The sequence below is a fragment of the Malania oleifera genome, chromosome 8 (genome assembly GCF_029873635.1).
Source record: "Malania oleifera isolate guangnan ecotype guangnan chromosome 8, ASM2987363v1, whole genome shotgun sequence".
In the NCBI taxonomy this organism is placed as follows: Eukaryota; Viridiplantae; Streptophyta; class Magnoliopsida; order Santalales; family Ximeniaceae; genus Malania; species Malania oleifera.
Genome location: NC_080424.1, coordinates 50957515 through 51029603, shown reverse-complemented (window position 1 = coordinate 51029603; position 72089 = coordinate 50957515). Strand labels below are relative to the sequence as shown.

The window sequence follows — 72089 nt, the reverse complement described above, 5'->3', positions numbered from 1 at the left end:
TTTGAGAATCGGCAAATAATTAGTTTAATCACCAAACCTCAATACCCAAGTTGTTTGAACAATATTCACTGGAATGCCTTTTGAAAATCAATGTAACTCAAGCTCATATTTGATGTGAATGCTTTGAAATTGCCCAAAAAGAGCTTAGCAGTGTGTTCAATTTTCTCAAGAGATATGCAAAGGTTCAAGGCTGCCAATAAATGTGCAAAAAGTGGTGATCTAGGGTTTAGAGATTAGGTTTTTAAGTAATCTCTCCATCCAAATAATTTCTAGCCGTTAGATCATTTAAAATATCATATTTATGTCTGTGTCAATGCTGAAACGTCATTCTATGCAGCAAAATTTGTCGATGAATCGGTATGTTCATCAACGAGTGTACAACACTCGTTCATCGACGAGGACATAAGTTCGTCGACGAGAGCACTATCTGAACTTTTTGGGTTCTCGGTATTTTTTTCGTCGATGAGACAATACTATTCATTGCTGAGTGGCCTTCATGTGTTCGTCGATGAGGCCAAGGGGTTCATTAATGAGGCCTTTAAAATTTGCCTCAAAAAATTTATTCAACCTAGAACTAATGTAAATAAATATTTCATGAAATGCATAAGTCCTAAGGTCTATCTAAGGTATATTTGAGCTTTGAAGTATATCATATGAAATATGTAAATACATTCAATTCTAAATACTCATTCCCATTGAAGAACTTGAACTTGTAGCTTGCTTCTACATCCTTTTATTCTTCTAGTTTCATGGATTGAGTCAAGTGATATGTACTTTAGGTTCCTCATGGCTTCCATATCAAGCTTACTGTTCATGCATTCTAAATCATGATCCTGTTCACAAACTCAATTGCACAGGTTAAATACCAAGTGTGATTTTCATTATCAAAATAGGATTGGACTCATAGAGTCAACAAAATGTCAATATTCCAAATGATGATGGAAGTGAGTCAGATTTTTTCTCTTATTGGAACATCTTCGTCACATTATTTTGGTGAGTGGATTTTTGATTATGGTTGTTCCTATCACATACGTTTCAATAGGGAATGGTCTTCTAATTTTGAAGAATTAGATGGTGGGATTGTTTTATGGGAAATGATAATACCTGTAAAATTACTGGAATAGGATCAATACAGTTGAAATGTCAAGATGGAACTATTAAAACCTTGACATATGTTAGATATGTTTCAAGTCTAAAGACAAATCTAGTTTCATTGGGTGCCTTGGAATCTAAAAAGTTCACTATCACTTTGAAAGATGGAACCTTAAAGATTAAATCAGGTGCTCTAGTGGTAATGAAAGGAATAAGGAAAAATAACTTGTACAAGGTAGTACAGTTATTGACTCAATAGCTATTATTTCTGAGAAAAATGTAGGTTTAGATACAACCAGGTTATGGCATATGCAATTGGCACATGCAGGAGAAAAATCTTTACAAAAATTAGCTAAGCGAGGTTTGCTGAAGGGTGCAAAGGTGTGCAAACTTGATTTTTATGGCATTGTTTTCTGGAAAAACAGACTAAAGTGAAATTTAGCATTGCAATCCACCAGACTGAAGGTATTTTAGACTACATCTATACAGATGTATAAGAACCCACAAAAACGGCTTCATTGGGTGGTAAGCATTATTTTGTCACTTTTGTTGATGATTTTTCCAGAAGAGTTTAGGTGTATTCTATGAAGCATAAAAATGAAGTGTGTGATATTTTCCTTAAGTGGACAAAATTAGTTGAAACTCAAACTAACAGAAAGATTAAATGGATCAGATCAGATAATGGTTTTGAATACACGAGTGACCTATTTATGAAGGTGTGTCAAGATGAAGGTATTGCTCGACACTTCAAAATTAGAGATACACCACAATAGAATAGGGTGGCAGAGCACATGAATTGGAGGTTGCTGGAGAAAGTTCAATGTATGTTGTCTAATGCTAGGTTAGACAAAATGTTTTGGGCTGAGGTTGTTAGACATGCATGTCATCTCATCAACCATCTACTATCATTTGCAATAGGGGGGAAAACACCCTATGAGGTATGGTTTGGAAAGCCTACTAGTGATTATGATTCTTTACATGTATTTGATACTATGGCTTATTATCATATTAAAGAATCTAAGTTGGATCCAAGAGTCAAGAAAGCAATATTCTTGGGGATAAGTGCAGGAGTCAAAGGATACCGTCTTTGGTGTCTTGAGATAAAAAAAAAAATGATTTTAAGCAGGGATATGTCTTTTGATGAACTTGCGATGATGAAGAAAACAATATGCAAGGATTCACGAATTGAAGAGAAGACCAATGGTACTAAAAAATAAGTGGAGGTTGAGACAATTTTGGGAAACCCAGTGAGAAATGAGACTACACAAGGTAACTCTCCAGTTATGGTGGGGAATAGTGTACAAGAAGAGGAGATTTCAATTCGAGAATCTTCACAATAACAAGAATCAATTGTTTCTTAGAGGCCAAGATGAGAAATTCGAAAACTCGCTCAGTATACCGATATGGTGGCCTATGCACTTCTTGTTATGGATGATAATGTTCCTTACACTTTCAAAGAAGTAATGAGGAACTCTAAATCAGACAAGTGGAAAAGAGGGATGGACGAAGAAATGCAATCTCTTCATTAGAATCAGACTTGGGAGCTAGCCCAGCTGCTCAAGGGTAAGGAAGCAATTGGTTGCAAATGGGTTTATGTAAAGAAAGAAAGATTTCCAGGTGCAAATAATGTTCGCTTCAAAGTTAGATTGGTGGCTAAGGGCTGCACACAAAAGGAAGGCATGGATTATAATGAGGTATTTTCTCCACTTGTTAAACATTTTTCCATTCAAATTTTGTTGGCTTTGGTAGTACAATTTGATCTTAAACTAGTTTAGCTTGATGTAAAAACTGCATTTTTACATGGTGATTTGGAAGAGGAAATCTATATGACTCAGCCAAATGGATTTGAAGTTGTTGGAAAAGAAAATTGGGTATGTAAATTGGGTAAATTGTTGTATGGTTTAAAATAGTCTCCAAGATAGTGGTACAAACGATTTCATTAGTTTATGATGGGTCACAGGTACATAAAAAATAAACATGATCATTGTGTTTATTTTCATAGACTACAAAAAATGGATCTTTTATATATTTACTCTTGTATATTGATGATATGTTGATAGCTTCAAAGAATAAGGAAGAAATCAACAAATTGAAAAGTCAGTTAAATCAAGAGTTTGATATGAAAGATCTTGGTGAAGAAAAGAAGATACTTGACATGGAAATTCGCAGAGATAGAATAAGAGGAAGAGTTAGTTTGTCTCAGAAATAGTATTTGAAGAAGGTAGTACAGAGTTTTGGCATGTTTGAGCAGTCAAAACCAATAAGCACTCCCCTTGCTCCTCATTTCAAATTTGGTGTAGCTTTATCTCCTAAATCAGATGAGGAACATAAGTATATGTCACAAGTTCCGTATGCAAGTACTGTTGGTAGTCTGATGTATGCAATGGTTTGTACTAGACCTGATATTTCACAAGCTGTTAGTATGGTGAGCAGGTATATGCATGATTCGGGTAAAGAATATTGGCAAGCTGTGAAATGGATTTTGAGATATATTATGAATACGATTGATGTTGGTATAGTATTTGAGAAAAATAATACTATTGATCAAAGGGTTGTTGGATATGTGGATTCTGATTTTGCTGAAGATCTGGATAAACATCGATCAACTATTGGACATGTTTTTACATTTGCTAATGGTCCAGTGAGTTGGAGGTCTACCTTATAGTCTACCATTGCCTTGTCTACAACCGACATGGCAACTTCAGAGGCTGTTAAGGAAGCTATTTTGTTGCAATAAATTTGGGAGTTGTTCATAAGTACATTCCTGTGTTCTGTAATAGCCAGGGTGCTATTTATTTGGAAAAGAACCAAGTCTATTATGCACGAACAAAGAACATCGACGTTCGATTTCATTTTATGCAGGATATTATTGATGGAGACAAGATATTTCTTCAGAAGATTGCTACAGCTGAAAATTTCGCAGATATGTTGAACAAGATTGTGACAACAATCAAGTTCAAACATTGTTTGGACATGATCAATATCCTGCAAGTTTGAATATTCTTGGAAGGCGCCAATGATGTGGAACTCTAGAAAATATTGGTCGCTGGAAAATTTGTTGAATTTATCATCAAGGTGGAGATTTGTTGTTTTTTTTCCCACATTTTTTTTGTCCCACATTAGTAGAATAGTTTCACATTGGTAGAAAAAGTTATTTTGAATTTTTCCTTTTTTTGACCCACATTGGTGAGAAATGTTTTTTGGACTTGAGGTTGAAGGTACACAAAGAGCTCAACTCTCCATTTGTAAAATACACCTAAAAGATGTACTTTGTCAAGAAGTAGTGGATTGATCACCAGTGATCGAGGACGTAGGTAATTCTATACCAAACCGCACTAATTTCTTGTCTTGTTCTTTTTACTGTCTTTTATTATTAGTTTCTGCATTTTCTTTAGTTCTTTATATTTTCAATAGCATTAGTTGTAGTATTGGTGTCTGGCACAAGTGGGATGCCTGGCACAACAATTGGTATCAAAGAATTCCACTTATGGGTCCAAAGGTGTGCTTGATACACATGGGTTAAGTTGGTGCTCACCCATTCAAGCACACCTTTGGACTCCTCTGATTTTAATAAGTGGTATTAGACCCGACAGTTCATAACGCTGGGTATAAGAGTGTGTGACCGAGGCTAAGAAGGATCATCTAAACTGCCAAGATGGATCCAAATTGGGTCAAGATGTGGGAGGTAGGATTGGTTTGGAGGCACCATTTGGAATACAATCCAAGACACGTAAGACGACCCACTTGAGCAAACTGTTGGAAAATTTGTACCGTAAGGGAGATGGCTTCCATTTAAGGGGGAGTAGTTGAAACTCACATGTGGTGGAGCTTCCGTTCAAGGGGGAGTAGTTGGAACTCACAATAAACAATAAACAATATACTAAATCATTAAGCTAAAATATTGAACCTACAACAATGTACAAGGCAAAAATATGAAGCACAAACTTTGCTTAAATTATTTCGGCCATATATGAAACCAGTTTTTTGCAGCCAAGTTACTTGCAATAACCTACAAAAATACATAATATCACTAAATTAAAAAGATAGATAAAATCGAGAGTAGAAGAAAATAAATGAATGAATATCATTCAAATGATAGAATAACTGACTACATAACTATAGAGTATTCAAAGCCGATAATCTACAGTGAAAACAATCATAAAGTTTCAATGTTGATAATCAAATATTTATAAAAATAGAAACGTCACAAATCCAAATACTATTATCAAACCTTAATTCTTAAACAATTTATAAAGGACAAAGAACAGCTTAATACCATAATCATTTTCTTAATGAACACGTAATGATATAATAATGGTTGCTCATTGATTTTATCCTATCCAGTCTGAGGGTATGCCTAAAATTGCTACACTTACTATCTCTATAGCACCCAAAAAGCTTTAACACACCAAACATATGATACCGAAGGAAAATATTTAACATAAACTCAAATATTTGAACATGAAAAAAAAATAAAAAAAAATAGAAAATATAGTTTGTATACTCCAATTAACAAGCCGTAAAATCTCGGAGCGAATTTCTCCTTCTCTGGTGACTTCCGCGAACCAGATGCGCCATTGTTCTCCGAAGAAGACGATGACAATGATGAAGAAGGAAATCCCTATTAAATAAACAAAATCCAAACACAAACAAGCACAATAGCGAATAATTGGTAATGTAATGCCAAAATAATGTTAAAATTTGAAAAGTGTCGGATCCAAGGAAAACATGAATATTTTGGGGGGAAAAAAGAATCTTGAACAGTTATAAATAGTGAAATCCACTAGAATCAGAGTTGATAAGGAATGAAATAAATAACCACGAGACGAGCAAACGAATCGGATAATATATCAAACAGATTGCAAACACTACTAATTTTAACGCTCAGAAGCATGAACATGCCACACTTGGTTAAAAAAAATTACAAATCAAATAATGGAAATAAAATCATATCATTCACACATACATACCTCGTTGAAGCATGGATTGAAAGCGTTGTCGCGATCCTCGGAGGAGGAAAGAACCACAGTAGATGCGGCGAGGACAGACACGACGAATGTGCAAGATCCCTTCATTGTTAAACTTGGCGGACAGAGGAGACACCCTAGAAGGCAACACAACGGTTTTAGACAGCCTTTTCACCTGTAGAAGAGGAAGAGGGCATCAAGCAACTTCAGATACGCTATTGTGGTCGAGTTTCTAAATGTTTTGGCAAGGCTTTTTGACTTCAAGGCTCTTTTGGTGTTTGTGGAGTGAAGGAGGCGAAAGGAAAATAAAGGAGGGATTCAGAGGAGAGGAGGGAGGATTGGAGGGAAAGTATTTGGGGAAATCCAAGCTAGTTTAAGTTAGACTATTAGTGACGGTTCTTCTAAACTGTCACTAATAGTTAAATAAATTGTTATTTTATTTTTTAAAATAAAATAAAAAACTATTAGTGACGAATCATTGAAATTGTCACTAATACCCTATTATTAGTGGTGAATTCTCCAAACCGTTATTAATATTGTTAACTAAATTATTTTTATTCTTTTTAAATAAAAATACTATTAGTGACGATTCTCATTAATCGTCACTAGTAACAGACTAATAGTGACGAATTTTCAAAATCATCACTAATAGTGTTAAATAAATTATTTTCATATTTTTTAAATAAAAAAACTATTGTGACGGTTCATTAAATCGTCACTAATAACAGACTAATAGTGATGAATTACCAAAACCGTCACTAATAGTGTTGCATAAATTATTTTCATATTTTTTAAATAAAAAACTATTAATGACGGTTCTCTAAATCGTCACTAATAACTGACTAATAGTGACGAATCTTCAAAACCACCACTAATAGTGTTGAATAAATTATTTTCATATTTTTTTAATAAAAAACTATTAGCGACGGTTTCCTAAACCGTTACTAATAATTGATTATTAGTGACGAATCTTTAAAACCATCACTAATAGTGTTAAATAAATTTGTTTATTTATTAATACAACAATAGTTGTGATGGTTACTTAATCATCACAATAAGTGACTTTTAGTGACGAATTCAATTCATCACTAATACCCCAAGAATCATCACTAATATTTTCCTGAGATAATTTTTGCACAAAAAATAGTTTCCTACGGTAGTTTGAGCACGAAAACCGATTTTTAGTGATGAAATTACTAGTGAAGGTTTTAAATTCGTTACTAATAGTGTCATATTAGTGACGGTTACTAAAACCGTCACTAATGCTTACACTATTAGTGACGAAATTGAATTTTTCACGAATACTTTTGTCACTAAAAACCTGTTTTTTTTTTGTAGTGTTTAATGATTTATGTGATGAATTTTGTCGTGAATCTTGTGATGAATCATGTGATGACTCTTGTGATAAAAGCATGTCTTCTTAAGAAGAACTTCAAAAAGAGTTATTTAATATGCATAAGATTCTAGTAAAAATGTCTAAAAAGAGTATTATCTTGAAAAATAAAAATAAAAGTGTGGCAAAAGAATTAGTAGATTTAAAGGAATATCATGCTACATTGAAAAAAAAAAGAATTTGAAAATCACTTGTTTAGAGGAAAAGGTGGAAGATTATTCAAGAATAGTCTCCAAATTTACAAGTGAAAAGGATAACACAAATAAATCCTTAGGATTTAAAAGAAACATTTTTTTCAAAAAGGATTTGAATTCATGTTATAAATCCCATGGTCATTTTTATGCCTCATTGAGTAAAAATAGGATTAATAAGCCAAATCTTTCACATGAATACAAAACTTGCTCATATTGTGAAAAGAAATAGCACATTCAATATACTTGCCCATTTAAAGGTACTGGAGGCAAAGAAAGAAAAATGGTATGGGTTGTCAAGAAAACAAACCCCTTAGGACCTAAGGAAGAATGGGTACCAAAATGAATTACATAATTTTTAGAATTTTTCTTCCTTAGATCTTAGGATAGGCTATTTAACAAAAGGGGATAGTGATGACTAAGTACTTGGATAGTGGATAGTGCTTAAAATGTCAAATTATAGTGTATGCTATACTAAGAATCTTAGAAAGTCAAGCCAATATAAAACTTAAAGAATATATTCAATATGATCGTTTAACGTATATATCACTGTGATTGGTTAAAGTATGAAAATATTGGCTATAGATCAAAGGATGAGATAGCATGCTAACTCTGAACTAGAAAGGAATGAAAAACATATGCTTGAAGGGGACATTAGTCTCCACATAAATCCATGTCTGTAACGGCCTGCTTAACTTATTCTATAATAAAACATAATAAGTAAAATAGTCAACCCAAACTCGTGGGTAGCGGGGACACCTGTCATACATAGCAGAACCTAAGCAGCAGTAAATGTAAATCATCAACCTCATTACCACAAAATACATAATACCAGAGTTAACTATAATCTAAAACACTATATTTATATACAATATTCCAAAACATACAAAAAATATATCTAATGGATCCCACATCAAAAACCTCTGGATCCTAGTTCAACTTACCCTCTTAACGGGGTAACACAACCGACTCAACGGAGGCCTCAATCCACCCGTCTTTTTGGGTTTCCTAAAAATTATTTAATTTTCGGGGGTAAGACACTTCTCAGTAAGAGAAAATAAACTAAATACAACTGTATGACAACATGAATATTTGATGCACATATACAGTACATTTCATATATCTGAAAACATTCATCATAATCTACTGAATAATCATCTACTTTCATATTTTCTAGGAAATCATACAGTTCATAAAATGTCTAATATAACTAATAATACTGAAAATTCGCCGAGGATGTATAGCTAGCTGATGTCATGTATTACCCCCCATAATGGGTTGTGTAGCCCGAAGGCGGGACCCGACAATGGCTGGCGGACCACTGTCAAATCAAAAATATCTATAACTACGATGGGTCCACCATACCCTAGTTCAGACTTTCAGGTGGATGTCTACAACTCTACACTGAAAGCCACATCGACTATCCATCTCCCACCCCCTTGTTGGGTGGTTAGCACAAGTCTGAACATAAATATCTTATTTGTATAACAACAGTAGCATGCTCCAATAACTGAACTGAACTATCATCCGGGTTCTGATAACATATAATACATGATAATATACAGTTTAACATAAATAGATTGATAGCATTTTCTGTAATAACATAATACATACGTCTTTACGCCAATTATTTTCATGTATGTGGCCTTGCACCAAAATCATACATATACATATGGCCTTACGCCGAAATCATACATCATACACAGCCTTGCGTCGGCTATCAATCAGGGTCTTGCACCGAACATTTCATACATACCATTCTGAATAAATAATTCATTTATCATGTATTTTAAAAACCATAATGTACTGCATTATTTCATAATCTCTAAAAAACATACTTTATTCATAAAATTGTCATATCATAGTACTTTCCACGTAAAACAATATTCATGCCACACATTGCTGTATAAAACCATACTTTATATTCTAAAATTATAATTTCTGGCATTTCATACATATATATACATTTCAACATAATAGTAGTATTTTCCCAAATATGCATTTTCTCCATAATATACAAATATAATACATGCTTTCTTGAAAATTAATTTGCTAATAAATAATAGTAATTTGCATGGAAAATAACTGCTTTAATTTATTCCCTTACCTGATTACTAGAAAGAAACCCCCTAAATATGTCGGTCCTGCACTTGCATGATTCCCCGAGCAACACTCTGAAACCAACAACTCCTACAACTAAACTTCAGTATTTCTCCATGAATAACATTTCCTATAACTACAGTAAGACCAAATTTTGCATAAAAAATCTTACCTTAAACCAGGGATAAATTCCAACTCTACCCCACCAATGATCCATTCTGGAAAACTTGGAGAGAACTTCCCCAGGAGTGTCGTGGTGGCCTCAAATCGTCAATTCGGCGAACCCATAGAGGGAATTTTTTTATTTTTCTGCGTAAAAATCTGAGGTTTGCACTATTTATACCATGGGCTTCATCAATGAGCAACGTCACCTCGTTGACGAGGTCAAGAGGAAATTCGTCGACGAGCTCTCTTCTTCGTCGACAAAATTCAGAGTCGCCCAAAACTACCTCTCGGTATTTTCTCATCTATGTCGACGAGCCTATACTGCTACGTCGTCGACGAATGTGCATTCGTCAATGAAGCCTGCTACCTCCTTCTGTTACTGTTTCCCTTTACCCTTTTCTTTCTTATTTAAATATCATTATTCTTTGGGTCATTACATTCTCCACTTCTTATAAAATTTCGTCCTAAAAATTTACTATTCATACAACTCATCATCCCTTAAAGGCAAAATGGTCTACTTATTTTATTACTTACCCTCACTTATGGCGAAGGAATACCGTGGTTACATTCCGAGTCCTGGGAGATTACATATACCAAAAGAAAATTTTCCTCCAAAACTAAAATACCACTTACTGACTAAAGTATTACATGTACCTGCAAAAGAAATACTACATATTTATTTACATTTCCTAATTACATCTGAACTTCTTGAAACAATTGCGGGTACTTCTGTCTGATCTATTCCTCAAGCTCCCAAGAAACCTCTTCTACTGCATGATTTCTCCATAAAATCTTTACCAGAGGAATCTTCTTGTTATGCAATTCATGTTCTCTTCCATTTAGTATCTACACCGATATCTCCTCTTATACTAGTGAATCACTAAGCTCTAATTCACCATAACTGACAATATAAGAAGGGTTTGGGATGTATTTCTTTAGCATGGAAACATGGAATATGTCGTGCATCCCGAAGAGCGCGGGTGGCAAAGCTAACTGGTAGACAACCGGTCCCACTTTCTCTAGAATCTCAAACATACCAATAAACCTAGGGTTAAGTTTACCCTTTCTTCCAAACTTCATAACTCCTTTTACAGAGCTATCTTCAGAAATATATGATCCCTAATATCAAATTTCAAATTCCTACGGCGATTATCGGCATAACTCTTCTATCGGCTCTGAGTTACACTGATTCTATCCCTGATGAGTCAAACCTTATCATATGCCTGCTGCACAAGCACTGGTCCTACAATTCGCCGCTCACCCATCTCATCCTAATACAAAGGAGATCGTCATCTCCTACCGTATAAAGCCTAAAATGGTTCCATGCCAATGTTGGTCTGATAATTGTTATTATACGCAAACTCTACCACCGGCATGAACTGAGTTCAACTACCACCAAAATCTAATACACACGCTCAGAGCATATCTTCCAATATCTATATCATCCTCTCAGTCTATCCGTCTGACTGAGGATGGAATGTCGTGCTAAATGATAGTTGAGACCCTAAAGCTTCTTTTCAGAACCGTGATGTGAAACGCAGGTCTCGATCTGACACTATGGACACGGGTACTCCGTGAGAAGGGACTGTCTCCTGAATGTAAATCTCCGCCAAACGGATGAGGAAATAGCTGATCTTAATAGGGAGAAAATGGGCAATCTTAGTTAACCGATCTACTATCACCCAAATCACATTTTAGCCATGCGGTGTTGATAGCAGTCCTGAGACAAAATTCAAAAATATATGATCCCATTTCCACTCAGGGATAAATAGCGGCTGCAACTAACCTGTCGGACTCTAGTGCTTAACTTTTACCTGCTGGCACATCAAGCATTAGGCTACATATTCGACAATTTCCTTCTTTATACCACTCCACCAGTAAAACTCTTGCAAATCCCTATACATTTTCAGACTATCAGGATGAACTATGTATAAAGATCTGTGAGTCTCCTCTAAAATAGTCTTCCTAATGTTACCATCAGCAGGAACACACAATCTGGAATGGAACTGTAAAGCTCCATCATCTAAAATATAGAATTCCTCTCCTTGACCAGCTTGCACTCTATTTATCACCTTTTCTAATTCTAGATCTTACTTCTAAGGCACTCTAGTCCTCTCTTATAGAGTAGGTTGTACTACTAAACTGGTGATACATACTAGAGGATCACTCTCCGCCAACTCTATTCTAAGTCTCTCTAGATCCATCATGATTGGATACTGGATCTCCATAGCTGCTAACACTGGTTTCGCCAACTTCTAGCTCAACGCATCAGCTACCACATTTACTTTTCCTAGGTGATAACTGATGGTACAATCAAAATCCTTAATTAACTCTAACCACCCTATCTGTCTCATATTCAGTTCCTTCTGAGTGAATAAATACTTTAAATTCTTGTGGTCAGAGAAAATCTCACACCGCTCGCCGTACAAGTAATGCCTCCAAATCTTCAATGCATGTACCACTGCAGCCAATTCAAGATCATGGGTAGGGTTGTTCTTCTCATATTCTTTCAAATGTCTAGATGCATATGCCACTACCCTGCCATGCTGCATCAATATACATCCAAGTCCCTTCAAGGACGCATCACTATAAATGACATAACCTTCACCCCATGATGGGATGATCAATATTGGTGTTGTGACTAGCCTTTGCTTCAATTCCTGAAAACTTTGCTCATAGCTGTCGTCCCATTCAAATCTAGCATTCTTCCTAATCAATCGTGTCAAAGGGCCTAATAAAGTTGAGAATCCCTCAACAAAGCGATGGTAGTAACTAGCTAACCCCAAGAAACTCCTGATCTCCTGGATGTTCCTCAGTCTAGCCTAATTCACTATTGCATCAATCATACTAGGATCCATAGAAATTCCGTTACCTGAGATACATACCCCAAAAACACAACTTTCTAAAGCTAGAAGTCACATTTACTAAACTTGGCATATAGCTTCTTTTCCTTAAGCATCTGCAAGACCTGCCTCAAATGTATCTCATGCTCCTCATAGCTCCTCTAATAAACAAACACATCATCAATAAAAACAACAAAAAACTGATCTAAATATGGATAAATAATCCTATACATCAAGTCTATAAATACTGCAGGAGCATTCGTCAAACCAAACGACATAGTAAGGAACTCGTAATGCCCATATCTGGTCCTAAAAGTCGTCTTCGATATATATTTTGCTCTTACCTTTACTTGATGGTAGCCTGATTTGAGGTCGATCTTAGAATATACCCGCGTAGCTTGGAGCTGGTCAAACAAATCATCGATATGGGGTAGAGGTTATTTGTTCTTGATTGTTACTTTATTAATCTCCCTATAATCTATACACATCCTCATAGACCCATCCTTCTTCTTCACAAATAGCACTGGAGCTCCCCATAGAGATATACTAGGTCGTATGAAACTCTTATCAAGTAAATCCTGCAACTGATATTTCAGTTCTACCAATTTTTCTAGCTTCATTCAATACAGTGCTTTAGAAATTGGCGTTATACCTGGAAGTAGATCAATAGGGAAATCTACCTCACGATCAGGTGGCAGACTTGGTAATTCATCTGGGAAAACATCTTTAAACTCCTTTATTACTGGCGTACTGGTGAGCTTCACTTCATTCTCCGACATTTCCTTCACAAAAGCTATAAATCCCTAACAACCACTCAGGAGTAGTTTCCTTACATGAATAGCCGAAACTAACTGAGGTAGAGATTGCACTCGTGACCCTGTAAATCTGAATTCTGGTCTCCCTAGAGGTCTAAATATCACTTCCCTCGCACGAAAATATATGCTGGCAAAGTAAGTTGCTAGCCGATCTATGTCGAAAATGATATCAAACCCATGCATGTCCAACACTACCAAATCAATAGATAAAATCCTCCCCTGAATATCAACTAGACAACCCCAAAGCATCCTACTACACCTCACTACTGACCCGATCGGTGTAGCTACTAATAATTCAATATCTAATAATTCTGTGTCTACCCCACATAATTTAACACATACCACAAATGCAAACGAGTGTGTGGCCCCAGATTCAAATAGTGCAATAACTTTAAATGAAAACATATTAACCGTACATGTCACCACGTCACCGGTTACCTCAACATCACCTAGCGTCAGAGCAAAGACCCTGGCTAGGGCCATATCCCTTTATTGGCCTCCACGTAGCGCCTGGTAACCTCCTCGAGCAAGTCTAGGAGCAGGAGCAGCACCAATATGAGCCTGACACTCCCTCATCACATGCCATGGCTCCCCACACCAGTAGTAGATACCTCGCCCGGCACGACACTCCCCTGGGTGTCTCTTCCTATAAGTCGGGTAAGCTAGAAGTGGTTGTATATCCTGGAAACTGCGAGTCCCTGTCTCCTGCCTCCAGTCTCTGTAGTAGCCACCTCTCTTCCATGAACCACAGCCAACTCCCTACTAGGAACCAGAAGGTACGAATCTCTTCTTCTGCCTTTTCTCCTTAGCCTCCAACCGCTCCCCAACCTCTATTATAGTGGCCTTATCAACCACCTCAGCAAAATCCTGTAACTTCAATGTCGACACCTTCTTATATATTTCTCTCCTCAGACCTTTTTCAAATAGCCATACCTTTTTCACCTTATCTAGAATAATATACGGGCGAAGCAAGATAGTTCGATGAACCTTGCCACGTACTGCTGTATGGTCTGCTGTCCCTGCTTCAGATTCAGGAACTCCTCAATCTTAGCTTCCCTAGACGAGGCTGGAAAATACCTGTTGAAAAATGTCTCCTTAAATCGCTCCCACGTCACCTCCACTGGTACTGTCCTCTGCTGCTCTAAGAGTTTCACCACCGTCCACCATCTCTCGGCCTCTCCAGTCAGTCTGTAGGTAGAAAACAGTACCCTCTATTCCTCTATACACTGCAACACTGCAAAGATTTTTCTCTATCTCCCGCACCCAATTTTCAGCTACTCTAGGATCAATTTCTCCAGAGAAAGCCGGAGGATTCATCTTAATGAATTTCTCGATCGAACTGTCATGGCTTGTAGATGAACCACCTAGCTCCCTGGAATTCCTGACGATTTCCACCATAACCTACTGTGCCACGCTACCTAAAACTGCATCTGAATCACCACCCGCAGCGCTTGAGGGCCCAGCATCCTCATTTCCAATAGCATGGGCACTACTGCCTCCAGGGTCCATACTGAAAAATAAACAACTTAACTTAGAACCTTATTACCGTATGTATTATCCAACTAGTACAATATTTCCTCAATTAATCCATCACTTCTAATCTTAATTCAAGGTTCAATCTTACAACCTAGATACCCAACCTAACGATAGTTTACCATGGCTTTACTGGAATCATCACCCTAGGAAAATCACACAAACCATCACAGAAGTCCTGCATCTAGACTATAAAACCAGATATCAAATTCCCTTATCCTATGCTCTGGTATTATTACTGCTGCATTCTAGAGTCTACGGAACCTAGTATCCTAGGCTCTGATACCAAACTGTAATGACCTGCTTAACTTATTCTATAATAAAACATAATAAGTAAAATACTCAACCCGAACTCGTGGGTAACGGGGACACCTGTCATACACAGCGAAACTTAGGCAGCAGTAAATGTAAATCATCAACCTTATAGACACCCTATTTTTGCCCTAGTCGAATAGAACAAAGGAGTCCCTTCTCATTATATTTTTATTATTATTACCTTATTTTTATTATTATTATTTTATTATTATTTTCTTATAATTATTTGTATTATTTATTATTGTTCATTACTAGTATTATAATTAGTGTTACTTTACTATTATTTTGCTAGCATTTTTATTATCCTTATTATTATTATTTTTCATTTTTTATTACTAGTACTTTTATTATCTTTTACTTTACTATACTTATTTTTATTTTTCATTTATTTTGTTGTTTTTGATATATCATTATTATTATTATTATTACTTTTTGTATTATTACTCTATTATTATTATTATTATTATTATTATTATTATATTGATAATATCTTTATTATTTTTATTCTTACCATAATTATTTATTATTATTTACTATTAATAGTAGTATTATTTTTATTATTATTATCTTATGGATACTTATATTATTATGATAATTATTATTATTATTATTATTATTATTATTATTATTATTATTATTTCCTTTTTCATTATTACCATAAGAATAAAAGAATAAAAAAAAGAAAAAAAGAAAATCAAAAAAGGGAAGTTGTTTTAGGGTTTTCCCAAACTTTTTTTATAAGAGGGAGGGGCTGCTGCACACAAAGGAGTAAAAAAAAAAAAGGGGCAGCGCACAGTAAAAGAAAAAAAAAATCTGCCGCATTCTTCTTCTTCTTCTTCTTCCGGCCAACCCCAGCGTCTCCAACCCTCATCCTTCCATCTCTCTCATACTCTCCACCCACACAGCCATCTCCTCCTCTGTCACACCACACACAGCAAACCAGCCTCGGCACAACATCTCCACGGCATCTAAGGCTCCTGGCCAGCCTCCAGGATCTCCAGTGCCAGCCTCTGCAGCCTCCTTGGCTACTCTTGCAACTTCAGCATATCAGCTGTCTCAACCAAAGCCGCCAGCAACACTTCACTGCCGTGAGCAACCCCCACACCAAAAGAACCATCATCCTCAGCTCCACAACTCACCCGCACCTCCAACCATCATCCTCGCAACCTCCGGCCACCGCTGCAACGCCGGCCACCCTTGCTCCCGGCAAGACCCCCAGCAGCAGCGACTCCACTGCTACAACACCAGCAACCCTCCGGTGAGCATCTCTGCAAATCCCTTACCCAGTTTCCTGCCCCCTCTGCTGTAACTACACACACACACTCGTGAATATATATATATATATATATATGGATTCAGTTTTGCAATTTATGACATAAAGTTTAAGTCTTTTAGTTTTTTTTTTGTTTCTTTTATTTATTTATTTTTTACATGCTATGTATACTTTTATTTATTTAAGTTTTCTTATTATGTGTTTATTTTGTTTTATTTGTTAAAACTATACTTGTTAGATAATTAATATAGTAATATTGTTTTAATTTTTAAATGGTAAATACTAATTAATTTTATTCTTCTTATGGCAGGATTTTTGTTCACATTCAAAATTTAATTATTTTTGTTTATGCATGGAAAATACTAATTAATCTTATTCTTCTTATTGCAGGATTTTTGTTCATATTCAGATTTTAATTATTTTTGTTTATGCATGGAAAATGCTAATTGAGTCTATTCTTTTTATTGCGGGGCTTTTCTTCTTTTTATGATAATATTTATATAGGTATATCTGACATCAATTTTTTTTTAGGATTTTCTTCCCTTGTGTAAGAATTTTTATTCAGGTTTTACATACACATATCTAATGTTATTATTTTGGTTGTTATTGGTAGTGTTTTAATATTTAAAATTTGGGTTTAAAGTTTCATTGCCTTTATTGTGTATATTACTTAATATTATTGTCGTAGGTTTTGGATTATATCATTTAATTTTTATTTTTTTATTTTTTCATAGCTATTGTTGTATATTTGTTTAAAGTGCTTATATTATCGTTGTATTTTTTTTTTTAATCATTGTAATATACTTATTTTTATTGTTACATATTATTTAGGGTGTTTGTTTTATTGTGAAGACATTATTTAGGCTTTTTTATGTATTTAAGATATTTATCATATTTATTATTTATATGATATTTAGGGATTTTGTGTATTATTGTTTAGGATTGTAGCATTTACGCATGTTCATGATTCTTGATTATTTACATTATTTTCATAATATTATTTTTTAAGGTTTTGGTTATTGTTTTAGTTTAGGGTTTTGACTATTTTACATTATTAGGGTGTTGAATAGTGTTTTATTTAATCTGTCTTTATATTGTTATTGTGTACTAATTTTAGGGATTCCATACCATTGAATATTGATCTTAAGGGTTTCCATAAAATGTATATTACTTCTTTGTCTTTTATATGGCTTGGAAGAATTTGATTTATTTTCCATATTTATGTACAGCATTTCCATATTAAGGTACATTAATATTTTAGAGCTTGTGTATATTTTATAATAGATCCATGATGTGAATTATTGTCCATAATCTCATTCTATCTCCTTACATGTTTATAAAAAGTACATAATTTTTAGGGTTTGATTATTTCCATTCTAGAGTATATCATTAGGGTTTGATTATTAATACTTGGGGCTTTATCATTGAAAATTTGACTATTATGATATATTATATTTACGTGTTATGATTTATATTTTAAGTAGTATATTATTTTTTGTTATTAGCTATTTGAAATTTTTGTAAAATATAGAAAATAATAAAAAATAGAAAATTAGGAGAAATTTTTAAAAAAATATTTTTGATTTATTATTTTAAAATACAGTAAAAATATGAAAAAAAATAAAAAAATCAGAAAAATAGAAGAAGGTAAGGAAAATACTTTGAAACTTAAAAATATTTTTTTAGTTCCAAAAACCTTCCAACTAGTATTTTAATACTTAGAAAAAAACCTAGAAAATTTTCAAAATTTGGAAGTGTATTTTGTAAATTATTTTCGCTTTTATCCCTATGATTTTATTGCGGGGGTATGAGCCTTCGGGCATCACGTACCCTAAGCTCTGAGGGAATATATATATGTATATATTTATTTATTTATTTATTTATTTATTTATTTTTTACATGTATTTATAAATTCATAAAAAGGAGTAATTTAAAGAATTATTAGATTAACTTAGGGATAATTTCAAATTAATTAGGTACCGTTCGTAAGAACGGGCGCGTAGGGGGTGCTCGTACCTTCCCCCCGCGTAACCGAACTCGCGGCCCCAACTCTGGTAATGTAGACCGATTCTACCCCTAACGGGGTAGTAATCACGTGTTCTAATCGCACTAAAGGTTAGTGGCGACTCCGATATTCCATGTTTTTCCTTTAAAATAAAAATGATTTTTAATTTTGCTGCCTGGGGCACACGCGCGCCGGGACGTCGCGACAAACCTCATTACCACAAAATACATAATACCAGAGTTAACTATAATCCAAAACACTGTGTTTATATACAATCTTCTAAAAAATACAAAAAATATCTAATGGATCCCACATCAAAAACCTCTTGATCCTAGTTCAACTTACCCTCCTAACGGGGTAACACAACCAACTCAACGGCGGCCACGATCCGCCGGTCTTTCTGGGTTTCCTGAAAATTATTTAATATTCGGGGGGTGAGACACTTCTCAGTAAGGGAAAATAAACTAAATACAGTTGTGTGGCAACATGAATATTTGATGCAATTATACATATACAGTACATTTCATGTATCTGAAAACATTCATCATAACATACTAAATAATCATATACTTTCATATTTTCTAGTAAATCATACAGTTCAAAAAATGTCTGATATAACTGATAATACTGAAAATTCACCCAGGATTTATAGTTAGCTAATGTCATGTATTATCCCCCCCCCCACGATGGGTTATGCAGTCCGAAGGCAGGACTCGACAATGCCTGGCCGACCATTGCCAAGTAAAAAATATCTGTCAGTACGATGGGCCTGCCACACCCTAATCCGAACTTTCAGGTTGACGTCTACAATTCTACACTAAAAGCCACATCGACTATCCATCTCCCACCCCCTTGTGGGTTGGTTAGCACAGGTTTGAACATAAATATCTTATCTATATAGCAATGGCACCGTGCTCCTATAATTAAATTGAACTATCATCTGGGTTCTGATAACATATAATACATGATAATATACAGTTTAACATAAATAGATTGATAGCATTTTCTGTAATAACATAATACATACGGCCTTGCGTCGATTACTTTCATATCTGTGGTCGTGCGCCAAAATCATACATATACATATGGCCTTGCACCGTGGTTTGCACTAGTTATACTATAGGCTTCGTCGACAAGTCACATCATCTCGTCAACGAGGTTAAGAGGAAATTTTTCAATGAGCTCACTCCTTCGTCGACGAAATTCAAAGTCGCCCAAAACAACCTCTCGGTGTTTTCTCATCGACGAGCCTATACTTTCACATCGTCGATGAACGCGCGTTCGTTGACGAAGCTTGCGGCCTCCTCCTGTTACTGTTTCTCATTTACCATTTTCTTTATTATTTAAATCTCATTATTCTTTGGGTCATTACAATTTCATTCCTCCAAAAATGTTTAGAGTAAAGGTTAAGAGTGTAACTAGCTTATTTAAGGACTACAATAGAAATATTTTTGGAACCTTATATTTCTAAAACTAGGTCATCAACTCTCAATTTAAAATTTCAGAAGCATGCTCTAGGAAATTCAAGTTCTGATGGACAAAGGTATCTTTCTTAGTTGAATAATTCTAAATGCTTTATTTATGCTTAAATGTGAATATCTAAAGTATAGCATATTTTGTCCATTGCACAAGATTGAACTTTAGGGAATTAATCATTATATTGTGTATCATCTAACCCTAAACTCATTTTGGAACATTAATGCGTGGTAAAATTAAAGGGTACTCAAAAACTCATCCCCAAATTATTAAATTTAGTCTTCACTGGTAATTCAGAATATCGAACTCTACCAGTGAATCCTTCTCAAACATAGTCATAAGCACCAATTTTAATAATCATTTCTTAATCTGCCAATGCTTACTAATATCCTTTCATGATTGAATTAGAATCATCCAAAAAGGGATTCAAAGTCTTCATTAAAATAAATTATCCCCACTATGCTTAACTTGCGATAAATTTCTTAACTATTATTAATACAAAAAGTCTTTTCTTCAATAGGAAAACTTTACCAAACCACAATCAAAGTTGGTAAAATCATCTACTCATAGACTCACTTCCTTGCTCAAAATTGTGAGCATATTTTTCAATATCTATTTGTTAAGTGGTTAATTAGGGAAGCAACACCAAAGTAATTCAGAGAGAAACTATCTTAACATAGGACAAATGAGCCTCTTATCTAAAGATTCACTTTGTTGAGAAAATTGCTAAACTTACGCATCTTGCACTTAAGAGAATACTCAGAAAAATTCAATCTTCATTCAATCGCTCCTTATGAATTATGTTATAGATATATTCTAGAGATGCTAGCTTTCCACATGATTTAAATAAATGTCCTTAGAGGAAATTATACAAATTAAAATATAATAAAACCAATGTTATCTCTTCAATAACATGTATTTGCTAATTAGGATAAAAATATTATGAAAATATTTTTTTTTGTGCAAGTTAATTATCTACAAAAAAATGATTTCATTTATTTTGAGGATAAGTTTATCCACTTAATGACATGCCTCCCACAATTCTTTTAATGGGTTTTTTATGGTAAATGTCAAGAAGTCAAAGGGTGTAGTGTTATTTTCAATAAATTCAGGGGTATTAAAGGATTTTACACTAATTTTATATTATATATTTTTAAATAACTACAAGATATTATTTATTTTAAAATTTTATAATTGTATACAAAAGAAATTATTATTTTTTATATAAAAACTGAAAAACTTAAAAGCAAAGTGATATCATTATAATTATTTCAAAAAAATTTTTAAAAACATTTGCTAGTTTCTTCTCATCTATTGGAGAGTAGGAACTAATTTTTTCACCTTATGATATGTAGTAAAAATATATACACAAAATTATTCACATTCAATCTAAGAAGTTCATGGGCATATTTACTAGTTTTTTTAAATCTACATATCAAAATAAAAATAAAATATTTTGAGAAATTTTTCTAAACTCTACATAAATAAGTTTCCATTTTTTTTCTAAAAATAAAAATTTACCAAATAGAAATGAAACAATTAATTGCCAAGAATTCAAGAACCATTTTTTTCTTCCTTTTTTTTTAAAAAAAATAAAAATAAATGCGAACTCTGTTTTCTTTTTGGGAAAATTGTACATAATTAAAATAGTGGCAAGTGATTTATGGATTATTTGAAATTTGTTTATTAATGATATTATTTTAAAATTTGTTTTACATTGAAAAGGAAAAAGCTGTCTGAAAAATCAAAGTAAGATATTCAATTGACTCGTGTTAATTTATATACATGATCAAAAGATAAGGTTAATCTTTCAAAAAATCAAAAAATATATATATACATAAATGTTTATACAAATTTAGGTACCATTGGCTGGAAAAAAAAACATTTCTAATTAATTATTATCACGTTGCTAGAGACCTATCAGCATGATGTGTCCATTCTAAGACGCAGTAATAAAATTGTACACTCCAACTATGTTATTTTCCATGGACCTGACTTCGTGCGGACTCAGTTCACTGACACGACTGAGGTGGCCCTGCTCTGGTCAACTTTTTAGAAATAAACGAAGTCATCACCATGTGTGTTTTATTCTTTTTCAAACAAACAAACAAACAAACATTCCAATTGGGATTGTGTCAAAAGTGAATTGCCTTTCATCCCTCACATTCTATGTCCGAGAAATCTGTCCACCCATTACATTATGATAATGGTTAATATTTAATATTTTTATATTATATAAATATCATCCCCGGAAGCCTACGAAAAAAATAATGAAAATTTTATTAACGTTGCTGCGAATGATCTTTTTGAATCATTCTTTTGATCACAATCATTTGAAAAAAAAAAATCAAATAAGAATGATTTGGAAGATCCAGAGTGTACTCAGAGGGATCACTTCGATGCTTAAATAAGGGACTAATAAGAAAAAAGTGGATATGAGATGCTTACCTCTCCTTGGAATCCTTTTTTTATAGCAACAAGGGTAAACCTTTCCCTAACTTGACATTCATGAGGTACGATTATATCTATGGGTTACGAGCAACTTATGGGTTGAAAATAACTCATGCAACTAATTTTTAGGCGATTATGTAAGACATCAGTTGTCGTTTTCATAACCTTACAGTAGATAATTAATAATTTAGTGGGAGTTATGCGAGACATCCAACGTTACCAAAAGCCGACCTTGCAGCTGCCTGCTACTATTGGCATACTTGTAAATATGGGCGTACTGATTTTAGTTGTATTAGTTCCCTTTCCCCCCTCCCCTCCCCCCCCCCCCCGGGCGCGAGAATACTCTCGAATATTCGAAACAAGTTTTCGAGAGTAATAATTCGAATTAGCAAGTTCCTTAAATAACTAATAAAGGCTAATTCCAATTAACCTCGGCCCCATCTGGGCAGGTAGGCCTTCTAGATGAGGTTTATTTGATCACCGGCTCAATTCGAGTTAGTTTCAATTTTTAATCGCCCTAATCCGAGCCAACAATTCTAGCGCCCAACTTTATTCGAGCGGAAGCTACCAAAATAAGCAGCTTAATCCAAGCTGGTTTTTCCCACAATTGGCTCAATCCGAGCCGGTTCTTACCTTAATTGACTCAACCCAAGTCGATGACTCTAGCCCCCAGCTCCAACCAAGCCAAATATAGCAATATGACTGGCTCAATCCGAGCCAATTTCTCCCCGTTTGGGATGTGCTCATCAGTTGGGCTAGTCTTCAGGCCACATTAGTTGTGCTTGTTTCCTAGGCCAATTTTGGTGAGCAGTGCTTATTTTATTTTATTTTATTTTTTTGTCTTATGAATTGTGCTAATTAGTTGGGCTGATCTTTAGGCCTCATGAGTTATGCTCATCAATTGGCCTAGTTCTTTAGACCTCATGAGTTGTGCTCATCAGTTGAGCCAATTCTTCAGGTCTCATTAGCTGTGCTCATTCGTTAGGCCAATCATTAAGCCTCATGAGTTGTGCTCATCAATTGAGCTATTTTCTTGTCTTTTTGCTATTTTGGTTGTTTCCTCTACATCTCTTGGGCCCTTCTTTTTTAAATTGATTTGACTCCTTCTCATGGTCATCACTTTCTCCAGGTTGATGTACTTCTGGATGCATGTCATCAGCTCTCCCATGTTGACTGGGGGCTTCTTCCTTGGTGAATTTAGGAAATCCCCTAATTGGAGGGCTATTGCCAAGGTTGTTATTGCCACCTCGTGATCTAAATTTTGAATCTCTAGGGTGCTATTGACGAAACGGTGCATGAAACATTCCCTTAGCGTCTCTTTTTCTCCTTAAACAAAGCTCATCAAATGAATCGAAGGTTTTAATGTCTTTCGACTGGTAACGAAGTGTCTAGTTAACTACTGCTCCATTATGAAAAAAAAAAAAATCCAATGGAACCATGTTTCAAGGTTCGATAGCATACCTTAGAATTATGGCTGCAAATGCTTGACACATGATTGCATCCGGTGCGCCTTGCAATTGCATCAGCACTATAAATGTAACGACCCGAAATTCTACTACATTTTTTTTTCTTTTTCATACTGCTAAAAATATTAAATTACTCTGATACCAATAATAATATCCACAATGTCATCCCGGACCCAAAGTGGGTACCAGGGATACCTGTCCATAAATACATACCATCTATGCAGCGGAAAACATAATATACCTAAACCTTGTATACAATACCAGAGTTCTACTATCTCCGTAAATATACATGTGGATCCCCAAAAACCATAAAATGTCTTCGGGATTATACAAAGCACATCTCCCAACTCAACACTTACCCTGAATCTAGGACTGTATCAACACCTCCTCTACCTTGGAGCTCGCTCCGCTCGCTTGTCTGGATCTCCTGAAATGTTTGAATTCTAGGGTGAGACACCTTTCAGTGAGTGGGAAGATTATCATCAGTGTGTGACAATAGAAGTTCTATTGTGTATCATAAATATATATGTTGTACATAATTAATTGTAACATAATTATTTGTATTTGATAAATGAGGTAAAACTGTACTCATACTTACGTAAGTCTGGAAAAACATAAACATATTGGTGTTATAATAAATTACTAAAAACATGTAAATCATCTGCTATAACTGTTTGATACTGAAATTTTCCCCTAGATTGATAGGTAGTTGATATCATGTATTACCCCCCACATGATTGGGTTTTGTGATCTATAGACGAGACCTAACAATGGTTGGCTTACCATATTAAGCCAAAACTGACTAATCTGTAAGTACGTTTGGCCTGCCCAACCTGATCCAGACTTCTAGGGGGGCACACTACTCTACTTTGGGCTCAATCGACTATCCAATCACCAACACTCTTTCTGAGACTTGTGGTGGCACTAATTTGAACTGATAGTTACAGTAACATGCTTTGAAATTAAACTAAGTCATCAGAGTTCTACTATCATATAGTACATTTCATAAATAACTGTAACATAACTCGTTCCATGTTTTTGTGTACAATATGTCATATTAAAATTTCTTAATAAATTGTTATATATCTGATCATGACACTAGGTCAGCTGAGCTGTCACGGCACTAGGTCGGCTGAAATATCACGACACTAGGCTGGCTGATCTGTAATAGTATACTATATAATATCATATTTTCTGTGATGTCCGTGTCATTCTAAAAATCATTATCAAACTGCATTTGTTCTGTATAATCATAAAATATTCTAGTTTGTTTACACATATTGTAAAATAATCACACTCATGCCACACAAGTGAGTGTTGCCCTATAATATACTAAGTGTCTGGGGAAAACATATTTTTGTTGAAAAATGATATTAATTCTGTTTCTAGAGTTTACTCAATTCAAACATCAGATTTCCCAAAACATACAATAATTCGTAAATTTCATTCCCATATACTTGAATGTCCGGATAAATCATATAAATATTTTCTATAATCAAACACTGTATTTTAAACTAGTAAATTTCCTAAAATATCTGACATAATCTATCCCCTTACCCGATTCCTGAAGAAAAGCCTGCAGGGATCCTAAAATTGTGCCTGTGTCGTACACACAAAGCTTTGTATCCATAAACCCTAATTTAATCAACTCAACCCCATAATAACATCCATTTAACATTCCTAGGTCCACATACTACCAACAACTAACTAAACTTTAAAAACAACTTTCTTATCCTAGTTTTGGAGTGGTGCCTAGAATGCCTGATTTACGAAACTACTCCGGTTAAATTGCATAGAATCGTCGTCGGGATCCCGAAATGATGTTTATCAACTGCTAATTCGGGCTTGTTTCGAGAGAGAAATCGAAGAGAGAAAGAGAGGAGGTCGTAGCCCTAGGCGAGAGAGAGAGAGAGAGAGAGAGAGAGAGAGAGAGAGAGAGAGAGAGAGAGAGAGAGAGAGAGAGAGAGAGAGAGAGAGAGTTTATTTATATTTTTCAAATAAAATGAATTATAAGCCTATTTATAGGCTGCTAGCACAGGGGAAACCGTTGACGGTTTCAAACCATTTATTGTTTTACCCTTACCCAACCACGGTAATTCAAAATTGTCGAAGATTTTCTGAGCTCCATCAAAACCATCGACAATTTGGTCTTGCAGCAAACTAATTTCTCCTTTTCTTTCTTACTATTATTATTATTATTATTATCATTTTCCGGGTCTCTACACTAAAGGTCTCTATGTGATCAACAGGATCGGACAAACCATCATACTCTTCTATATTCGGCATTTTAAACTTACTAGGTAAAGGAACATCCAACCTTTTTTAGTGAAAGGTGGATCCGAAGATTTGACTAAGGACTCCCTAAAAGGTTGTTGCAAGCTTCCTTCATCAATTTTTTTATCAATTTTTTTTTTGAATTTTTCTCCTAGTTTGTGTGACCGTTGTTCATAGATGCCCACGCTATTTGTGTCCTCAGCCTTCTTTGTTGGATCAGAAGCCCTATCAGCGATTTCTGGTGGGACTGCAACCTTCCCATCTAGTTCGGGTTCTACTCAGTTAAGATGAGAAGCAGGTTCCTTATGATCCCTTTTCTACTACAAGATCATAATGAACATGTCCTGCATCCTTTTTTGGAATGCAAGGAATTCACCTCTCATTATTAGAATTACTAATTGGTGCAAAATCTATAGATTAGGGTAATTGATTACCTATAGCAGGTTCTGACTTTGATTTGTATGAGGTAATCATGATCAAGGATTCGAAAAACCCCTCAAAATTATTCCCACAGACGGCGCCAACTGTTGCTGCCTGAAAATCGAACGATCTTCGTGAATCACTCCCCAATCACAACCATTGGAAAAAGATCAAATAAGATTGGCTTGGAGGACCTGGGGTGTACTACAGGGGATCACTCTGATGTCTATCTAAGGGACTAATGAGAGGTTCTGAATTAAAATAGTAGAAAGAAGTGGATATGAGATACTTACCTCCTCCTGAGATCCCCTTTTTATAGTAACAAGGGTAGGTCTTTCCCCAGCTTGGCATTCACCAATATATCTACGAGGTTACGAGCAACTTATGAGTTGTAAGTAACTCATGCAAGTAACTTTCGGAAGGTAAGTAAGCCAACAATTGTTACTTTCGTAACCGCGTTGAGGATTATTAATAATTTAGTGGGAGTTACATGAGACGTCTAATGTTACCCAAAGTCGACCTTATAACTGCCTACCTCCATGGACATACTTGTAAATATGGAGGTACCAATTTTGATCGTATCAGTTAAAATTATATATTATCAAAATTGTTTCGACTGCGCAAGATATTGTCTCCTTTAATTTGTTAACGATTATCACTTATAAGCCAGTGTTCTAATTATTATCATATGACCAATAATAGTTTGTATAGTGGGGTTGTATGAATTTATAAGTGCATCACCACTTGATCATTTATTTTGGATTAAAATAAAGAATACAAGCTTTATCTTTTGGGCATCACCCCATTTTAAAATTTATATGTTAGAAATCTCATGTTTAAAATAAATCATGTGAGGAGTTAGGAGAAAAATGAACCCTCCTTAATATTCAACAAAAAAAAAATCCCCAAACAAACAGTCACATCCTACTGGATGTAGACATAGACATGAAGGCACACACATATGCTCGCACGTCCCGTCTGAAACGAAAAGCACAAGTGGCGTGATGTAGCGCAAGCACTAGCACAGACTCCGCGGGAGCGCAACACCTAACATTCAAACTGGCCGACTGCTCATCAAGACCGTCCAAAATATGGTCGACGGTCGATGATCGGCCAGCGCATTTAATGAGGGCCACCCAGCACCCCCACGCACAGAGTCGCCCTTAAAATCTCAGTCAAGTTGGAATCCGTTTGTTAATTTTGCTGAGAAAAATATTAATTAATCTCCGGGCGTAGCGGTCTAGCACAGCACACAGGGGAGGACTCCTGGTGAATTTTGATGGGCACCATCAAAGCGGACGAGGATCTTAACCGTCAGTTGCTGCGGGATTCAACCCCGTTCGTTGGATTAAAAGACCGTGTCGATGATGAGAAGGAGTTGGACCTGAGGACCAGGGCATGGATTGAATCGAAGAAGCTATGGCACATCGTGGGCCCCGCCATCTTCAGCCGCATCGCCACCTACTCCATGAACGTCGTCACCGGAAGCTTCGCCGGCCACCTCGGCGATCTTGAGCTCGCTTCCATATCCATTGCCAACACTGTCATCGTTGGTTTTAATTTTGGCCTCCTGGTACTGCTCTTTCTTCTTTTTCTTCTTCTTCTTCTTCTTCTTCTTCTTCTTCTGTCTCTCTCGCTCTCCAAGTTATTCCGCTGAACCCTCGTATCCATCTGAATATACTCAGGAACATATGAATATAATATAAAATAAAATTTTTAATAAGAGAATTTTCATTTTAGGGATTCTGTATCATGTAACTTTTTTGAGATATGATGCCTCAAGATTTCTTTTAATTTGTTGGAGATAAATTTCCCCTCACTTACGAAAAATCTGTGATTTTTTTTCCTTTTAAGTATATATATTTTTTCTTTCTGTACTTTATTGGATACTTTGATAGCTTAAAATGAGTGACAAAGATTGTCAAATTTTTATCTCAAAAAGATTTGAATTACTAATAGAAAAATTCAATAGTTAGGTTTCGGTTCTCTTCCCTTTTTCCTTTATTTTTTTGTTTAATTAATTCATTGAAGCTCATAATTTTTTATTTTTACAATATAAGAATCAACCCACCTCAATAATAATAATAATAATAATAATAATAATAATAATAATAATGCTCCCACCTGTGAATTTATAACTTGCAATATACTAATTCTAAGCTCTTTGTTCCATTCTCTTTTTTCCTTTATTTTGTTTTCATTTGATACATTTAATTTCATATTTTCTGATTTTTTTTTAGCATGTGCACATCAAGTGGAATAAATTTGCCCCACTTGTGAAATTATATAAATTTATTTTATTTTTAGGCTTTAATGCATGTGCCTCAAATTTGTTAAAAAAGACATGAAAATCATATTTAAAAAGTAATTTATATTGCCACTTCTATCTAGATCTTTAAATATAATAACAATTATCTCTTTGCCTTTATCAATTCACAATTTAAAAGAAATTAGGGTCTTTCTAAAAAACTTCAAAAAATGAACTCGTATGTTAATAATTGACCATATTTTATATAATTTTGGAATGGTTGTTATGTACTTGCTGGGTGGAATTGATATGTAATAATGATTAATACGCAGTTGGGGATGGCAAGCGCACTGGAAACGCTGTGCGGGCAGGCATTTGGGGCCAGGCGGTACCACATGCTGGGCGAGTACCTGCAGAGGTCATGGATTGTTCTCTTCCTGTGCTGTTTCCTGCTGCTGCCGGTGTACGTGTACGCGACGCCGATTCTGAAGCTGATGGGGCAGGCGGAGGACGTGGCGGAGCAGTCGGGGCTGGTGGCGCTGTGGCTGATTCCGCTGCACTTCAGCTTCGCCTTCCAGTTCCCGCTGCAGCGGTTCCTGCAGAGCCAGCTGAAGACGGGGGTGATCGCGTGGGTGTCGCTGGCGGCCTTCCTGGTTCACGTCATCGTCTCCTGGCTCTTCGTCTACGTGCTGAAGCTTGGGGTGGTGGGGACGGCCATCGCGCTGGATCTGTCGTGGTGGTTTATAGGGATTGCGCTTTTCCTATACGTCGTGTGGGGAGGGTGTCCCCTTTCCTGGAGTGGGTTCTCCATGGGAGCCTTCTCTGGTCTCTGGGAGTTCCTCAAACTCTCTGCTGCTTCTGGTGTCATGCTCTGGTACGTATACTCTCTCGCTCGCTCGCTCTCTAGAGAAGGGAAATATCAAATATGTGGCTGAGTTTTGGGGTAGGCGATGAATTAAGGTTAACTTGCTGGTTGATGCAGTCTGGAGAATTGGTACTACAGAATCCTGATACTAATGACTGGGTACTTGGAGAACGCAGAGATTGCTGTCAACGCCTTGTCGATTTGGTACGTACAGATTTAATTACATCATGTATTAATTCTGTCTTCTGTGATCTGCGAAGAGCTAGCTTTGGGAAGTGATTTCCGCTTCCGATTTGATTGAGCTTGGAGGATGAGAAATTATATTTGGATTTCTAGACTAAATGTAGAGTCCTGAAAATTCAAAATTGCGAAGCCAAACTAAAGGAGACAAAATTAGTCTTTTTATAGGATCAGTTGGTCCACAAACGGCCAATTTTGTAAATATGGGCCCACTGTTTTAGACAATTTTATTGGCCGAAAAGCCTCAAACGGCCAGCAGGTCTCCTCCTAATCTTTCCATCACCATTTACTGGTATTACTCTAAAAACTTATAAAAATAAAAATCAACAACAATAATTAAAAATTAAAATCAAAAACTAAAAATTAAAAGTCAAGAACATTAATATTTTTGTAACTAAAAGAAATTAAATTTTTGATTAAATAAATTCTCATTTTTCCCTTGAATCAAATAATAGTTAAAACAATATGATTAAAATAATAAAGTGCAAAAAAAATATAAATCTAACATTCAAAAATAAATTAAAAATAAAGTATATAATTAATTTACTTTGTTACTATATTTCAAAATTGTTGACGTTTGTTTAACTTGAACACACGCAACAGAAGCATACAATCAAATACAAAATAATCAACAACCACTAATGCAAACACTCGATAATGAAATATGCTCAAGAAGCAATCGAACAATAATAAGAAAAATAAAAAACAAAATTAGAACGCACAAGATTCACGTGGTTCGGAAATAGCTTACGTCCACTGGAGCAGCAACCTTGGTTTCACTACGATCAATGTCAAAGTTACAATTTTTGAAACTTACTTGAAACTTAATCCCATCTAAGGTTACATAATGATATTTATACAACAATCTAATACATACAGAAATGTTCTAGTATAACTAAACTATATCTGTAGCAATCCCCTGGAGGAAAATCCTCCAGATAAGCCCAATCTACAATCCCCGAATTCAAATCACGTAATATGCATTGATAGAAACCGTCAACAGTTTTGTACTGAGCAACGGTCCTCTGCATACTATCTAAAACTTATTCTAATGCAACTGTCTCTCGCTTCACATAGCCCTCTCTGGTACATGTGATCCGCTCTGAATATGAGCGACATCCCCAACAAATCTCCACCTTGGCAAATATTCACCACCTTGGAAATCTGAAAGCATAACCGCTGCTCCACCCGAGCCTATAGATTGAGACCTGCCTACCCTTTAACACTTGAAGACATAAACCAAGTCCAAATCATGCTTGAACTTGACCATGGTAAAAGAAACTTCTCCTAATTGAACACCCAGCTCCTTGAACGATTATTCGAACCACAATGCTTACCTTGGTAGCCTCAGTCTCTGTCAAGAACTCCAATCTAGTTGTAACCAGCGCACCCTAAGATTGTACCCTAGACTTACAATACTTAGGCCTTCCCACAACATACTCCGTTGCAAGCCTCATGTCATCCAAGTCCTCTATGTAGCCTCCAACTACAAACCTTACAATTGACGGAACCCTCTGTTGCCTGCCAAAGTACCCAACTGCACTGGCAAAGGAAACCTTTGATACGACTCGAACATCACCGTTTGTCTTCGAGTTCTAAGTGGTAGACTATTTACTTAGATTCGCCAACGGTGTACCAGTGATAGGTTTAACATCAACCATGCTAAATCTCACCAACACCTAATCCCCAAAACTACCTTGAGATAACCACAATATCCATGTAGTTTTGTCCATATAACCGCCTTGAGATAACATCAATCTTCTTGCAGCTACAAAGTCTCCCTGAGATAATCTCAATCTCCCTGTAATTTTAACCTTGCGAATCTCCAACCCAAGAACACTCTTAGTAGCATTCAACACATTCATATCAACATCCTTTCTCAATAGATTCCTCAACTGATTTACCTTAGTCGAAACCTTTACAACAATCGACATGTCACGTGCAGTGGAATAGGTGGTGGTGCATGTGCTCTACGTGGCGTGCCAGATGTTGGAGTAGGGGTAGATGAGGTAGCTGCTTTGCTAGCATCCCTGTCTCTCGACATCTGCGCCATTGCGTGATGTATGGTGGGAGTAGGAGGTCTGATGACAGAAAAAGGCGCTGCGGGTATCAAAATATCCATATGTAGGACGAGCATCTTCATCATAGAAGATGCAAGTTGGCCATGCTCCACCTTTAGTGACTTTGTGGCTGCAAATGGAGATGCTAGAGTACAGGCTGGCTCCATAGTGGGCTCAGTAGTGGATGACACATCTATGGAGCTGCGGAGCCAGGAGGTGGCTAAGTAAATCGCGCGGGGGACAAGGCCTTGCTTGTGGCAGTAGTGGTTGGTGGTGATACAACCTTAGTATGAATCTCTAGCTTTGCCTCACTACTCGTCTTTATCTTGATCATCACCGTCGGGCTTGCTGCGAGGTAATTTGTGGCGTGGCAGACTGATAGTCGGGCTGTGGATGGAGGATCAAGAGACCATACATCTGGTGAAGGAGGTAGAGCTGGTGATTGATGGGCATATGAGGAAGAGCCCTCTTGTGTAGTAGCGGAGGATGGAGGAGCAGGAGGAGCCAAGGGTCCAGGGGTCGAGGCCAGAGTTGTGAATCCTAAAAAACTAAATGTCTCTAACATACTCGGGAAGCAAACTTGGAGTGCCTCGACAAGTGCCCCTAATCAATGAAAGATCGTCTCCCTGGTCTCCACCAACTCATGCCTCACCTCGGATCTGAACACCGCAAACTCCATGCGTAGCCCGCTCAGGTCATCCCTTGATTGAGGCACAGTGGGGGATGCTGGTGAAGGAGGTGCCATTAATGGAGGAGTTGCCTCTGAAGGTGTAGCTAAGGTGGAAGGCTTAATAGTTGTCTTCCTCTTCTCCTTTGGTACTCTGCGAGGTGGTGGCACCAGCAGGTGTGCTGGATCCTCAGGGTTATGGTAGAAGAGCGAACTAGAAACTCCGACCTCGATTCTCCTTCAAAGGGTGCCCACCATCTAACCTTTAGCCATGCCATGGCCACCAAATTCAGGCTTTGACGCCATGTCCACTCGGTGGCGACCTCTCTAATAAGGATGTGTGTCCAAATTGCCCAGGTAGATCTTCTTGCACATCAGGGTTGACATGATGAGCTGGGTGTACGGAATGAGGAGCCTCTTCTGCTCCCTATCAGGCTGACTGCGCACAGGCCTTGGCGTAGGCCTCCTTAACCTCAAGTGCTTCATGTTCATCTCGTGGAACATGAGCATCTTGTCTATGTTGAGCTAAGGAATGTCTATATTTATGTTCTAATACATGGCATTAAGGACCATTAGATGAATGTCGCGCCTCTCTGAGTGATGTCTAAACGTGCAGATATTACGTTGTAGGATAAGGTCCAGAAGAAGTAGGTAACTGGGTACCTTGCTTTGTGTCATGCATGTGCCTTATTGCTCATTACCACCATCGTAGTAGAGGCCGTGAAACATCCAAATGATGATGTGGTGGATGTGTGAAGATTCGAGGGCCTTTCATGGTGTATCATCTGCCTCCTTGTGGGACCACACCCTCTCGATCAATGCTGGAGTTAGCTCGAAACCTATGCCCTAAACCACAGTAGTCCAAACGCCTGTCTAAGGATCATGTTGCAGGTTTCGGTAGACTTTCAAACCAAGGCCGAAGATAGGCGGTGGACGGGCCATGTAATGGCCCATCTTCCTCCTCTCGAGTACCTCTACACAACATCTCCTCCAAGTGTGAGCTCGTGTCTCATTTAGTTGAAACATGTACATAGGCCAGAAATCATAATCCTTGAGGGTCATCCTCAGTGCCCTCGTCCCCCTAGAAGTCTTTTCTTGATCTCTTGGGGCCGCTCAATCTCTCGACGTCGCCAGTGCAAGTGGGGTGTGATTGGACCCAGATAAAGACTCATCCCTCAGCTGACCTCGGACCCTCTTACCCTTGGCGGTGGATCGTGATGATTGGGGTTACTTTAAAGTAGTCTGAGGCTCTGATCGACGAGGCATCTTCCAAGAGATGATGGATTGAGGTGGTCACGAGGGTGACGAGATATATAAGCGGGGTGGAAGATGAAAGATGGAGAATGGGAAGGGACACATACGTTACAAAGTGAGACGAAGAGCCACGATTGCAGGGAATGCGAATGGGAGAAACCCTAGGTGTGAGGAATGAAGTTTCGTACAAGGAGGGGACCATTGTAGCTAGGGCAAGTTGCTGGATGGTTGCTGGAGCTCTAGGGAGGTAGAAGAGACTTTGGTGACCAAGAGGAAAAAGGGTGCGACGAGGGGTGCGAAGAGGGAAGAGGTTTGGGGGAGTTAAGGCTTTATGGGAAAGAGAGGTTTACAAATGATTTTTTTACAATCTCGACCAGGTCGCGCTAGCTGTGTGCTAGTCATGCCCTGATCACACCCCCAATTGAATCAAGAAAATAGTTAGTTGACCAGATCACGGTAGAATGAAGTGTTGGTTGTGCCTTGGTTGAACTCCTTGGGACTTTGGAAGTTCAACAAAGTCAGAGGTTCGACTAGGTCGTGCCAAGGCAGTGCTGGTCGCACCGTAGTTGAACTTCTTAGGAGTACAGAAGGTCAACATACTTAGGGATTTGCCAAGTCACGCGAGAGACAAGGTTGGTCGCACTTTGGTTGAACTTCTCTGGAATTTAGAAGCCCAACTACCTTTTAGGGATTCAACCAAGTCACACCTGTGAGTGCTGGTTGCGCCCTAGTCGCACCCCAACTAACCTATAACCTATTCTAAGGACCCTAAACCCTACCTACTCTACAATGTCCAACCTATGGACTCAAAGAAGAAAGAAAAATAAGAAATACAATTGGATTACCTCCCAGAAGTGCTAAGTTTACCGTTTTTAGTCAGACACGATGAATGCTAATTTTGAGCTCGCCCAAGTTTGAAAATAGGAGTTTCTTCCACCATGTCCCCATTAAACCACTTCTTACTTACCCAAAGCCCTCCCTCTAGACTAGAGATCAAGTGATAAATAGCAAAGATTTGCTCATACGGGTCCTACAGGCTAGATATGGAGGGGCAATTGGCTAAAGTATATCCTCAAAAGGATCCCTCCAAAAAATCGAGGGAGCTACTTCCTTAATACATTCATCAATCATATCAATGTCCACAACTTGGATATCATGGGGTGGATGTTGGGAAGCATGGGATTCATTTAGCCATAGCTGCATGTTGCCAAAGGACACATCCAAAATCTTGATCCTATACTAAATGCAGGCATTAGCCATAACTAAGAATGGTCATCCTAATATGACAGGGATTAGACCCTTGGTTGGGTCGGTAGGCTCCATATCCAAGACAATGAAGTCAAAAGAATAACTGAACTCGTTGACTTTGACAAAGAAGTCCTTTATCACACCCTGAGGCATTTTCACTAATCGGTAAGTGAAGCTCAATGTGACCGGGGTGAGCTTTATCTCTCCTAAATTGAATTGTTTGTAGACCGAGTAACGAAGTAGGTTCACACTTGCTCCCAAATCTAAAAGAGCCCTATCGATAGTGTAATTACTGATTACACATGAGATAGTGGCAGCATCGGGGTCTTTAAGTTTTGGAGGAATGTGACCTAAAAGAATTGACCTCACATGCTCGGTTAGCCTGACTTGTTTGTTCATGTGCACCCTCGACTTACGCTTTTGTGTGCACAAGTCCTTAAGGAACTTGGCATACACAGGCACTTGCTCGATAGCATTTAAGAGAGGAATATTGACCTTGACTTGCCTGAATGTGTCCATAATGGACTTAGAATTGGTTTCCTTCTTAAATTTTGAGGGTGCATTTAGAGCTACAGGGTATGGCACTGCAGGAACATAATGGGGAAGTGCTCCTTCATTGGAGGGGGTAGGTGTGTCGGTATCAGTTATCAGCTTGGAGGAAGGAGGATTACATAGTTTAGCAACGGGCTCTTCCCTCATCTTCTTATTACCCATTCCTTGGTCTAACTTCTCCCTAACCCTATTATTTGCCTCCCTACCACTCCGAAGAATGGTCACAGCCTCGAATCGCTCATGATACAACGAAGAACTAGTAGCCAGCTCACATTCTACCCCATATTGACCCTTAAGGTTCACTAGAGGCTGACTTGGCAACTTACCTTAATCTCTTATATTCAAAGATGTAGCTAGTTAGCCCATGGTGGCTTCTAGATTGGCAATAGACTGGGAGTGGGAGCGGAGTAGTTGCCCATCCACTTGGCGATCAGCGATGCCCTTGAGGGCTTTCAACACCGTCTCCTAAAAAGATCTATCATATTGGGGCAAAGGAGGATATGGTGGTTGAAAAGCTAATTGTTTAGGGGCAGAAGTAGGAGGATTTTGAGAATTCTGAAATGGGTAAGGAGGTGGACTAGTGAGTGGTTGCTGAGGTCTTTGACCTTGAAAATTCAGATCTTGTGGCCTCTAGGAGAAGTTAGAATGTTTACTTCACCCAGGATTGTACTTGTTATAGAGTAGGGGTCATTGGTCGACATCTCATACCAATTATGGGTGACCTTAACTTCCTCCTACACAAACTGAAGTGAGGGAGGTGCATGGGGGCAATTATAACAAGTGTGTGAAGGATCAGAGCAAATAGCACACACCTTTGCACATGCAACAAGATGAGGTTGTTATCCTAGAAATAAGAGCTGATCTAGTTTCTTCACAATAGTGTGCAGTTTGAGCACAAGGTCATGGCCCGTGGCTAACTTATAGACTCCCTATGGATGGGAAAAGGAAGGTTAGGGTAGTCTACGAGCAGCAATAACATGCTGCTGAGAATTTTTGGCGAGGGTCTCAAAGAGAGCCTAGGCCTCACTCTCGTTCTTCATGAGAAACATACCTTTACAAAATGCATCTATCATGACTTTATTATGCTCATCTAATCCTTCACAAAAGGTATGAACTAATTGTCACCTAGGGACTTGATGGTAAGAGAATTTGCATAGGAGATCCCTAAAGTGTTCCCAAGTATTATAAAATTGTTGCCTATCTATCTGTGAGAAACTGGTGATTGCCTTCCTTAGCTAGTTAGTCTTCCCAATGGAGAAGTACTTTTTTAGAAATTCATGTTGCATGGTGGCCTAGTTTGTCACCGAGTTCGATTCTAAGGAATTCAGTTAATATTTGACTTTGTCCTTTAGATAGAACAAGAATAGCCTCAATTGGAGAGCGTCATTACCAAAGTTGGGTATACGCATGGTGGAATAGATTTCGAGAAACTCATTAAGATGCTTGTATGAATTTTTAGTTGAATTCCTAAAGAAGTTTGGAAGCATAGAGATGATGGAAGTCTTAATTTTAAATTGTACCTCCTCGACATCTGAAAATCGGATACAAGACAGCAAAATGTATGCGTTGGGTGTAAAGTAATCTCTAAGGGGGCGAAGAGGTTGCTCTTCCACTGCAGGTCAGCGGGGAGCTTGGGGTTCCGGGTCATGAAAGGTAAGAACTAGTTGACGTTCAACCGTGACTTTGGGTTCAAAAGACTCAGCTAACTCGAGATTAGAGGTAGATTTCCTAATTGACCTACGAGATATCTCAATCTCAGGGTATATAGGCACTAACTCAGGATCCAATGAGCGTAAACCCAACATATACACATGCAGCACACAATCAAGACTTCAAAGTATCAAACAAAAATTAAAAACAAAAGAAAACAAAGAAAAACAAAGCACATAGTACTCTAAACTAGAAATTGGTTTACTGTAAATGAGTCTTCAGCAACGACACCAAAATTTGGTTGGTTCACCAAGGTTTGGGTCTTTAACTACCAAAAATAATATTTATAACATACTTACATCCATGCTTAGTAAAATAAGGAATGATGTTAAACCTGTCACCGGTACACCATTGGCAAATCTAAGTAAATAGTCTATTGCTTAGTACTCGGGGACGGACAGTGATATTTAGGTCGTGTCAAAGGTTTTCTACACCAGCATAGCTGGGTACATCGGTGAGCAACAAAGGGTTCCATCAATTATGAGGTTTGTAGATGGAGACTACACATGGGGCTTGCATGATAGAAGGCTTGAAATGGGGTACGTTGTGGGAAGGCATAATTGTTGGAAGTCCAGGGTATCGTCTCAGGATGCGCTGATTATAACTGGATCGAAGTTCTTGGCAGAGGCTGAGACTGCCAAGGTAGTATTGTGGTTCAGAGGATCATTTAAGGAGCTAAGTATTCAACTAGGTGGAGTTCAAGTTACCACGGTCAAGTTCAGGTGTGGCTTGGACATGGTTTATGTCTTCAGGTGTTAGAGGGGAGGCGGGTCCTGATCTACAGACTTGGGTGGAGTAGCGGTTGTGCTTTCAGATTTCCAAGGTGGTGAATATTCACCAAGGTGGAGATTGTTGGGGATGTGGCTCATATTCAGAGTGGATCACATGTATCAGAGAGAGCTACGTGAAGTTAGGGACAATTGCATGAGAAGAGGTTTCAGGAAGTACATAGGAGGACCTTTGCTCAACACAAAATCGTCGATTACCAAACTATCGATGATTTTCGTTGGCGCAAATTACGTGATTTGAATTTGAGGGCTTGTAGATTGAGTTTATCTGGAGGATTTTCCTCAAGGGGATTGCTACAGATGTAGTTTAGATATACATAACACTTTTGTATGCATTAGATTGTTATATGAACATCATTATGTCACCTTAGATGGGATTAAGCTTCGGGTAAGCTTCAAAGATTGTAGCTTTGACATTGATCATAGTGAAATCGAGGTTGCAACTCCCGTGGACGTAGGTTATTGTCGAACCACGTAAATATTGTGCGTTCTAGTTATGTTTTTTATTCTTTTTTATTATTGTTTGATTGCTTCTTGAGTGTATTTCATCATTTAGTGATTGCACTAGTGCTTATTGATTATTTCGTGTTTCATTGCGTGCTTCTGCAGCGCGTGTTCAAGTTGAATGAATGTCAACAGGTCTTCAGGGCCTAATGAAGTGCTCATCAGATGGGCCATTGTTGATGATAGCCGTGTACTCAATTTTTTTTTTTTGGTTTGGTTATTGCCAAAACCAAAAATCGAACCAAACTCAGTTTTTGAAATTACTGAACCAAAACCAAATCGTAAACCATCGGTTTATAAAAAAAAAACCAAATCATCAATTTTGTGCTTCGGTTCAGTTGCTTTTTATGTTATTAAAATTTGAATTATCAAGCAACAAAAAAAAATTTCTTCAAAGCCCAAGTTAGGCTGCATCCACAGGCCACAACCTAACTTATAATTCTAAATAGGCCAAGGTCTCAGGCTAAGTCAAACTATGATTCGTCTGTAGTACAATTGGCCTGCTCAACCTAGTCCAGACTGCCAGGGAGCTTCTTTACTCTCCTTTGAGGCACAATCGACTACCATTATCACACTCCATCTGAGATGTGTGGTTGTACTATCTATACAATATTAGCTACGATATTATGCTCTGTGTTCCATTCTGGTCCATCAGGATTCTGATACTGTATAATACTATTCCTTTATATTACTGTTTTTCCATGATTCTATATAAACTGAAATACCATGATTCTGTAATAACTCTAATACCATGATTCTGTAAAAGCAGTAATATCATGGTTTTGTAAAAGCTGTAATATCATGGCTTTTTAAAAGTTGCAATATCATGGTTCTGTAAAAACTGTAATATCATGGTTCTATAAAAGTTGTATAAAATTCTATATTAAAACTCTGTACTAAAACTGATATTTCTCATGCCACACAATTTGAGTAATGCTCATAATACTATAATCTGTATGGGAAAACTGTATTTTACTACTATATAGGAAAATTATATTTTCTGTTGTATGAAAATAATATATCATCTATAGGGTTTTTCCTGAAACCCAAATTTCTGAATTTTCACAAATATGTATAACATATGAAAAATCTTAAATTTCCATACCCATAATTTCATATCATGTAACTTCTAGAAAAATCATATACTGTAATCCCATAATCATATATTATACTTTAGCTGGTAAAAATTTCTAAAAATAACTCGCAAAACTTATTCCCCTTACTCATTTACTGAGAACGGGCCTACAAATATCATAGAACGACGCCCGTGGCATTCACACAAACCCCCGTATTCAATGCCTAAGTTCAATCAGCTCAACCCAGAAATTATAATTATCTAACATGCCTAAGCTCACACACTTTGTTAACCAACTAATTAAACCTTAGCAACTACATAATCTAATCCCTGACCTCAAATTTGGAGTGGTGTCCAGGATCCTCAAAACACAAAATTGCTCTGATTAAATTGACGTGGATCGACCCTAGAACTATGTAGTGGTGTCCGATCGTCGAATCGGGCTGAAATCGAAATCGAAGAGAGAAGGGAGAGGGTGCTCACTATCGAGAGAGAGAGAGAGAGAGAGAGAGAGAGAGAGAGAGAGAGAGAGAGAGAGAGAGAGAGAGAGAGAGATAGAGAGAGAGAGATAGAGAGAGAGAGAGAGAGAGAGAGAGAGAGAGAGAGAGAGAGAGAGAGAGAGAGAGAGAGAGAGAGAGAGAGAGAGAGAGAGAGAGAGAGAGAGAGAGAGAGAGAGAGAGAGAGAGAGAGAGAGAGAGAGAGAGAGAGAGAGAGAGAGAGAGAGAGAGAGAGAGAGAGAGAGAGAGTTGTTTTCAATTTTAATTACATTAAAACAAGGATGCAGGATCCATTTTATTAAGCACTACCAGACGAAACTGTCAAAGGTTTCCCCCAAACCATCGACTGTTTGGATATTTAATCCCTCTATTTTTCACTGTTTTACCATTACTAGGCTGTGGTTACACAAAACTGTCGACAGTTTTTTGAGCTCCCACAAAATTATTGAAGATTTGGTCTTTACTAAACCAAATTCCTCTTTTCCTTTGTTTTTCTTATTATTTCTATTTTCTAAGTCTCTACATTCTCCCCTCCTTACAAAAATTTCGTCCTCAAAATTTGTTACTCTTCACTTACATCAACCTTGAGGAAAACACTAAAAATTTATTAATTACCCTCACTTAAGGAAAAAGAATACCGTGTTACAATAGGTTCTTGGGAGATTACAATCAATCATATAAAAGAAAACTCTCCCAAAACCATTTATAACCTAAAACAAAAAACACTAACTACCCTACACTGTACAAATCAATAAACAAAATAATCTAACTCAACTCTAGGCCCCACCAAACAGGTATGGATATTTTTGACGCATTTTATCCTCCAATTCCCATGAAGCTTCTTCTATTGCATGGTTGCACCAGAGTACTTTTACCAGTAGGATCCTTTTAGTACGTAATTCTTGTTCCTTTCGGTCCAAAATCTGCACTAGCACTTCTTCATATGAAAGGGTATCTCTAAGTTCCAGTACCTCATAACTGATTACATATGATAGATTTGAGACGTATTTCCTCAACATAGATATATGACATACGTCATGAATTCCAGAAAGAACCAGTGGTAAAGCTAACCTATAGGCAACTAGACCCACTCTTTCTAATATATCAAATGGTCCAATAAACTTAGGACTCAGCTTACCCTTTTTTCCAAATCTCATCACGCCTTTCATCCATGCAACTTTAAAAAATACATGGTCCCCCGTGCCGAACTCCAGCTCTCATCGGCGATTGTCAACAAAAATTTTCTATCGACTCTAAGCTATTTTAATCCTATCTCATATAAGTTTGATCTTTTCTAAAGTGTTTTGAACTATCTCTGGCCCCAATACCTGTCTTTCACCAATTTCATCCCAATATAATGGAGATCGGCACCTCTGGCCATACAACGCTTCATATGGTGTCATCCCAATGCTGGCTTGTAGCTGTTATTATAAGAAAATTTGACCAATGGTAAAAATTGTATCCAACGACCTCCAAAGTCCAGCACACAAACTCGCAACATATCCTCCAGTATCTGTATGGTCCTCTCTATCCGTCCATCGGTTTGAGGATAAAATGTTGTGCTGAATGCCAGCTGAGAACCCATGGCCCTTTGCAAACTCTTCCAGAACTGAGATGTGAATTGTGGGTCTTAGTCTGATACAATGGACATTGGCACACCATGCAGTCTAACTATCTCCTGTATGTACAACTCTGCCAATTTACTCATGGAGTAGTTAATTCTAATTGATAGAAAATGGGCAGTCTTCGTTAGTTGGTCAATGACTACCCAGATGGCGTCCTGTCCATGCAATGTCGATAGTAATCTTGTGATGAAGTCTATAGAAATATGCTCCCACTTCCATTTAGAAATGTGAAGTGGTTGCAATGTTCCTGCTAGTCTCTGATGCTTAGTTTTCACCTACTGGCATGTCAAACGCTACTATACAAATATAGAAATTTCTTTCTTCATATTATTCCACCAAAAAGACTCCTGCAAATTCCTGTACATTTTAGTACTTCTAGGGTGCATTGTATAAAGGGATCAATGCGTCTCCTCTAGGATGGTTCTTTTAATCTCAGCATCATCCGACACATAGAGTTTGTTATAGAATCTCAATGCTCCATCATCTGAGATATTAAACTCTGCTCCCTGACCATTCTGCACTTTATCCATAATATTTACTAATTCCACATCTTTCATCTGAGCAACTTTAATCCTTTCTTGTAAAGTGGGTTGAATTACCAAATTGGAAATGAGTTCCTGATGATTACCCTCTACTAACTTTACACTCAAACTTTCTAAGTCCATCTGAATCGGACGCTGAGTCACCACTGTTGATACTGATGAACCCACTGATTTTTAACTCAAAGCATCAGCTACCACATTAGCTTTTCCTGGGTGGCAACTGATGGTGCAATCATAATCTTTAATCAACTTTAACAACCTTCTCTATCTCATATTGAGCTGCTTTTGTATGAAAAGTACTTCAAGCTTTTTGTGGTTGGTGAAGATCTCACACCTACCCCCAGACAAATAATGTCTCCCAATTTTCAGTGCATAAACCACTACTGCTAACTCCAAATCATGGGTAGAGAATTCTTTTCATATTCCTTGAGCTGCCGTGAAGCATAAGCTATGACTCTCCCCTGTTGCATCAGAACACACCCGAGCCCTTTATGTGATGTATCACTGTAAATTACAAAAGCCTCTTCTCATGAAGGAATCGTTAGAACTGGTGCAGTGATGAGTCACTTCTTTAATTCCTGAAAACTCTGTTCACACTCATCTGTCCATTCAAACTTCTCACTCTTCCTGGTCAGTTTTGTTAAAGGACTTGACAATTTAGAGAATCTCTCTACAAACCGGTGGTATTATGTTGCCAATCCCAAGAAACTCCTAACTTCCTGCATATTTTTTTATCGTGCCTAGTTCACTACCGCCTTAATCTTGCTCGGATCCACAGAGATGCCACCCCTAGATACCACGTGTCAGAGGAAAGTGATTTGCTCCAACCAAAACTCACACTTCTTGAATTTAGCATACAACCTTCTTTTTCTCAGCACCTATAAAACTATCCTCAAATGTTCCTCATGTTCTTTGGGGCTCGTTGAATAAACCAAAATGTCGTCAATAAAAACCACAACAAACTGATCTAGGTACTGATGGAACACCCTATTCATCAGATTCATGAATATGGCAAGAGCATTCATCTGTTCGAACGGCATAACCTGAAACTCATAATGGCCATACCGAGTTTGGAACGTTGTCTTTGAAACATCCTTCGCCCTAACCTTTACTTGATGGTACCCAGATCGTAGATCAATTTTCGAGAAAATCTGTCCCCTAAAGCTAGTAAAACAAATCATCGATGTGGGGAAGTGAGTATTTATTCTTAATTGTCACTTTATTTATCTCTCTATAGTTTATACACATTCTCATCGACACATCCTTCTTGTTCACAAACAATACCGGCGCTCCCCAAGGTGACACTCTAGGCCTAATAAACCCAATGTTTAGCAGTTCCTGTATTTGTTCTTTCAACTCATTCAATTTCCGCTAGAGCCATTCTATACGGCGCTTTAGAAATAGGCGCTATTCCCAGAGATAGGTTGATAGTAAACTCAACCTCACGATCAGGAGGTAATCTCGACAAATCCTCTGGAAACACATCAGGAAAATCTTTCACTATCGGAATATCTTCTAACCTAGATTCACCTTCTCGTGATTCCTTTACACAGGCTAGGTACCCCTGACATCCCTCCAACAACAACCTCCTCGCTTGAACAGCTGAAATATCTATGGTGGGGAACGTACACATCTCCCCACAAATCAGTACTCCTGCTCTCATAGAGGTCTGAATACTACTTTTTTTCGATGGCAGTCAATACTGGTATAATTGGAGGCTAGCCAATCCATTCCCAGAATTACTTCGAAATCATGCATGTCTAAGACTACCAAGTTAGCTGGCAAAGGCCTCCCCTGAATACTAATTGGACAATCTTTGAGTACCTTTCTACACCACACTATGGTTCCGGTAGGTGTAGCCACTAATAAACTGACATCTAATGATAGAGTTTCTATTCCACATAACTTGATAAACTCCGAGGCTATGAAGGAGTGAGTCGCCCCTAAATTAAATAAAACAATAGTTTTATATAAAAAAATAGTAATAATACCTGTCACGACATTGCCTGCCGCCTTAGCATCTCCCGGTGTTAGAGCATAAACCTGTGCTAGGGTGGTGTTTCTCTACTGATTTCCTCGAGGTGCTTAATTGTTCCCTCAAAATTGTTTAGAAGTTGGTGCATTGTTCAACTGCCTATGACATACTCGCGCAATGTGGACGGGTCTCCCACACTGATAACAGACATTCTCTCATGCACGACATTCTCCCACGTGCCTTCTATCACATCTAGGAAAAATCAGGTAGGTCTGAATCCTCTGATACACCCACCTTCCTATCTCCTATCTTTGTCCCCCACTGTTTCTCCTCCTCGGACCCTGGCTAGAACCCACCTGAAACCTAGTAGGTGTGGACCTCTTTCTCCGACTTTACCTATAACAACCCGAAAATATATACCATTTTTTTTAATACAAAATAAACTACAAAATATAACATTATAATATTCCTATATAATCTTTTATAACATCTTAGGCCCCTAGCAAGCACTGAGGAAAACCTGACTATATTACTCACTTATACAACGAAAAAACATAAAACTGTTCATCCATATAAACAATAACAGAATTCAGTAATTCTTCCCAAACCATACATACATATATACACACCACCCTAGTATCATTTACTCAAAAATACAATCTCCTGTTTACACTTACCCTACAAGCAGGGTAGTATAATCACCCTCTCTATCTGCGAGCCTAATCCGCTTGCCTAACTGGATCACTTGAAAAATATTAAATCACTGGGGTGAGACAATGTTCAATAAGAGGAAATATGTTATTACTAGTGTGTGGCAACTGAGCTGCATGAATACTATACTGATAAGTAACCGAAACAGTGGAAGCTGAGAAGACAATATATAATACATTTCATATCTTTTATGGTTTAAAATATATCTGTGAAATTTGAGTTTCTACTCATTCATACTTCTAGTATTGTAATATGTCTGCTGATATTCTGTAAATCTGTATACATATACATAACTGTGAAAAATACCCTGAAAAATTGTATGTCATGATTTAACCCCTCATGACAAGGTTGTGCGGCTCATAGGCGAGACTTAACTTTGGTTGGCCTACCAGGTAAGTCAATTGTAACTCTACCAATCCTCTTCTTGGCCAATCTGCATCCTCTCCTAGGCACGATACTGGTATCTACCTCATCAAACCAGCCACCTTAACCTAGACTTCTAGGGAGCCTGCAATCCCTCTGGGCACGGTTGACGGAAACTTTCCATATATTATCTAAGATGTGTGGTTGTACTCTAATATGAAATAGCAACGGTACCATGCTCTGATAACTAAATATTTATTGAACTAATTCATCAGGGTCTGATACTATATAGTACTAATATACACAATTATCTTACTGTTTCATCATGATTCCCAAATAACCAAATCACTGAAAGCTAATATGAAAATACTGTAATATCTGTACTGTATAAACTGTAATACCATAGTGTTATGGAAAATAACCATAACAGCGAAAACTGATATGAGAATACTATATTATTTGAGCTGTATAAACTATAATATCATAATATTATGGCTTTAGTATTTTGGAAATCATGGTAATCTACATATGCTATGAAATATTTGTCTATATAAACATTGTAATTCATACTCTTGTAAAATTTGATAAAACATATCTCTACATAGTAATATAAATCATTCTAATCTAAAAACTGTATCATTTCTATACTGATATGCTAAGGTCTTATAAACATATTCCTGTATAAATACTATAAATCATAATAATATAAAAACTGTATAATTTTTGTACTGAACTAATAAGGTCTAATAAACTTATTTCTGTATATATATATATATATATATATATATATATATATATATATATATATACATACTATAATTCATAATAATCTAGAAACTGTATAGTTTCTGTATTGATCTGTTAAAATCTCATGCCACACAACAAAACAAGTAAATACCTCATATTTTGAAAAACTGTATTTTCTGATATACTGATAATTTGTAAATTGAGTAATAATTTGGAAAACACATAATTTCTATAAACTTTCTGAAGTTCCTAATGTAGCATATTTCCCTTACCTAACTGGCTAGGAGGCTCGCCTCCAACTCTATTTTCGCGCTCACAGCGTACTATCCCCAAAATCTTGAAATAATGTATATAATCATATTTTTCAATAAATCAACTAAATTTTTCGAACCTACATACTCGTAATTTTATGAACTATAATTTACTTGTAATTTACTTGGGATCCTGATAAGACACCCACTGGGATCCTCAATCCATGTTTGCTGGGTCCTAAAACACCCTACCCCTAAAAACATAATACCCTAATTTTATTCAACAAAACTCCTTACCCTGATTTTAGGATGGTACCCAAGTTGGCCTAACCAACAATATACTCTAGGAGACTTAAAGAAAATCTTCCCAGGAGTAACGTGGTGGCTTCCAATCGTCAAACCGGTGAATAACGAAGCTGGAATTGTAGAGAGAATGAGAGGGGAATGAATTTTAGAGAGAGAGAGAGAGAGAGAGAGAGAGAGAGAGAGAGAGAGAGAGAGAGAGCCTGGCATGCAATCCTCGCAGAAAAATGTGATTTTTTTCCTTACATAGAGTGCTTGTCCACATGGCCTCGTCGACGAGCCACATCATCTCATCCATGAAGGCAAGAAAGGATTTTGTCGACGAACATCTAACCCTCTTTGACGAGTTTCAGGCCCTGAAATTAGCCCCCTCGGTAAATTCTCATCGACGAGACATGTGTCCACGTAGATGAGCCCAAAGAAGATTGTTCATGTTCGTCGACGAGACCCTGTTGCTTCCCTTTTGAAATTTTCCTTTTCTCTCTCCTTTCTTTATTATTTAATTTCTATAATTATCTAGGTTACTACATTCTCCCCTCCTTATAAAATTTCTTCCTCGAAATTCGCTATTTGTATCGAACACCATCCATTGAGAAAAATGGGCTACTTATCTTATTACTTACCCTCACTTATGGCGGAGGAATGTTGTGGTTACATTCAAGGTTCTGGGAGATTATAAATATACTCATAAAAGAAAACTTCTCCCACAACCAAAACATTACCTACCCTATAATCGAAAATACAACTATGCATTCATCACTTTGTACTGAATAAAATAGAATTATTGTTGCCTGAACAACACTGACTATTACTTTATCCTACTAAATAGGTGTGGGTATTTATGTGTGATCCCCTCCTCAAGTTCCTGCAAGGCTTCCTTTATGGTATGGTTCCTCCACAGGACTTTCACTAATTGAATTTTCTTGGTGTGTAGTTCTTGTTCTTTTCTGTCTAAAATCTGCACTGGTGATTCCTCATATGCTAATGAATCTTTGAACTCTATCTCTGCATAGCTGATCACGTGGGAAGGGTCTAAGATGTATTTACTTAACATGGAAACATAAAATACGTTGTGTATTCTAGATAGGGTTGGTGGTAGAGCTAGCCTGTAGACAACTACTCCCACCCTCTCAAGTATCTCGAATGGGCCAATGTACCTAGGACTCAGTTTACCATTCTTCCCAAATCTCATAACTCCTCTTGGTGGAGCTACCTTCATAAATACCCAATTTCCTATGTCAAATTCTAACTCCTAGCGGCGAGTATCTACATAGCTTTTCTGCTAACTCTGAGCTACACTGATTTTGTATTTAATTAGTCAGACTTTATCGTACGCCTGCTACACTAATTCTGGTCCCAAAACTCGCCTCTCACCCACTTTATCCTAGTATAGTGGAGAATGACACCTCCTACCATACAATGCCTCGAAAAGTGTCATGCGGATACTGACCTGATAACTATTATTATACGCGAACTCAACCAGTGGCATATATTGGTTCCAACTACTTAACCATGACTGGCCTACTAGGCTAAGTCAAACTATGATCCTTCTGTAGTACGATTGGCTTGCTCAACTTGGTCCGGACTGTCAGGGAGCTCCTCTACTCTCCTCTGAGGCACAATCAATTGCCATTACCACACTCTATCTGAGATGTGTGGTAGCACTATCCAAACTGTATTAGTTATGGTACCATATTCTGTGTTCTGTTTTGGTCCATCAAGGTTCTGATATTGTATAATACTATTCCTGTATATTACTGTTTTACCATGATTCTGTATAAACTGAAATACCATGATTCTGTAAAAGCTATAATATCATGGTTCTGTAAAAGCTGTAATATCATGGTTCTATAAAAGTTGTATAAAATTCTATATTAAAACTCTGTACTAAAACTGATATTTCTCATGCCGCACATTTTCAGTAATGCTTATAACAATATAATTTGTATGAGAAAGCTGTATTTTACTACTGTATGAGAAAACTATATTTTCGAATGTATGAAAATAATATACCATCTATATGGTTTTTCTTGAAACCCAAATTTCTAAATTTTCCCAAATATGTATAACATGTGAAAAATCTTAAATTTCCATACCGATAATTTCATATCTCAGAACATCTAGAAAAATCATATACTGTAATCCCATAATCATATATTATATTTTAGCTGGTAAAAATTTCTAAAAATAACTAACATAACTTATTCCCTTTACCCGTTTACTAAGAATGTGCTTGCAAATATCCTAGACTGACGCCCATGGCGTTCGCACAAACCCCTGTATTCACATGCCTAAGTTCAATTTCCTCAACCCCAAAATTATTATTATATAACATGCATAGGTCCACACACTCCATTAACCAGTTAAACCTTATAACAACCACATAATCTAATCCCTTACCTCAGCTTTGGAGTGGTGCACAGGATCCTCCAAACACAAAACTACTCCGATTAAATTGAGGAGGATCGACCATAGAACTTTGTAGTGGTGTTCGATAGTCGAATCGAGCTGAAATTGGAGAGACATCAAAGAGAGAAGCGAGAGGGTGCTCACTGTCGAGAGAGAGAGAGAGAGAGAGAGAGAGAGAGAGAGAGAGAGAGAGAGAGAGGTTTTCAATTTTAGTTACATTAAAATAAGGCTGCAGGATCGATTTTATTGAGCATTGCCAGACGAAACCGTCGATGGTTTTTCCCAAATCATTGACGGTTTGGATATTTAACCCCTCTGTTTTTCACTGTTTTACCATTACTGGGTTGCGGTTACACAAAATCGTCGACGATTTTTTAGGCTCCCACAAAACCGTCGATAGTTTGGTCACTAAATTCCTTTTTTCCTTTATTTTTCTTATTATTTCTATTTTTTGGGTCTCTACATAGAGTTAACCTGATAACTCTCAGTACTTGTCTGTCAAGAAGAGTCCATTCCTCTTCCTTCATAGTCGCAAGTTTTTCCCCTAGAAACGGCAAATGCAACTTCTTTCCATAAAGACAATTCTCGATTTGCATCCTCCAGAATCCAAAGTCTGTGCTATCGAACTTTTTTATTCTAGGTGCCTTTCCTTCTTCCTCTGTCATTCCTCCCACTCAAACCTAACCCTAAGCTCTAATACTAGTTGTAAGGGAATTATCACGAAATTCTCAAATCCTAAAAGAAACAAAATAGATAAAAACACAAGCCAAAGAAAAAAAAATCAAATGCACAAGACAATATTTACGTGGTTCAGTAATTTTTCCTACATCCACGGAGTTGTAGGGATTTCACTATTATCAGAAAGATAATATAGAGAGTGCGGCAGTATAATATTTTTTCTCTCTCACAAAAACTGCGACAATCAACCCTAATCACGAAAACAATGGTTTTTATATCCTGCGCATAGGATTCACAACGGTCTACAAAACGGGCCAAAAAATTTTTCCTAGGGAGGGGACCCCCAAAAGTACAGCTTAGGCCGCTTAGTCCATGAGCACTACAGCTTTGGCTTATCAGCCTAATCCTTCACTCCATGGACTAAATCTTGAGATAAAAATCTCTCATTAAAAAACCATGCAACATTATTTCCGGTCGAGTCATTATCTGGATCAAACACAATTAGGCTCTACAAAAGCCCAACAATTTTCTCTCATTTTACAAGGAAAAATATATGTGTGTGCAGGATTTTTGTGCTATATTTTATTCTATGCAATGTTTTTTGTGTTATATATATATATATAGGTAGAAGATGATAACTATTTATACTATGGAACATTGACATGTAAAATTTATGTAAAAAAGATTTTTTAGTAGTTCTCTAACTATTTTTTATTATAAAATTATTAGACTATTTAATTAAATTGTAATTTATACAATCAATTAAATATTAAATACTGCTCTTCATATATATATATATATATATATATATATATATATATTTTTAAATCAAATTGTTTTATTATTTTATGTTATTGCATGTTATGTGGCAGCATGACCATTAATGGCTGGGAGATGATGATTCCTCTTGCCTTCTTTGCAGCAACCGGGTACTATCTTTTGACCTTCTTTATCTTTTTCCCAAATATAAATCCTCTCCTACTGTGCATTAGCTTTGTTCAGAAGTTCGGGACTTGCATTCCAGTTTGTAAGAAATTTAATATAATTTTATGATATTTTTTTTTTCATAGTTGGACCAAATAATTTTTACCGATAATCCCAATTAATTTATTTTCATCATATATATTTTTAATAAAATTCTTTGGCTGAACTCTTAATTGAGCGCATCCATGCAGTGGATTTTATTAATGGAAGTTCTCACACTGGCGAATTGGTTGGTAAAAAAATTCTGGTCGGTCGCTCTCTCTGCTAACTGGGGTCGAGGAGTGTAGGCAGTTGGCTCAAACACAACCTCGTCTTTAATTTTTTTTCACGTGAATGAATCAGCGGATCCGTATGTTTGCATTCATTTCTACCAAAATGTCAATTCATATATATAAAATCAAAGATATTGACCAATCTGTCAAAAAATCAAAGATTGTGAAAGCATATGGCAGGTAGTGGTTTTAGTGCCAGCAATAATGATTTTGGCCACGATCAGATAGCAGTCTTTATTGCAATGTCGGCCGCTGTTATGGACCGACTAATCTCACAGCCATCAAATCAGTGCGGATATGATATATAGAAATATATCTGAAAGATCCATTAGACTAAAGTTAAATGATTAGCTCATCAAAACTGGATCTGATAACCATTAGACCCTGCATTTTCTTTCATCTCGTTTCTCTTTTTGAGTTTGTCCGTGAATTCACGTGGTATCAGATTGATGCATATTTAACCAAAAATAAAAAATAAAATGGCGCATGCATGCAGAGTGAGGGTAGCGAATGAGCTGGGAGCGGGTAATGGGAAGGCAGCAAAATTTGCGACGGAGATGTCGGTGATTCACTCCACGCTCATCGGTCTCTTATTCTTTGCAGTCATTACCATATTCCACGACAGGCTCGCCTTCATCTTCACCACCAGCACCACTGTCCTCCACGCTGTCGACGACCTCGCCTTCCTTCTCGCCCTCTCCATTCTCCTGAATAGCATTCAACCTGTTTTATCCGGTAAATCGTTCTATTTAATTTAATTTCACTTGCATTAACTCACAGATTAATTTAATTAAATTAACTAGAAACTTATTTATTTATTTACTTATATATTTATTTATGCTGGGAATGAAAACTATGTTAAACCTTAATATACATTCTTGACCCACGAACTAACAACTTAAGTTTTCTGGTAAAGTGGTAATCTAACATGGTATTAGAGTCAATTTCTACGAGGTATTAAGTTCTAGTCTTATTGTCAGCATTTATTCTATGGTATTTAAAAAAAAAAAATTATCATCTCTATCATGAGTGTTATTTATCATGTATTTATCTCTTCAAGTGCTAAGGAGTGTTAAAGCTTTATATGCATTGTTGAAAATTAAACTTGACTGATTCTAGAAGAGATGACCGACAGCCCACCTTTATTGAATTTGCGCTGGAGTCAGCAGCAATCTCATCAACTCTACCTACCATTGTTGATTATAATCTTCACCTATCGTCCATCCTTTGTTATATATAAATGTGTGTGTGTGTGTGTAATGTATTATATGGTGTAGAGGGGAACATTAAACAGTGAGCAGAGAGATTTCTATTTTGAATTCCTCTATACCTTGAAATCAATTGAGTGTATTCTTGTGCAATTCTCATTGAATTTCACTCATAATTAGTGATTGAGTGAGTCCCCTCCACCCATCATGCATTGTGTTGGTCCACAACCTAACAGTTTAAGCTTTTAGGTAAAGTAATAATGTAATAAACTAGTGGGTACACCTTGCAGGTGTTGCGGTGGGATCGGGATGGCAGACATGGGTCGCATACATAAATCTGGGCTGCTACTATCTCATTGGACTTCCTTTGGGAGCTGTTTTGGGCTGGGTCTTCAATCTGGGTGTTGGGGTAAACAAATTTCCTCAGATCCCTCTCTTTTCATTCCATCTCCACGCATTAATAATAATAATAATAATAATAATAATAATAATAATAAGTCCTTCAGAGTGGGTTCAAGTGACATTGGACGGGTTGAAAGGTTTGGTATGAGTTAGATTTTTGCATTCTATTCTGCACAAAAGTTAACTATTAATTTATCAGAGGGAGCAGTGGTGCCAATTTCCTTGATTCGGTAATGCCTAAAGGGGATTAGAATTTCGGATTATCAAAGTAAGAAGAACAAGAAGATAGATGGCAAGTCTGTCATTATATCCTTTTTTTGTCTGCTAGGAAGATAATTAGTCTCATAGATCATACATTTTTTGTCAATACTTATATTCTATACCTTATATTTGTAAGTATAAAATTCAAAGGCTTGAATTTGAAATTCCAAAATACATATTCTATATAATACAAAATTATAAAGTTTCTTGGACTCAACAAAAATCCAATTAAATTCAAGATTTCGAAATGAAGAATTACATTACCAAGGAAAGTCATATCTGTCATGAGTAGTCGTTTTGAGCAGGGTTGACGTGGGCAGCAGTAATACCCACTTTACCGAACAAGGGCATATTACCTTTTGACTCTTTGAACGTTTTATCTTTTTTCAAATTTCTTGGTAGACGAGAGCAAAACAGGATGATTTAGAACTATTCATTTCTTTTGATTAGTAGTACAAATTATATATTACCCGTTTTAGTTTTCTCTCTGAAAAACTGTAAACGTGAAAAATCTGAATGGGAAAACCAGGCAATATGGGGAGGGATGATGCTTGGTGGGACTGCAGTTCAGACGGTGATACTAGCCATCATAACAATCCGATGCAATTGGGAGCACGAGGTACTGCTCTGCATTTATTCAAAGTAACTTTGTATTTTTTTGATATGATGCACAAAAATGGTACTCTTCTTACTCCTCAGTCGTAAGTTCCTGCAGATAGGTACTGATATTCAAAAACAAAAAGATAAAATAAAATAAAATAATGAAATGGGTTCTAATGGCTACTTCTCTTTGATGGATTTACAGGCTGAGAGAGCTACTTTGCACGTACAGAAGAGGGCGACTCTCAGCCCCAACGATTAAATGTCACACAAACGTCAGTACCTTTTTCAGCGATGCTGAGTCATGGTCTCAAATTTTTTTCACTCCCTCAGACTCAAAATTAACAGCATTGAGCTTCTCTTGATTACTTCAGCAGAAGGTTCATCAGTGGGGTTTACTGTGTTTTTAATCTTCTTGAATTTGCATAAAATATGAATTAGGTTGATGGGCAGATGTGTAATTCGAATAACAATTTGTTGCAATGAAAATTTAAAGCATTTTGATCCCATGATTCATATAAATGTACTAGCACAAAAGAGGTACGAAATAAGGGCTGAACAGCCATGCAGTCATATTACAATCAAAAGAAGTGCGACTATATCAACCCTGTAAAATGAAGCGCAGTAACAGCCTACAATAGACATGCTTATGAATGGTGTTAGATTACCGCTTTACCTAAAATGCTTTAACACTCCCACATGATAAATAACACTCATTATAGGGAACACAATAATGTTTTTTCTTTTAAATACCACGGAATAAATACAAATAACAAGGCTAGAACTTTGGATCTCCTGGAAACTGGCTCTGATACCATGTTATAGATTACAACTTCAATTAAAAGTTTAAGTTGTCAAGTTATGCGCTAACAATGTATATCAAGCTTTAACAAAATGATCAACTGATCAAGAAAAAATGACTTTATTCTATCCTTTAAGGGGAGAATGTAATGACCTGGGAATTTAAATAATTAGAAAATATGATAAATGAAATGGATTAATAGATAATGAAGGAAAGAAAAAGGAAAGAAATTAGAAAGAAAAGCAGGCCTCGTCGACGAATGTTTAGTATTTGTCGACGAGTGTCCTTCTACGCTTGTCGACGAAGTATGCTTCTCGTTGACGAAGGAATTTCGTGAGAGAATTTTGGAAACCTTGAATTTCGTCGACGAATGTATCTTCTCGTTGACGAAGACTCTATAGCGCCTCGTCGACGAAATTGACGTGTCTCGTCGACGAACCCTTGCTTATAAATTAAAATTCTTTCATTTTTCAGCATGAAAACTTGGCCAATTCTCCTTCTCTCTCTAGAAAATGAAGTTCCAGCCTTCCCTCTTCGATTTCGAACCGGTTCTGACCCGGTTTGACCATCTGGAACTACCAGGGGGTTCGTAGGATCATTCTCTTCAAGGCTGTCGGAGTTGATCGTTGAGTTGTGAGGTTTGGGAAGCATCCCAAAATCAGGGTAAGTGATTTATTTTGAGATTTTCTTAAGGAATGTTGTTATTTGGAGTTTATGAAATAGTAAATAAGTATTTTTCTTAAGATTTGAGTTGATTGAAATTTATTGTATTTAAGTTAGGATTTTGGATTTAGGGTCCAAGTAAACGCTGAGGGTATCAATTTGGTGATCTTGCCAGCGCAGTTTGAAAGTCAGGTAAGGGGGAAATTTATATATTAAATCAGGTTTTTCATGAATTAAAATGAAATATGCGTTATTTTTGTATATATGTTTATATGTGGGTTTAAAATGGCAGCCATGAAATTTATGTTTTCTGAGCTTAGGAATGTTTATATAATTATGTATATGTGGAAATGAATGAATGGAAGTAGAAAAGAATTTTTCTAAGAAATTAATTAAGAAATGAAATGTATTTTCAATATATCAATGTTAACTATGGGTTGACTTATTTTGTGAGAAATGTATATGAATTTTACTGTTAAAACTGTGTGGCATGAGATTGTGTGCAAATATATGTTAGATATATGAGATGTAGGTTAAGTAAGTAAAATTTTATGAATAAAATATGATATGGACAATGATGCTTGTATATGTTAAATGCAATCATGTAAATGTAAGACAACTGAAAGACAGTCATGTTAGCAAATCTAGCACACTTCTATATAGACTAACTGATGACAGCTAAAAGGAGCTGTGGTAGCAGATCTAGCACGTTTCTACATAGACTAACTGATGATGGCTAAAGACCAGCTGTAGTACGAAGGAAGGAAATGAAAATGTTATGCAATGAAATGGCAATGGAATGAAATGTGAAATGTGAACAATGAAATGGGAAAGAGTCACTTAAAGTGAAATGCAATACAATGTCAAGTTATGAATATGAACAAGTATGTATGATTGATTAATGACAAAGAGAATAACATATTATGATATTAGAAGTATATATGTATGTAGAAAATGTTACGATTGGGCGAGAGGTACCTTTTGCCCAAGGGCTTGCTGAGTAAGGCGAGTGCACTAGTGGCTTTAGATGTGGTAGTAGCTGCATAACGTACTAAGGTAGAGAGAACCTATTTGTATGGGCGGGTAGATTTCCCTATCCTTAGGGCCTTTGCAGGTAAACTATTGTTGAATGCGTGAGTACGAGATTAATCTAACACTTGAGGACTTACTGAGTAAGGTAAGTGCCCTGGTATGCTTTAGTTGTGACCTTAGGGTTACCTATGTATTAGAGTAGAAGGGTGCTACTTGTATGGGCGGGTAATCACCCCTATCCTTAAGTAATCTCGTGGGTTAAAACTTTGCATGTGCTTGTTTAGGTTCAGAAAATGATTTCAAAGTTATGTTAATGATTTGAAAAAGTTATTAAAATGATATCTATATACCTCATGTTAGTCACATGCTGTTTTAATATGTATATTTCTTCCCTTACTGAGATGTGTCTCACCTGAATATGAACTAATCTTTTTCAGGACCTCCACAAGATCTAGCTTAGAGAGCTCAAGCTGTGATAGCACTTTTGAGGATAAGGGTATAATTTTGATAATATTTTGGGATGTAGATATTTTTGTTCTTCCTTTTTACTAAAAGTAATTCATCAAATAATTTAACACAACTATTCACAATTTCATCAATGAAGGTACATAATCCTTCTCATCCGAACTTACTTCATCTTCTTGTTCGTTTGCCATGAAGCAAGGATGTGCTTCTTTTTCATTTTCATCATCGGTGGCTAATCCATCGATTTGATCCCAAGTAGCACCATTTATGCCATTATGATCCCCATTTAGAAAATTTTCTTCATTTTGATTTAGGGGGCAATTTATCATCTCATGTCTAGAGTTAGGACAATTGCAACATTCAATGCATGACTCTTCTTTTTCTTTTTGTTGCATTCTTTTACTTAAAAGTTTCTTAACTTCTCTTGTGGAGAATGCAATATCATTATCTTCAATTATTTCTTGTTGATTAGTACAAGATGATTCTAAGACAAAACCATTTTCTATCTTAGGTTTTTCTAGATTTCTTACTTCTTCAATGGTCATAGATGACTTAGGTAAAGATTGGAGAAATTTTTGAATATAATCTTCTAATGAATAAATTCTACCAAATGCTTTCAAGTTATTTATGAGGCGTGTGAACTGAGTGAGCATGGAAGAAATTTCTTCACCATCATTTAATTTAAATATTTCATATTCTCTAACTAGCACGCATATTTTTGATTGTTCATTTTGTGATGTGTTTCCATAGATGTTTTCAAGTATGTCCCACATTTCTTTTGCGGTTTGACATTCACAAATAAGACTATGTACATAATCATTTAAACCACAAAAAATAATATGCTTTGCTTTAAAATTTAGCCCAACTAACCTTTTTTCACTTGGTGATTGTTCGAATAAAGTCTTCGAAATATCCTAATTTTTCTTTTTGATTGAGAAGTCCCCTTTGGAGATGATCTCCCATAAATCCAAGTCATATGCTTGAATGAATACGGACATTTGATTTTTCCACGCGTGGTAGTTTGAACCGTTGAACATTGGTGGTTGATAAATGGATTGTCCATATGAAGAGGTGCTCACCGAATACTCCATTTGATCTTTTAAACTCTGGATTTTACTCCGAAAATACAAGCACCTTGCTCTGATACCACTTGTTGGAAGTCCCAACTCGGAGTATATAGTCTAGAGAAGGGGGGGGGGGGTGAATAGACTCTTTTCGCGGAATATGTAATTTTCTACAAAATAAAAACTCTTGGCAAGATACAAGAAATTATATTGCAATATAGATATAAATCATGCGCAAGATATAAAATAAAGAGTGTAAGGGAGAGAAAGAACAACACCGGTATTTTTACGTGGTTCGGCACCAAGCCTACGTCCACGCCTTAACACCAAGCCAAGGATTCCACAATCCACTTAAGATACTCCTTCACCAGTGAAGAAGCCTTACAATTCAAGAACAAATTCCTACACTTGGGAACAAACCCCTGCCGCGCTCACCAAGAGCCTTCGCTTCGGTTCACAAAGAACCTTACAACAATGGTTCACAAAGAACCTTACAAGAGATTGGAAATACAATTTAATGCTCCTTAAATGAGCCAATGTGAAACACAACCAAATCCTCACTCTATTCTCTCAAGGAATGAATCTTACAAGATGAGTGAGTAAGAGAGGATTGAGCACTTGTGAAGAATAACTAAAATGCAAAGTGCAAAGTGCTTAGGTTTTGGATAAAATGATATTTTTCACAAATATGATCAACAATGCTCAAAACCATTTAAATACAAGTCTAAAAGCTTGTATCTAGCCCAAGAACCTTAGGAGCCATTAACTAGCCGTTGGGGGGAAGAAAAAATACTTTATTTGGCAAACTAGCCGTTTTCCGCCAGTTGGGGCGCTTCTGCCCAGAATTCGTCGACGAAATCTGAATTTATTCGACGAGGTCCCTGAATCAAAAAATGTTACCAAAATGAAAGTTGTGGAATTTTGTCTTAGCTTTCTAGGGACACCAAGATCATCCCATTTGGACTTTTATAGAAAAATTTATGTTCAAACTACCGTAAGGTGTTCAGGACTTAAGACTGCACTACAGCAGTGACGATTACTTTGTTTTTCCTTATCAAAAAGTGTTTTAATGACTCAAATTATTCTTGGACAAAATTATATGAAATATATTAAGTCTAATGAAGATTAAAACTTGTCCAAATGAGTTTCCTTTTGAATATAATATATTTTAATTAATAGAACACGTATGAAAACCCATTTTGATATCTTATATGCTTAGTATGTCCTTTTGTAAATATACTCGACTTTCTTTGAACCTTTAGGACGTTAAACTTGTTTTAACACAATCGGGACTAAGTATAAAAATGTTCTTAAAACTAGGATGTTAAAAACTTGTCCTTTTGAAAACATATTTGAGTTTTAGGATTCATTTGACAAACTCTTGTTTTAACTTAGAAAGCTATGAAAGGTGAGTTGTGTTTATGTTTTTAGTGCAATCCTATAAACTCATGTGTCCTAGTATGCTTATGCAATGACTCAACTCTTACTCAGAAATCATGCAAGATACACATCGCAAGAGTTATAATACGCACTCACTCATACAACCCTTATTACAATTAATTTATACACTTAAGCTTTCTTTGGTTGTGCTTGGGTCATTCCGAGTACGTGTCCATTTGATCTTTCCTTCTTGACGTCTACTCGGTTTGATCTTTGTCTTCGATCCAATAATTCATGTACAAGTACCTGTACTAAACATGATCTGCAAAGATAGGAAAACACTAGGAACAACATGTAGGTTAATATCATCAAAACACATTAAACAATGATGGTGTAGCCACTAAGGCTAGCAGTATGAATATATAAAGATTATGATGGTTGGTTTTTATGGATTTCTAATTAGATTATAGTAAACTCTGGTATATTACGGTATTATGGAATGTTGGGATTATGGTCTATGTTGTATGGAGATTTTGTTTATGTTTTCTGCTACGTATGTATGTTAATGATTTATGATTTAACAGGATAATATCAGGTATAACGCACCGGACCCATGTTTAGGGGTTCAGGGTGTTACACAGTACGTACTTGATATTTTGCAATTCAAATTTGTGGTCTTCCCCCCCAAGTTGCTAGAATATTATTTAAGGGTAATGAAGACTTTGTGTGACTGAGGATTCTTTGTATGGTTAGCATTTCATCCTCACCACTGAAAAATGGTTTTCTTCAAATTAGGGCTTCTTTGAGCAATAGATTAAGGGTTTCCTCCGTCGCCAGGTAGTGAATTGAGATTTGGGATTAGAGTGTGCAAACCAAGGTTTTCATCATATTTGTGCTTCTATGCGTCGTTCGCTACTAGGTAAGCTCTATGATTAGAGTGCGCAAAGACCTGCGGTATTCTACAACCAAGTAAGCTCTATCTCTCCCCTTGTCCCTTTGCCTCCCTCTCTCTTTCACTCTTCTATGTTCGCATCTTCATTTTTAAGATTTTGCACGCAAACCTTACACTATCACACACACTCCCTCTTCCATTCTCTCTTAAAGCCTTAGAGTGTGTACAAATTGCAAAAGTTATAAGACAAGGTGTAGGATGTTATCCTATAGTCTTCAAATTCTCCTTTGTTTTTTTTTTTTTTTTTAAAGAATTAATTTATAGTAATGCCTTTGTTTTCAATTAAAATATATGATAGTGCTTATACCAATTTCTTACTACCCAATAAACTTGATTTTGAGATGAAAGCATTTCTTCTTCCTCATTTATTTTGTTTCTCCATTTTGAAAATGACATAAAGTATAGAAAATTGATCTATCGGTTTCCTGAAAGCCTCTCTTTTTTACTTTGACAATAGAGTGGCTACTTTTTTTTTTTTTGTTGTAAATATAAAACGAAAGAAAAAATCTTAATTAGAGATTTAGTTTGGTAGTACATTTGTGAATATGAAAGTAATCCGTTAACACCCTAAAATGGAGAATTAACCAACTAGCATCCTATTAACACATGTTCTAGGATTGGTCACCATAATTACAATGTGTGTATATGTGTGTGTGTGTGTGTGTCTCCCTTGAAAAGATTTGTTTTAAAGTTAATTTGAAAAAAAAATATCATAAAATGGGAGAAGACAAGGGCTAATCAAGTGCACTCTAAGAATTAGTCGACCGCACCTACTCTTGAGTTAAGCTGGTCGGTTGGCCCAAAATGAGAGATTGACCATCTGCAAGTAGATTGCAAAATTATTATTATTATTATTATTATTATTATTATTATTATTATTATTATTATTATTATTTAGAAATGACTAACGGTTCCTCAAACTTTGAAAAGGTATTTTATATAGGGTCTACGTAGAGGGAAAAGCCTCATAGAGATCCTATTACTTTTAATACCTTTTCAACTTTTTAATTTTAATTAAAAACACACAAAAGAAAGGAAAGATGATTTTTCTTTTTTGTTTTCCTTTTGGTTGGGGTGACACAATGCATAGGATGCCTACATACATTAAATGGAAAGGGATCAAGGCACTAAAGTTCCCAAAAACATTTTCAAATTCAATATAAAAACATTTTTGGGCTTTTATTTAAAACACCTTGAATTTTGAAAAATCAATATTTTTTTAAAAAATTTATTTTTCAGGAAAAAACCTTGAAAACTTGAATTGTTTAGAAAAAAAAAAAAAAAATCCCCTTTTTGTCTCTCTAAAGTCACAACAAGGATAACTGTCTTCAAAAGGAAAACCATAGAACCTTTGGAAAAACACATTTTTATCCTTGAAGATTTCTTAAAAGGGATTTTTTTTTTATACCTTCTTCAATGGTCCACTTCATAAAAAATCTTTTAAAAATCATTTTTGAAAAGTGATGATTTTTTTAAAAAAAAAAAAGAAAAAGAAAAACCATAAGACTAACATAGAATAATTATCTGAACACAAATAAAAAGTAAAACAACCAAAAAATGTTAATGAAGTCTAGAATGGCCAGTCAAACACGCCTTAAAGGCCAGTTAGTTGCCTGCGCTAAATTACCCACTTGACCATGCGTTTTGCGTGCAAATTATGAGTTTGTACAAAATTTTCATGATGATTTTGTGAAATTAGAACATTATCCTATGCTAAAGTGAACTTTGGTAACATTTCAACATTGAATACTAACATGCATATGTAGGGAACAAGTGCAATTTTAATTTAATGCAAATTAACATGACATAACATGAATTTTTGGAGGAACGTGACATCAAACTAACACAATGGCAAATTTAAAGAACCAAGGTATAGGACTGACGTAGAGTGTTATTCAACGTAGGATATATAGTGGTAAAAACGCTTACTTCATTTAAAAATGGTAAGGAAATGACAGAAAAAGAAGAGATGATTGAATTTTGCAAATTGTCGCAAAAGACACTATAAGTATACTCCAACACAAAGTGCATGAATCCTTTTATTTCTCCAGCATTTTTTTCCACCCCCCGCGCCAAATTATAAGTGTGCCCAAAAATTTCCCCAACAAGGTCTATTTATAGACCAACCAAAAGGAAGAGAAAATTTTGAATCTTAAATTTAAAGTTCAAACATTAAACCAACAAAACTATCAAGGTGTTTACCACTATCCTGACTATTATAGGACATCTAGCAATGGTCATGACATGTGACATAACCAAATAAACTAGCCAATCACCAAAAATAAATTCCACTATCAAAATTAACTAGGATGATCAATTGTCCATCAGGCTAGCACCAACTGCTTCACACAGGCATGAAGGAAAAATGTGGAAAAACGGGGCGATTGACTGTCCATAAATGGTTGGTTGAGCCTTATGAATTTTTTTATTCTCTTTAGTTTCCCTAGAAATTTGGTTTCTTCAGCTTCTTCATATTTGTTTGGTTAAAAAAAATGACTATCGACAATTGCTTCTTTTTTACGAACATATTTTTGAATAAGATGTTAGAAAAAGATAAAAATATCATATTTTTTTTTTTGGCAAAGCTTCACAAGGAAAGATATAAGTGTTGCCACATTAATTTTAGTTGGAAACTTAGCCAAAGTCACAAAATTTGTCAGCAAATATTTCGATCTACCTACATCAAAACTTGATTTGAAAGTGCATCCTTGATAAAAATGATTTGCAAACATTTTTTTTTTTTTTTTTACTTTTGGTCTAAAAATGAATATAATGAGGAAATAAAAATTAAAGAAAATGAAGATAGGGTTAAGATAGAGTTTAGTCATAAAGGTAAAATCATTATCAATTACGATGATAGTGCTCTTGCTATCCCTTATGAAATATGTTAAGGAATTTGAGTATAAAAGATGAAGTTTTGAAAATGAAACTCCTCCCTTCAAAAAACTATCCTTGTTTAAAATTCCTTTCCAATACCTTAATAACCGTTCTTAAAACACCTTAGATTGCCCCAATGCTCAGCTGAATCAAACTTTTATCCAAGATTCCAAGTCTTGAGTTATCTTAAAATTTTGAATTAAAAAATAACAATTGAAAAACTCTGATAACTCACTATAAACTGTAACTTTGTGATTATCTGGACTAGACCTATTATTTTCTTGATAGCCTATTTGTGTATCCATGTTTAGGGTCGGTTCAAGTTCAATCATAGGAATAACAACTTGGGATATCTTTCCTTAAAACAAAGTATCATCTCTTTTTGCCCATCATTGGTTTTATTTCTAATAACTACCAACCACCAACTACCAATGTCAGAGGTTGACATGTGACATCATTGGTTAAATTCTCTAGCCAATCGTATGCAAATAAGTCAAAATTTTAAATTTTTGTTGGATCGGTCGACCATATGAAGAAGCTAGTCAACTGCCTATATAGGAGGCATCAAGCAAATGGAAGTGGAGGGGAGGCCAGTCAACCACCCTAAGTGACTAGTCAACTACTCGATGGGAAATTTTACTTTTCTCCTTTTGTTTTCCTTGACTTGATGTATTCATTTGGGTTAAACATTGTTTGGCTATCGGCAAATGCCCCTCATTTTCTAAAATCTTTGAATTAAGATGTTAGGATAAAATAGAGATTTTATTTTTTTATCAAACTACAATGAGAAGAATATAAATTCCCCCTTCATGATTTAATTATTACTTTAACGAAATACCTTCATAGAGTTTTTAAAACCATAAAAACTTGTTTATGAAACATATTTTCTATGTTTGCATTCTTGTCATCAATAACTTTGCTAAACACTTTGTAAATACTTTAGGCATTGAATCCAAAAGTTGAGGATAGGAAGATGAAAGTGAAAGGTGGTTAGAGCTTGGATTGAAGCAAAATTTTGGTTTCAATGTCAAGATCATTGTTGATTTTTTTGACAATAACCTTACTATTCTTCATGAATAAATAAGAAATTCGATCACAAAAGTGCACTTTTTGAAAATGACTATCCACTCATTTAAAACTATCCCAGTTAAAATCCATGAAACTTCGAAGAACATATTTAACTATCCTAGTTTTAGTTAAGCAAACTTTCTTTCCAATATCCTAAGTCTTAGCTTAATCATAAGCTTTGATTTTTTGAAACCAAATGACATGCATCAATTTCTCATTGCAAACCTCAACCTTGTAATTGTTTGGACTAAACCTATCATTTCATTTGATAAGCTGCCAATGTACCCCAGTTTTAAGGTACCAAGTCCATTTGTAATTTAGATGTTTATCAAGATATTGTCTTCTGAAATCTTTCCTTCGCCAATAATCACATTCTTCTTATCTTTTTTTCTTTTTTGTTTCAAAGACCATCTCCCATAAATAATAATAAAGTCACAATTAAACACATAATGAGGTAAAAATTTGGACTTTATTGTTCGTCAAAAGGTTATTACATCATTTTAAAAAACAAAGCTTTAAGAATTAGACCTTCTTGTTTACATTAGACTGCTCCAAAGAACTATCTTTGCTACACACCTTATGATAGTGTAGATCCTTCTTTGTTGATGTTGTTGTCCACTATCTTCAACCTTCTTTATTAACTTGACTAAATGAATACATTCTTGAACTTTGTTAATTATGATTCGATAAGATACCAAATGTTGTTTTTTGCATTGTATCTCCTCTTTATATCTTCCATATGTATGGTCTCCATGTTTCAATTGGACTTTATTGTTTGTCAAAAGGTTATTACATCATTTTAAAAAACAAAGCTTTAAGAATTAGACCTTCTTGTTTACATTAGACTGCTCCAAAGAACTATCTTTGCTACACACCTTATGGTAGTGTAGATCCTTCTTTGTTGATGTTGTTGTCCACTATCTTCAACCTCCTTTATTAACTTGATTAAATGAATACATTCTTGAACTTTGTTAATTATGATTTTATAAGATACCAAATGTTGTTTTTTGCATTGTATCTCCTCTTTATATCTTCCATATGTATGGTCTCCATGTTTCAATCATTCAAAAGTTTCTTTAATTATTTAATTCCTTACCTATTTCACTCAAACTAGATAAAGTATTGTTATTATAATCAACAATATTTAGAATTCAAGGAATGGTAAATGGTATAGATACAAAGAGAACTAAAAGGATGAGCTTGTTTACAATAATGAACGCAGGCTTACCAATAGTTTTAGAGGTAGGGGATTTATGTTACTAGATCAAGAAAGGAGTCTTTTAGCAAGTGAAACTAGACAATAATTGATCTTTGTAATGAATTATTTGTCTGTTCAAATGATTGACTCTGGCAAAGTTGTAGAAACCAAAATAAGCAAGTTTACATAGCAGAGCTAGTGTATCGATTGTTGACTTTTTGAGTCAGATTCTTGTTTTGATATTGACAAAGCACAAATATCTTATGTGTGTATTTAGTATGTGAGCATGTTTATAATTTAGCACACACATAAGGCTAAGTAGAAATGGAAGCCTGAAGGACTTAAAGAACATATCGTCCGACGTATTCCATGGGGAAGATCAAAGAGCAAAGAAGAGAAGACTTGTATTTTAATTTGCAATGCATTTAAGTTTTTGGCCTGTAATAATGCATGCTCTGTATGATGTGATTAATTGTTCAGAATGACCATAGACAGACCTTAGGGACCAACACTTCTAAAAATATTTTTCATAAAAATTAAAATCATACAAAGGTTTTTGGAATAGCTTTAGGGTCAAAATCAAGGCAAAAACATAGGTGTTCAAAGATATCGATCGACCGACCCTTACTAGTTCAAACTAGCTCAGTCAACTGACCATTCCTTCGACCAAAAATCAAAGAATTAAAAAAGTTTAGTTGAACGACCATCTTAGGTATTTTTGCCACAATCAACCGACCATTAGAGCCCAGCCGACCGGTCATTAGAACAGCCGACCGAGTATCGAAGGGTTGAGAAATCGACCAAGGTCAGCCGACTAGTTCCTTCTTCAGTTTACCGAGCCCTTAAGAAATTTGATTTTTTAGCTTAGGCCAGTTGATCGGCGAAGTCCCCAGTCGACCGACCCTCTCGGGTTGCTTAAAATTTCAGCACTAAAATGCCCTTAATTTTTTATTAAACAATTTTAAAAATACTCTTCGTGTCCCTAACGATCATATTTTTGGGAGTAGTCTATAGATAGCCCCTTATTACTCATTTTTTAACTAATGCATATATTGTAAATCCTCCCAAATATTTTTTTTGCTTAAATTTTTACTCTCTTTCTCTTTCCTTGGAAAATATTTTTGAAATGGTGCATTGATTATTTCTCACTTTCTTCTTTAGCAAATTTACTGCTCTAGAAGATTGTTGAAAAATCATTCTTATAGGCATATTTCTTAGCATTTGAAAGCATTTACTCTCACTCATACTTTATTTTGAAAATCATTTTTGAGAGTAAGCATATAGTTTCTCCCACATATTTTTCTTGGTAAAAATTTTTGGATAAATTTCATATATCTTGTGGATCTTTGTGCACATTTATTACAAGATCCAAAGGCTCATATGTGTTTATTTGCGAAAATTATTTGAGCCAAAACCCTAACTTTCTTAAACAATAATTTCTGAATATTATTTTTAAAAGAAAGCACTTGGAATTTCAAGATCTTTGAAAAAGCATATATTTTCATATTTCATATTTCATCAAAGATCATATACCATTATTTGGCCAAAAACCACTTGAAAGCAAAACCCTAGGTTTTCCTGCACTTCATTGAAAAATAATTTTTGGAGAAATATTTTTGGGATTAAATCTTTGAAGTATTTTTATCATATACATAATTTTCAAAGACTACAAATTTATTTTGAGAAAAATACACATTCTCTATTGAGCTTATTTCATATAATTTGAGAGTTCATTTTAGACCTTCAATTTGTACATCTCTACTTTTGTAGAAGCATTCATAGTTGTACACAAAATTGTATTATCTTTGTATTCCAGGTGTAGCATGAAGAGGAATGGACCGTCATATAAGGTGTATCGATTTGGCTCTAGCCTTGTTAGGTGAGCTAAGGAAACTCCGCCTCGTAAGGAGAATTGGTTTGATTCCGTCCAGTAAGTGAACTAAGGAGACTCCACCTCGTAAGGAAAACCAGTTTGGCTCAACCTGGTGAATTGAGTTAAGGAGGCTCCGCCTCGTACGGAGAATTGGTTTGGCTTCGCCCGTAAGTGAGCCGAGGAGACTCCACCTCGTAAGGAGTATTGTAAATGGCGTTGTTTCGTCCAATTAAGTGAGCAAATAGTGGAATCCTTGAGTTGAGGCTTGAGGCGGGGATGTAGACAGTATTGGTCAAACCTCAATAAAAATAACTATGTCATTCTCTTTTCCTATACTCTTTTTTAAATTCCCGCACTTTAATTTCCGCACATGTATGTTTGATTATTTATTGTATTGATTGTTTTACATACTTGCTTTAAACATTTATGGGATATTGAGATTGCTTAGAAAGACCCTAAGTTGGGAAATACTGTTTGTGGTCCGGAATAAGGACATAATTGACCTAAGATTTTTTAAATACCTAATTCACCCCCTTTTGGGAATATATCATTCACGTCATCGATTTAGCAATTGGGAAGTAATTGAACATGCCTCGATCAATATAGATGATCACATGCAACGTTTGGCATCTTTTAAGATTTTTTTCAATATCTATCTAGTTATGTTCCTATTTAAAAAAAAATATCTATTTTGTAAAATGGGCATTTTCCCCTTTGAAAATATTGTCATTTGTAGTTTTCAATCAATAAAATATGAGGTGTTTCAGTTAACTTTCATATGCATTGCATCATATACCACATTGATCACTACAAAAAAAAAAGAGAGGATTTTTTAGTAATGATACTATTAGTGATGGAGCTAAAATCATCACTAATAATGAGTCATTAGTGACAAAAATAAAATTCATCACTAATAAACGCATTTTTAGTGACGAAAATGAAATCATCACTAAAACTTTCATCACTAAAAGTAGATTTCCCACTTAAACTATTGCAGAACAATATTAGCAATGATTTTTTTTAGTGTTAGTGACAATTTTAAAAAACCATCACTAATAATAGACTTTTAGTGGTGGTTTTTGAAACCATCACGAAAAGCCTTATGCAAAAGGGCATTTTCCCCTTCGTGCAGAAACCCGAGAACCCTGAAAGCCCCTCCTCTCCCAGCTCCCTAGCATGAAACCCTCCTCCTTCCTCCTTGTCCTCCTTATGCCGCCGCTACCTACCACTAGACGCACCGCTGGCTGTAAGGTTGGCCTCCTCCTCCTCCCCCTCTGCTTGCGAATGTTATTTTGTTTAAATAAATTATTTATAAATGTAAGTTTGACAAATATGATTTTTAATTAAAGTATGTCTTCTATATTTTTAAGATTTACAATGTCTTTATATTAGCATCATGCCATTTTTTTTGTTTTTTGTTTTTATGATCTAGCACTCTCATCTTGAGTCTAAATTGTTTATAAATGTAATTTTAACTAGTATGATTTACAATGTCTTTGTACTATCATATTTGTTGTGAACTAGTAAAGATTTGCATGATAAAGAGTTAGCAAATCTTATTGCCAGGTGGTGCTTAAAAGCTAGGTGCTCAATGCAAACATCTTAACTTATTACCCAAACCCTTATGGATTCACCATCTTGTGGTGCTTCAAAGATTGTTCTTGTCATGTGGGACTTCTATTTATAAAGTGGGTAGCTTAGTGGGTTTCTTTTCCCTTTTAGTTATTGTTGAAGTGAAAAGAAGGGTTTAGCGGTGGGTTTCCTCAATGTATGGTCCATCTATGCATACTTTAAAGAGTGTGTTCTGGGTTGAGCTTTGTTTTTTTTTTTTGGGTTTTCGGATTTTCCATCTTGTGGTGGTTCAGAGATTTGCCTTTGAGCAATGTTACCTATAGCTGGTTTGTTGGGTGGAGGGGGGCAAGGGTTGTGGTTAGTAAATTAGATGGGTTCTTATTTTGTAGTGAATAGGAGGATGAATTTCCTAATCTCTCCCAAACAGTTCCTCCAAGACCTATATTTGGTCACTTTCCTGCTCTGCTAGAATCTAATAGGGTAGGTCCCACTCCCTTTAGGTTTGAGAATGTGTGGTTGGATTATACTTCGTTTAATCCATTAGTGAGAAGCGCTTGAAAAGAGGGTATAGGGAGGGTTTGGGATGGTTTTAGGTTTATGAGGAAGTTGAAACATTAGTGTGAGCGTGACTCCTTTATGCCTTAGGTGAATTTTAGTAAGACTAATTCCTTTTTGGTCATTGTAAACTCTAAGTCAATGACACTTGGCATGTGATTTTTAATCCACCATATAAATAAGGTTGATATTGTCAACCTATATATATATATATATATATATAAGCCCAAAGTATGGCAACTATAAAAGAAATCTAGTCTTACTTACTCCTTTTAGTCAATTATATTAATCAAATTGGCTAAGAAAATGAAGAAAGAGATGTGCACAAGTCTCTTTACTCCTTATGCAAAGTACACAAATGTTGGGGGATAAGGCCTTTTTAAGTCTTCTCCTCTGAAGCAAATCATTGGTATTAATTTATAACATAGCCTAAATCATAACATAGCCTAAACAAATGTTTCGCTTTTATTTTGTGATGGAATCTATAAAACTAAGGTAGCTACGAGCTGCTATCTTCTATTGGATAGAGTTAAAACAAATCCTATTTTGTTTATGCTTTCATTCATTATATGCATGTGTTCATTGAAGCTTAGACCCATTCAAGAATCATTACTATACATCCATATCTTATTGTAAATTTGAGATAAACCATTTAATATTCAATTGATTATTAGTTATACTATCTAGATTAATAATCAATGGAACATGTCAATTATTTGTTTCATTCACGATTAGTGATATTTGTATTTCAACCATTCTTGAATTGTCTAATGTGTGGACAATCCAGGAAGTTGTATTTACATTGTTGTCATCGTTCGTGCATTGTTCATTGTCATTACATATTTTGAGAACGTCTCTACTTATGTTCTCCGGGTGCATAGTGGGGTGTTGTGACAATTTGTTAGTGATGAAAAACTAGCAACATGTTCACTTCCCTCATCTCCTGTACTTAGAGAACCATGGGGAGATGTTGCCAAAATTTAGAATGACTATTATCAAGGAATTTGAGCAATTGACTGCAATGTAAATGCACAATTCCTGAATGAGATAGGATCCATGCCCTTTAGACAAAAGGTGATTGATTTTAGGATTCACGATGCATGCCTCATAAACATTATGAGAATATAATCAACATCATTTACTTGAACATGTTATAGGCTAATTAATGAACATGGATAAGAGTTAGATGAAGGCTTATGGTAGGTTTTTGTCAGAATAAGTCAAAGGGGTACATGATTTAATAGAGTTCGCGTGTCCTCATGCTGACAAATCCAATAGAATAAAGTGTCCTTACAAGAAAATCCAAAACTTAACATTTTGATACATTGATTTGGTTGGAAAACATTTATTAGATTGTGGAATGGACAATAGCTATACAAAATGGGTATTTCACGGTGAATACACAATGCTAAGCGATGATGATGAAGATGAAGACGAGGGGGAAAATATAGGAGGTGGTGATACACGTTTGAATGGGTTAAATGAAATGTTGGGTAACTTGTAAAGGGGGAATGCAGTGGACATGGAGGATGGCAATGTGTTGCATACTGGTCCTGAATCTACTTATTGGAATTGGTGTATTCCCAAGAGCGGGGGTGAATTGGAATTTTAAAAAATTCGTCCTAGGTTAATCTATATATTAGCAGTATTTCACAACCTTGGGTCTTTCTAAAAGAAGACTCAATTCACCAAGCAATTAACTAAGTAAATATTCAAAGCATATATGGCAGGCTCAGGAATTCATGATCATACACTACAATAAAATATAAACATTCAAGTGCTAGAATATAAACTACAGAAATTAAAATCAAGCACAAGAAATGTTATCGGGGTTCGGGCAACAATGCCTACATCCTTGCCTCAAGCTAACAAGTAAGAGGATTCCACTAGTTGCTCACTTCACGGGTGGAGTGACACCGTTTACAACACCTTACTAGGATAGTGCACCTAGTTATTCTAATCAGGTTTGAACTAGTTCGGTGCTTTCCTAACCAGATTTGAGCAAGTCCAAGATTATTTATATGGCTAGTCTCCCTCTTCTGAAAACCCATTAGGAAAACATCAGATAATAAAAAAAAAAAAAAAAAAAATTTGTACAACAAAGATGCTTCTTACACTAAGCATATGATGTACAACAATCAACTCAATACACACGTATGATAAGGATTTATACTCAAAGTAAGATTGGTCAAGTAATATATTTGCTCTCAATACAATTTGTATATATGTGATACCCCATGGAAGAAAGGCTTAAAAGGATTAGATGTTACTACCTATATCAACAAGGTGCACCTTTCTTTTCGGGAGCCTTCCCCATAAGAACTCTACTGTTAAGCATGCTTGGCTTAAAGTAATCATGGGATAAGTGACCTTCTGGGAAGTTTTATTAGGAAGTGTGTGAATGAGGAAAAAGCACACTGAAAAAGGATACGTGTTGGTCATAGGGTCAGTTATTAGTATGATAAGGCCTGCCCCCTTGTTTTCTGGTCTGGGTGGAGGAGGAGAGACACAGTGCTCCCTGGCAAACCTAGGTTGGGGTGTTGCAATATATATATATATATATATATATATATCTGTGTGTTTGTGTGTGTGAGAGAGAGAGAGAGTGAGTTCTTTGATTCAATATAATATTATAATAGATGAACAATAAAAGGAACTTTGAGACCCTAATCAAATATCTCAAAAAATATTTTTCAAGTATTTAGAACAATAGAGATTAGGATCTAAGCTTGCAAAAATGTTTTATATCAAAAGTACAAGCAAGCCTTTG

The 72089-nt window shown here is 36.0% G+C and overlaps 1 protein-coding gene across 1 annotated transcript; it reads left to right on the top strand.

Annotated features, from left to right (window-relative positions):
• Positions 1 to 27516: 27516 nt before the first annotated feature.
• LOC131161613 (protein DETOXIFICATION 27-like) lies at positions 27517 to 54327 on the top strand. Its single transcript, XM_058117483.1, has 8 exons — positions 27517 to 28352; positions 29360 to 29901; positions 30010 to 30096; positions 50964 to 51020; positions 51844 to 52082; positions 52846 to 52964; positions 53748 to 53837; positions 54024 to 54327. Exons 1-8 carry the CDS (start codon positions 28059 to 28061, stop codon positions 54078 to 54080), a joined length of 1485 nt encoding a protein of 494 aa, XP_057973466.1. The 5' UTR covers positions 27517 to 28058; the 3' UTR covers positions 54081 to 54327.
• The last annotated feature ends 17762 nt before the right edge of the window (positions 54328 to 72089 follow it).

What these genes read in the sequence shown, in the direction of transcription:
- LOC131161613 (XM_058117483.1), top strand. Translation starts at nt 28,059, where the DNA reads ATGGGCACCATCAAAGCGGACGAGGATCTTAACCGTCAGTTGCTGCGG. An exon ending in GCCTTCTTTGCAGCAACCGG is followed by an intron (nt 51,021 to 51,843) that starts GTACTATCTTTT and finishes GCATGCATGCAG; the next exon opens with AGTGAGGGTAGCGAATGAGC. An exon ending in CATTCAACCTGTTTTATCCG is followed by an intron (nt 52,083 to 52,845) that starts GTAAATCGTTCT and finishes TACACCTTGCAG; the next exon opens with GTGTTGCGGTGGGATCGGGA.